Source organism: Amborella trichopoda, chromosome 4 (assembly GCF_054954075.1).
Source record: "Amborella trichopoda isolate Santa Cruz 75 chromosome 4, AtrichopodaSantaCruz75HAP2 v2.0, whole genome shotgun sequence".
Taxonomy (NCBI): domain Eukaryota; kingdom Viridiplantae; phylum Streptophyta; class Magnoliopsida; order Amborellales; family Amborellaceae; genus Amborella; species Amborella trichopoda.
This window is the reverse complement of record NC_142339.1, coordinates 47,772,259-47,844,347: the sequence shown is the minus strand read 5'-3', so window position 1 is coordinate 47,844,347 and position 72,089 is coordinate 47,772,259. Positions and strand designations below refer to the sequence as shown.

The 72,089-nt window shown below is 33.9% G+C and overlaps 3 protein-coding genes, 1 long non-coding RNA gene and 1 other non-coding gene across 8 annotated transcripts in view; all 5 read right to left on the bottom strand.

Moving 5' to 3' along the window:
- Positions 1-17,306: 17,306 nt before the first annotated feature.
- Positions 17,307-23,091, bottom strand: LOC18421684 (purine permease 1). Of its 3 annotated transcripts, none has more exons than XR_016054601.1 (3): positions 21,192-23,091; positions 20,324-20,414; positions 17,307-17,910 (listed from the first exon to the last, which is right to left on the bottom strand). XR_016054601.1 is itself a non-coding variant. In XM_088865393.1 (2 exons), exons 1-2 carry the CDS (start codon positions 21,924-21,926, stop codon positions 17,578-17,580), a joined length of 1,068 nt encoding a protein of 355 aa, XP_088721519.1. In that variant the 5' UTR covers positions 21,927-22,029; the 3' UTR covers positions 17,307-17,577. The 3 variants fall into 3 exon arrangements, 1 of the variants encoding a protein (XP_088721519.1); XR_016054602.1 differs by having other exon boundaries at positions 20,274-20,414; positions 21,192-22,029; XM_088865393.1 differs by lacking the exon at positions 20,324-20,414 and having other exon boundaries at positions 21,192-22,029.
- Positions 23,092-31,290: 8,199 nt separating this feature from the next.
- On the bottom strand, positions 31,291-40,743 carry LOC18431070 (purine permease 1). Of its 2 annotated transcripts, XR_016054600.1 has the most exons (3): positions 39,888-40,743; positions 34,169-34,305; positions 31,291-31,909 (listed from the first exon to the last, which is right to left on the bottom strand). XR_016054600.1 is itself a non-coding variant. In XM_011623876.3 (2 exons), the coding sequence occupies exons 1-2, from the start codon at positions 40,626-40,628 to the stop codon at positions 31,580-31,582; spliced, it is 1,071 nt and encodes a 356-aa protein (XP_011622178.1). In that variant the 5' UTR covers positions 40,629-40,743; the 3' UTR covers positions 31,291-31,579. The 2 variants fall into 2 exon arrangements, 1 of the variants encoding a protein (XP_011622178.1); XM_011623876.3 differs by lacking the exon at positions 34,169-34,305.
- Positions 40,744-48,819: 8,076 nt separating this feature from the next.
- On the bottom strand, positions 48,820-53,546 carry LOC110006981 (protein FAR1-RELATED SEQUENCE 5-like). The gene is made up of 4 exons (XM_088864652.1): positions 51,716-53,546; positions 51,604-51,661; positions 49,368-51,400; positions 48,820-49,130 (listed from the first exon to the last, which is right to left on the bottom strand). The coding sequence occupies exons 1-3, from the start codon at positions 51,863-51,865 to the stop codon at positions 50,409-50,411; spliced, it is 1,200 nt and encodes a 399-aa protein (XP_088720778.1). The 5' UTR covers positions 51,866-53,546; the 3' UTR covers positions 48,820-49,130; positions 49,368-50,408.
- A 10,774-nt stretch (positions 53,547-64,320) lies between these two features.
- Positions 64,321-72,089, bottom strand: part of LOC148782535 (uncharacterized) — a 10,690-nt gene continuing 2,921 nt past the window's right edge. Inside the window, exon 2 of the long non-coding RNA XR_016054603.1 lies at positions 64,321-72,089. This exon is cut by the window's right edge and continues 2,520 nt beyond it. This is a non-coding gene — a long non-coding RNA (uncharacterized LOC148782535).
- Positions 68,077-68,178, bottom strand: LOC148782536 (U6 spliceosomal RNA). The gene has a single exon (XR_016055175.1). It is a non-coding gene; the product is annotated as a U6 spliceosomal RNA (small nuclear RNA).

Below are 72,089 nucleotides of genomic sequence, written 5' to 3'. Positions count from 1 at the left end.
ATACGATAACCATTCATTTTGTGGGGAGTAAAACATTGTTAGAAGTCAGATCAGAGGATTTACTTTCTAATTTAAGATGTCCTACTCTTTCCCATTGTAAATGGTATAAGGATGTTTTCTTCTCAAGACTTCTATTAAGAGAAGATAGCAGTGCAGATCACTGGAAAGAAAAGTTTATAGCTGGCCTTCCTTACCTTTTTGCAGAAAAGGTAGAAATAGATTAAAAAATAAAAATAATGGAATAATACCATACTCCCAATATACATTAGGAGAACTTTCAACCAAACTATGTGCAGAAGGATTGGCACTTTGCACAGATCTCAAACTAAAACGACAATTAGATAAACAAAGAATGACTAGAAAGAAAGAATTAAAAGATTTCTGTGAGCAATTTGGATACAACATACTTCCTTCTTTTGATAAAAGAAATAAAAGAAAATTAATACATAAGAAGTATAAATCTTCTAAGAAAAAAGAAATAAAAAATAAATTTGAACAAAAATTTGCTCCTTAAGAGAAATTTAGATCAGGAAAAAAGAAATTACCAGTCTGCTACAATTGTGGAAAAGTTGGACATTATAAAAATAATTGCAAAATTAAAAAGAAAATAGAAGCCCTAAGTCTTGATAAAACAATAAAAAATCAATTATATGAATTATTACAAATAGATCAAACCTCTGAAGACAGCTCGTCAGATGAAAATATTAAATATATTAGGAGAATTAGAAAATGAGGATTTACAATGGAGTAGTTCCGAATCAGAGAAAATCTAAAATAGTGACGAAGAAATGTCTGATTGTTTTTGTAATACTCTTACGAAAGAGGAAAATCTCATTCTTGATTTAATAGATAAGATATCTAAAAAAAAAAAGCTATAACCCAATATATTCAAATATCAAAAACAAAAAAACAAACCTGTGTCATTAGTAAAACCTCAGGAAGAATATAGCCTCTTTGAGATTCTTAAAAGAATAAACTAAAAAGAAGTTATGTCAAAAGAACCCACTATTGCAGAATTAAAACAAGAAATAAAGGAGGTGAAAACAGAAGTACACCATTTAAAAAATAGGATTAGAATATTAGAAATGGCAAATGATTTCTCTGAAGCAGAGTCTAATGAAGAATTAGAATTTGATAGCCTAATACATTCTATTAAAAATACAGTAAAAGTCTCTACTGATGAACCTGAATTCTCAAGAATAATAAAGGAATATCATCTAAATATAATAGATAGAGTTATTACCCAAAAATGGTATTCATTGATCCTAATAATAGTCCGGAATGATTATAGTTTTCAGTCCCTTGCTCTAATAGATTCAGGGGTAGTTTTAAATTGTATGAATGAGGGATTGGTTCCAACAAAATACTTTGAAAAAACAGCTCAACTATTAAATACTGCTGATGGAAGTAAACTCATAATAAATTATAAATTATCCAATGCTGCTATTTGCGATAATGGTAACTGCTTCGAATTACCTTTTATTTTGGTCAAAGGATTGAGTCAAGCGGTTATATTAGAAACTCCAATTTTGAATTTACTATACCCCATTAAAATAGATAATACAGGAATTGAAACAAATTTAGATGTTCATAAAATTAAATTTGAATTCATAGATAAACCAAAAGTAAAAGAAATTAATAATATGAGACAAACTATGATAAATAAAGAGAATTTTCTCTGCTATTTAAAAGAAGAATTAAAATATAAAAGATAGAAACGGATTTATTGAGCCCTGTAGTAAAAGAAACAATAGAAAAAATAAAAAAACAAATAGAACAAGAAATCTGTAATTATTTACCAAATTCTTTTTGGAACAGAAAACAACATATAGTAAGTCTTCCTTATGAAGAAGGATTTACAGAAAATAAGATACTTACAAAAGCAAGACCCATACAGATGAATTCAAAACTTTTGGAAATATGTAAAACAGAAATTGATGAACTTCTTAAAAAGGTATTAATACGCAAAAGTTCATCACCTTGGAGCTGTGCAGCTTTTTATGTAGAAAAGGCAGTAGAAAAAGAAAGAGGAATACCAAGATTGGTGATCAATTATAAACCTCTTAACAAAGTTTTGAAATGGATCAGATATCCAATACCAAGTAAAAAAGATCTATTAGATAGACTATTAAATGCATGTATTTTTTAAAAATTCGATTTAAAATCAGGATATTGACAAATTCAAATTGATGAAAAAGATAGATATAAAACAGCTTTTAATGTCCCTTTTGGACAATATGAATGGAATGTCACGCCCTTTGGACTGAAGAATGCACCTTCGAAATTCCAGAATATAATGAATGATGTGTTCAATCCATACATGAAATTTATGATTGTATAAATTGATGACGTTTTGAACTTTTCAGAAGATATTCAGCAACATTTTAAGCATATCAAGGTCTTTATGAATGCAGTAAAGAATGCAGGTTTGGTAGTCTCTTCTAAAAAAATCAATCTTTGCCAAACAAAAATCAGATTCTTAGGCCGTAATATATTCCAAGGTTCTATTATCCCTATAGATAGAGCAATAGAATTTGAAGATTAATTTCTTGATGTTATCCTTAATAAAATAGAATTACAAAGGTTTTTGGGATGTTTGAATTATATAGCTGACTTTATTGAAAATTTAGCTATCATTGCTAAACCCTTACACGAAAGACTGAAAAAGAACCCCTGTAAATGGACGGAGCAACATACTTTTGCTGTCCAATCACTTCAAAGAAAAGCAAAGATATTACCCTGTTTGGTTTTAGCAGACCCAAATGCTTTTAAGATAATAGAATGTGATGCCTCCGAATTAGAATTGAGAGGAATATTAAAGCAAAAAATTCATGATAAAGAACAATTGATACGATTTACTTCTAAAGCCTGGAATAAAACTCAACAAAATTATTCCACGGTAAAAAAGAAAATCCTAACAATTGTTCATTGTGTCACTAAATTCCAAAGTGACCTCCTCAATACTAAATTCCTCATACGTACTGACTGCAAGTCAGCCAAAGAAATTCTTTTCAAAGATGTCAAAAATCATGTTTCTAAACAAATATTTGACAGATGGCAAGCTACTCTATCATCCTTTGATTTTACTATAGAACATCTTCATAGTGCTGCAAATCATCATCCTGATTTTCTTACCCGTGAATTTTTACAGGGGGGCAAGGGACACGATTTCTGACAACGAAGAAAACCAAGAAATATTAATACCGAATATGAATCCTTCAAATAAAGGAAAAGCAAAGATGGAAATTTTTCTATCTCCATCAGTAGGATCCCCAATAAAGAGCTACCCTCCATCTTCTCTTAGCAGTCCAATAATAACCTATCCAGAACACTCTAGTCAAATAAGCCAGTACCAAACATCAATTTTCCTTCAATCTCCAATCCCAAATAAAATATCAGCCTCTGGAAAATCTTAGTTCGAAGAAACAACCTTTCTAATAGACTCAATCACAGAAGATGAACACTAGGCCTTAGACCTAGAGAAAATTGCAAATTTTTATCTACTGAATAACCTTAACCCATCAAATGGAAACAAAACCCGTGAATGGTATGAAGCAGTATTGCTCGAAATAGGTTCAATATCTCTGGTACATTATTACCAGAAAAATACTAATATTATAGCCTATTCAAAAACACAAATAAGAAAAATATTATCATACAAAGATTGGGGCTTAGATCCCTTTTGAGGAAAGAAATTACAAGCTCCTGAATTCCATAACAAATACTTCAAATACTCTGAATATACGAATGCTTGGCACAAAATATTTGCCTACCAAAATAGCAATAAATCCCATACCTGGTTTGTGCAAATAAAGATGGCTATTACGGAGACCTTTCCAAACTGGTTCCTAATATGGGGATCAGGTTCCCAGATCCTTCCTGAAAAATTACAGGTCTCCCAAGCTTAATTCATGGAATTCAATGGTAAAGATCCCAATATAGATTATCATCTATATTTCATGGCCATGTACCAAATTCCATGGATAGTAAAATGGAAATATGGAATATCTGAAAAAATAACAAATAATTTCAAATACATTCCCAGAGTGGGCAAAAAGATCTCTATAAAATAGTGGGATGCCTTTGGTAATAAATCCCTTGACCCGGGCAAAATAAAACTAATAAAAATACCGGGACCATCGCAATATGAAAACCCAAATAGCTTCTCTGAAAACATTGAGAAAATGAAGAGGCAAAATCCTCAAGCAACAAAAGAAGAACTTAAAAGGCAATTACTCCAAATGTTCGAAGAAGAAGCAGAAAAAACAACCATATCGTCTGCCAATGAAGGTGAAGAAGATAATGATGAATTTTCACAGATGCTTGAACCAAGACTCGAAACCCGATATGAAGAAAAACCCGATAAGATAAGATTCCATTCCTTTTTTCTACAGTACCCTGCCGACACTACAGTACCCGGCAGCTGACACTGTTAATACCACCTACTTTTGTCCTATCCTACCGACAGTATAACGAAGATGCCCAAGACCTACCGTCACCTGAAAAGAAAGATGTTGTTCCCCGTAAACGCCAAAAGAAGATTGCCACCTATAAGATGTTGTTCCCCATTACCTTCCACCGACGCCAAAAGAAGACTGCCACCTGTAAAAGAAGATGTGACCTATATAAAATAACATATAGCCATTTGAAATCCGCTGGATATATAAGAAGGACGAAGGCTGAGCAGAAGGGAACTCTGGGAGCATCCTCGCAGATCTTTTCTGATATTATCTCTCTACTCTTTAATCTCTTCTGAGATTATCCCTCTACTCTCTAGTCTCTTCTGAGATTATCTCTCTCTAGTCTCTTTTTGAGATTATCTCTTCTTATTCATTTTCTGTATCTGCCCTGCTCGAATCACAAGACACTCGACAGGCTGTACATTTCTTTGTTCTTCTCTGTGGTAACTCTTTACTCTTTACTTTGCAAGTTCTGTATCATAAAGTGATGTGTGACTGTAATCTCGATTCTTTGCCAAGTTATTATTCTGATGAATGGAAGCTATTTGCTAGCTTCTGCATATGTTCTCATTAAGTCATATGGATCCTGTATTTTGTCTATTTACTGTTTTAAGGAGTCTGTATCTTGTCTGTTTTCTGTTCAGTTTCTTCATCTCTCTGTAAAAGGTGTGTATTATCTGTTGATTATAAATAAATGCAGTTGAAATTTATATTTAGTAGTAAGATATTTGCAACCACTTATACAAGTTGGAGACTGTTAGATATTGCTCCACTTTCCTTGGTTATGATTATACTTGTTTTTAAATACTTTGGATTCATTATAATTTTTGTATAATAAGTCTGGTTTATATAAAATCTTTGAGATATTTAGAAATTTGAGATCCTGATATTATTTTAAAAGCATTTGGGTCTGCTAAAACTAAGTAGGGTAATATTTTTCATTTTCTTTTAAGTGATTGGACAGCAAAAGTATGTTGTGCTGTCCATTTAGGGGGGTTCTTTTTCAGTCTTTCCTATAAGGGTTTAGCTATGATAGCTAAATTTTCAATAAAGTCAGCTATATAATTCAAACATCCCAAAAAGCCTTTGTAATTCTGTTTTATTAAGGCTAACATTGGGAAATTTATCTGCAAATTTTATTGCTCTATCTATAGGGATAATAGAACCTTGGAATATATTATGGCTTAAGAATTTGATTTTTGTTTGGCAAAGATTGATTTTTTTAGAAGAGACTACCAAACCTACATTCTTTACGGCATTTATAAAGGCCTTGATATGCTTAAAATGTTGTTGAATATCTTTTGAAAAGATCAAAACGTCATCAATATATACAATCATAAAATTCCTGTACTGATTGAACACATCACTCATTATATTCTGGAATTTCGAAGGTGCATTCTTCAGTCTAAAAGGCATGACATTCCATTCATATTGTCCAAAAGGGACATTAAAAGTTGTTTTATATTTATCTTTTTCATCAATTTGAATTTGCCAATATCCTGATTTTAAATCGAATTTTTAAAAAATACATGCATTTAATAGTCTATCTAGCATATCTTTTTTACTTGGTATTGGATATCTTATCCATTTCAAAACTTTGTTAAGAGGTTTATAATTGATCACCAATCTTGGTATTCCTCTTTCTTTTTCTGCTGCCTTTTCTACATAAAAAGCTGCACAGCTCCAAGGTGATGAACTTTTGTGTATGAATCCCTTTTTAAGAAGTTCATCAATTTCTGTTTTACATATTTCCAAAAGTTTTGAATTCATCTGTATGGGTCTTGCTTTTGTGGGTATCTTATTTTTTGTAAATCCTTCTTCATAAGGAAGACTTACTATATGTTTTTTTTCTGTTCCAAAAAGCATTTGGCAAATCATTGCAGATTTCTTGTTTATTTGTTTTTTTATTTTTCTATTGTTTCTTTTACTACATGACTCAATAAATCTGTTTCTATCTTTTTATATTTTAGTTCTTCTTTTAAATAGCAGAGAAAATTTTCTTTATTTATCATAGTCTGTCTCATATTATTAATTTCTTTTACTTTTGGTTTATCTATAAATTCAAATTTAATTTTATGACCATCTAATTTTGTTTCAATTCTAGTATTATCTATTTTAATGGGGTATAGTAAATTCAAATATGGAGTTCCTAATATAACCGTTTGACTCAGTCCTTTGACCATAATAAAAGGTAATTCGAAGCAGTTATCATTATTGCAAATAGCAGCATTGGATAAATTATAAATTATTATGAGTTTACTTCCATCCGCAGTATTTAACATTTGAGTTGTTTTTCAAAGTATTTTGTTGGAACCAATCCCTCATTAATACAATTTAAATCTGCCCCTGAATCTATTAGAGCAAGGGACTGAGAACTATAATCATTCTGGACTTTTATTCGGACCAATGAATACCATTTTTGGGTAATTACTATATCTATTATATTTAGATGATCTTCCTTTATTATTCCTGAGGATTCAAGTTCATCATTAGAGACTTTTACTGCATTTTTAATAGAATGTATTAGGCTATCAAATTCTAATTCTTCATTAGACTCTGCTTTAGAGAAATCATTTGTCATTTCTAATATTCTAATCCTATTTTTTAAATGGTGTACTTTGGTTTTCACCTCCTTTATTTCTTGTTTTAATTCTGCAATAGTGGGTTCTTTTGGCATAACTTCTTTTTTGTTTATTCTTTTAAGAATCTCAGAGAGGCTATGTTCTTCTTAAGGTATTACTAATGACACAGGTTCGTTTTTTGTTTTTGATATTTGAATATACTGGGTTATAGCTTCTCTTTTTTCTTCTGGATTAGATATCTTATCTATTAAATCAAGAATGAGATTTTCCACTTTTGTAAGAGTATTACAAAAACAATCAGGCATTTCTTCATCACTATTTAAGATTTTCTCTGATTCGAAACTACTCCATTGTAAATCCTCATTTTCTAATTCTCCTAATAATTTAATATTTTCATTTAACGAGCTGTCTTCAAAGGTTTGATCTATTTGTAATAATTCATATAATTGATTTTTTATTGTTTCATCAAGACTTAGGGCTTCTATTTTCTTTTTAATTTTGCAATTATTCTTATAATGTCCAACTTTTCCACAATTGTAGCAGACTGGTAATTTCTTCTTTCCTGATCTAAATATATTTTTAGATATAAATTTCTGTTCAAATTTATTTTTTATTTCTTTCTTCTTAGAAGATTTATACTTCTTATGTATTGATTTTCTTTTATTTCTTTTATCAGAAGAAGGAAGTGTGTTGTATCCAAATTGCTCACAGAAATCTCCTAATTCTTTCTTTCCAGTCATTCTTTGTTTATCTAATTGTCGTTTTAGTTTGAGATCTGTGCAAAGTGCCAATCCTTCTACACATATTTCGGCTGAAAGTTCTTCTAATGTATATTGAGAGTATGGTATCATTCCATTATTTTTATTTTTTAATCTATTTTTTACCTTTCTGCAAAAAGGTAAGGAAGGCCAGCTATAAACTTCTCTTTTCGGTGATCTGCACTGCTATCTTCCCTTAATATAAGTCTTGAGAAGAAAACATCCTTATACCATTTATAATGGGAAAGAGTATGACATCTAAAATTTGAAAGTAGATCCTCTTATCTGGCTTCTAACAATGCTGTACTCCCCACAAAATGAAGCGTTATCATATAAATAAGAGTATTAACCGCATCACTTTCGCTATGCGCAACATCTTGATTAGCTTCATTTTTAACAATCCATTGGTGGTAGCATTTAATATATGATTTTTAGCAATTTTACTCATATGGAAATCCCACCATCCCCTTAGCCATCCTGTAAAACAACACATGATGGCTTTGGCAACATCTTGATCATGGCTGCCAGAGACTTTGCATGCAGTAGCATACATTGTCATATACCTCATTGTATTTAATATTTGGTGTTCCAACATACCATCTATATTTCAATTTACTATGGTTCTCCCTGAATATGATACAGTATGTGATATTAAATCCTCTTCAAACTGTATATCAATAGGGGTAGGCCCAGTATGATACATTCTTGCCATTGAAGTAGGCTTCCATTTTTTCCCATAGTCTATTATATTAATACTAAGTTCTTCTTCCTAGAAAGCTTGTTCTATATTTGTTATTTCATCATTTTTGGATTTTGCTGATTTTTGAAGAACCATGGCTTCTGATTCAACTATTACTCCTTTTCCTTTGGAGTCTTTTATATTTAATTGAGATAGTTTTTTGACCAACTCTTCCATAAAATCTTTATTATCTTCCTTAAGGTTAAATCTTTCTTTATTTATGGTTGGAGGAGGCTTAAACATTATTCCTTTCTTTTTCTCCTCTAATTTTTTCTGAGGTTGGCTTATAATATTTTCTATTCGAGTGGCTTGTTTTCTCAAGGATTGGAGATACATATTCGTATAATTATTTTGTTCTTCTATAAGTAGAATAACTTCTACTTTATGAATATGTTCACTTCGGATAATTTTATATGGTGAAGCTTTGGTTTCTATTTTTCCCTTTTGGGTTCTTTTTATTTGGAGAGTTCTTTCAGGGAGATGGATACTTTGGATTTCTTCTCCTTCTGGTGTATAAAAAGTTTGGTATTCATTATTAAGAGTATTTAATTCTAAGTCTAAATCTGGTATATCATAACCTTTTTCTCTAAGGGTTGCTTTAAGCCATTCAAAAAGTCCTATATTTTGCTTATTTCTTTTTAGAAACTTATTATATCTTTTATGACAGGCATCAATTAACTCTTGTGGAAAATTTTTCAAATACCAATTTCTTATTTTTTCATTTTGTTCTGAAAGATAATCATTTCTCAGAAAGTCTAAGTCTAAGTCTATCTTTTCTCTTTTTTGTAGGTTCAAAACATGAAAGTCTAAGTCAGGAGAATTTGCTTCAGAGTCTAACTCTGGAGACTTTGACTCAGTATTTGAAGAGCTAGGATCGTCTATCAATTTGTATACGGGTTTTTGAATGTTATCTCTTGTTCGAGATATATAACTCCGGTTATAGAATGCCTTGCAGGAACGGGTATTTTTCTTGATAGTCTTATTGTATCATCTACAATATTTAATCTGGTCCTATGACTAGAACTAAATTGTAATTCTACTCCTCCGTCTGGTTGTTCAAATATTTGTTTAGGAGTTTTATTTACTGTTGTTTGATACTTTTGATTTTCATTATATATGGACCATGTTTCAGGTAATGTTATTTGAGACCATTCTACAGCCTTTGGGGTTATAGTATTGGACTTTTCCATATTTGTTTGAAAGAATATGGTTTGACCTTTTTTATCCATTTGTAATGCATTAGGGCTTAAGGTAGTCATGACTTTATAACAGATCCTATATATTAAAGCTATATTTTGGGATCCTATATTCATAACAAATCTTTGTGTTTTTAAGTTGAGAGTAAAAACCTTAAGAAGGTTTGGATCTCTTAAAGATACTGAAAAATCCTGAAAACAATTGAAATCAACTGGTCCACTACATAGGCTAGATTCTACAATTCCTAAAAGTGAATCTGTAAATTTATTTTGCCTGCTATCACGTAAACATAGTAATCTGGATGTATTTAATCCTAAACTTGTAAGTGGCTTAACTGTAACTTGTATTAATCCAATATGTAAATAATTGTAATTCTTATTTTTATGTGATTGTATTATTTTATCATATAATAATTGAAAATTTTCATGTTCGCTATTAACAGATAGACTTTGCTCTACTATCTTATATGCATAACCTGTTTTGAGTTCGAAAGTTCCTTTTTTATAAATATCAGTGATAGGGATTTTAGGTATGTTCCAATTTTGCATTTGGTTCTCTATGTTTTCAATAACTATTTCTTCCTTATTCTTTATTCTTAAAGTATTAGCCGGAGTTAAAGTTTTATTGGATAGGTTCCTAATAAATTTTTCCATTTAAAGTAACGGATGAGTACCTTTAATAAACCTCTTATGTCACTCTCCCTCAGCGGCTCCTCCTGGCTTTAACAGGACTTTAGATTAGGCGACAACAGTCGCAACTGTCAGACTAACTTTTAAAAAGAAAAAATTTATTAAGTTACTAAACCTTAAAACTTTTTCATCATGGCTCATATACCAATTCAAACCAGGATCTCTAATTTCTAAATACCTCAAAGATTTTATATAGACTAGACTTATTATACAAAAATTCTAATAAATCTAAAGTATATAAAAACAAGTATAATCATAACCAAGGAAAATGGAGCAATATCTAACAATATCCAACTTGTATAAGTGGTTGCAAATATCTTAATACTAAATATAAATTTCAACTGCATTTATTTATAATCAACAGATAATACACACCTTTTATAGAGAGATGAAGAAATTAAACAGAAAACATACAAGATATAGACTCCTTAAAACAGTAAATAGACAAAATACAGAATCCTTAAGACTTACTGAGAACATATGCAGAAGCTAGCAAAGAGCTTCCATTCATTAGGATAATAACTTGGCAAAGAACCGAGATTACAGTCACACATCACTTTATGATACAGAACTTGCAAAAGTAAAGAGTAAAGAGTTACGGCAGAAAAGAACATAGAAATATACAGCCTTTCGAGAGTCTTGTGATTCGAGCTGGGCAAATACAAAAAGGAATAAGAAGAGATAACATCAAAAATAGACTAGAGAGAGATAATCTCAGAAGAGACTAGAGAGTAGAGAGATAATCTCAGAAGAGATAAGAGAGGAGAGAGATAATCTCAGAAGAGATCTGCGAGGATGCTCCCAGAGTTCCCTTCTGCTCAGCCTTCGTCCTCTTTATATATCCAGCGGATTCCAAATGGCTATATGTTATTTTATATAGGTCGCATCTTCTTTTACAGGTGGCAGTCTTCTTTTGGCGTCGGTGGAAGGTAATGGGGAACAACATCTTACAGGTGGCAATATTCTTTATTGTAGTCCATGTATGTTGATATACTTATTCCATGATAATTCTATGTTTATCCTTTTGTGTGATGTAATTAAATGTTGAATGGCGGTTCATGCAGGGGAAGAACATATCAATATTCGCATATTCATTCCAAAACATGAAAAATCTTAATGGAGTACCCTCATTTTTTATTGAATTCCTAAAAAACAATATTTATAATGAATTTTAATAATTTTTTCGGATTTTTTTGAAGCTTTATTCTGACCGATTCACCAGATTCCGATCCGGATCGCCGATTCGCCGATCCCGATCGGTTTTTGGAAAGCCCGATCCGGGTCACCGATCCGGTTTTTAAACCATTGCTTTAGATTTATTAGAACTTTTGTATAATAAGTCTGTTTTATATAAAATCTTTGAGATATTTAGAAATTAGAGATTCTGGTTTTAATTGGTATCAGAGCCATGAAGAAAAAGTTTTAAGGTTTAGTAACTTAATAAAGTTTTTCTATTTAAAAGTTAGTCCGAGAGTTGAGACTGTTGTTGCCAGGTCTAAAGTCCCGTTAAGGCCAGGAGGAGCCGCTGAGGGAGAGTGACATAAGAGGTTGACTAAAGGTACTCGTCCGTAATTTTAAATGGAAAAATTTATTAGGAACCTATCCAATAAAACTTTAACTCAGGCTAATACTTTAAGAATAAAGAATAAGGAAGAAATAGTTATTGAAAGCATAGAGAACAAAATACAAAAATTGGAACATACTTAAAATCCTTATCACTGATGTTTATAAAAGAGGAACTTTCGAACTCAAAACAGGTTTTGCAATTAAGACAGTATACCAAAGTCTATCTGTCAATAGCGAACGGAAAATTTTCAATTATTATCTGATAAAATAAGACAATCACATAAAAATAAGAATTACAATTGTTTACATATTGGATTAATACAAGTTACAGTTAAGCCACTTACAAGAATAGGATTAAATACATCCATATTACTATGTTTACGTGATAGTAGGCATAATAAATTTACAGATTCACTTTTAGGAATTGTAGAATCTAGCCTATGTAGTGGTCCAGTTGATTTCAATTGTTTTCAGGATTTTTCAGTATGTTTAAGAGATCCAAACCTTCTTAAGGTTTTGGCTCTCAACTTAAAAACACAAGGATTTGTTATGAATATAGGATCCCAAAATATAGCTTTAATATATAGGATCTGTTATAAAGTCATGACTACCTTAAGCCCTAATGCCTTACAAATGGATTAAAAAGGTCAAACTATATTCTTTCAAACAAATATGGAAAAGTCCAATACTATAACCCCAAAGGCTGTAGAATGGTCTCAGATGAAAGAAACAATAGAAAAAATAAAAACACAAACAAAACAAGAAATCTGCAATGAAGGAATGGATCCTGTCAGCTGACGAGCTGACCGCTATAGTGTCAGCCAACTGCCTAGATTAAATCTAGGCCTGATCCAATGGGTACGACTTCATTTCGTATTTTAATTTTTAATGTTTATCTACAAATCCAAATCACTTGAATTTTTTAGTGTTTGTTCTTTAAAAATACGAAAATCTAATAAAAATATAAAAAAATAAATGCAAACAAGAAAAGTGTGACGAATACATTTTTTTCAAGATGGGCGGGGCCAAAGAAGTTTTGGGATTTCCGGGCCTCAGCCCAGCCCAACCCAATGGCAGCCCTAACCACGAGGACCCGTGATCGCACCTCCTAGTCAGACACCCTCCTACGCCTATCAAACGAGGACTTGGTGTTGCGCTCCTTTCCTAGAGGAGCGGTGGCCACGAGAAACCAGTCAAAAGCTGGGTAATATAAGGGAAGGTGATGGTGTGGGTGTTTTTATTTTTTTATTATTTTATTTTATGTTTAAAATTATTTTTGTCTTCTTTTGCTTATAGATATTTAAGGGATATTTATATATGGGAACCAATCAAGCAGAAAATGTGTATCAGACTTTAGTTATCTGTTTTGAGATTGTCACAGTTATTCAATTTAATTACCATGTGGCGCAGCTATTACCTTTATTATTGGTCAAGTCGACGCTATATGTTGTTTTATATAATGAGATTTATATGGTGGCCATCCCATCAGGCATGTTCAATATGAGCAAGGTGTAATATCAAGTTCTATCATGCCATATAGAGCCAACTTTGTGCCCCCCTCAAAGGAGAGTCAAGTTCAAATAAATTGGGCTGGTAAATTTCCAAATCATTTTTTTAAGCGCATATACTAATATCTGGTAGGAGCACAATATTCACTTATTCCCTTCGGTGAAACGCAATTTAGAATATTTTTTTCTAATCAAAATTTTGTAATCAAGACTCACTTGATGATCATTTTCAAACCAACAAAATTTACATTTTGGGTTCTTCAATACTTAGATCTTACCTTCCAAAAATAAGATCTTTATTCAATCTTGCGATCTTATTTCTAAGGTACTCTATACAATGAGACCATTTACCTTTGGTATGAGGAGGTTACAATTATTTGTAATCATCCGATACGGAAATGTGATAGCTTGAGTGTCTCAAAGTTCAAAAAATTTTATTTTGAATTTTGAACTTATAGTCATCCAATTTTACATCCAATGATCAAGATTAACACAACCACCTAGTACCAAAAATAAATGGTCTCATTGAATACTTTCCCTATTTGTTATGGGCACATATAAACTGCACATTGAAAATTTATTGTTCTTAAGCCAGTCACTAGGTTAAAGAGGGCAGACCCCTAAAATTTGGGGTTCTAGAAGTACTCCTGTGTTGCTGTTCACCTAATGGAGTAAATGGACAGTATGTTCTAGTGGTAGTACAAAATCTTTCGACTTTTGCAAAAGTGCCCACTGGTTGCCTCATTATGAAAGGCACCCAATTACTTCAGCTCTCCAATCTCCTTTTCAAATATTCCAATTCTAAAAGTACCAATTTCATGCTAGTTTCAAATTGGGTAGATTTTATGGAGAGGAAAGGATAATATACAAATATTGTTAACCCCTTTGGTGGAAAGTAATTTTATGTCCTCATAAATGTTGATTACATAGTTGGTGGGCATCACATTCCTGCAGCATATGCAAATGGGCCACAAAGCTTTCTCTATCCCTCGGTCCCTTTCCTAATAAAAGTCACATATTAGGGCTGCACGTGGTCGTGGTGGTAGTACTAATACCATAGTTAGCAGGTCGGTGAATAATAAAATATCGGCATACCATTAGTAATATATCGATTTTATTTCAAAAAGCCAAGGGATAAATTCGGATCAAAAATACGTTTTCAAAAATCGGATTGAAAACCACAACATGATAACTAGGTATAGGCTACTACCTATAGTTAGCAAGTTTCTGTTTAAAATATGATTTTTTAAAAAATCTTTGATTTTCTTAATTCCTTTAAGAACCCCGAGTTTTTCAAAAGATGTTCAACAAATATCATTTTTTTAATGGAACCAATATAAATCTGTATTTTATCTCTTTACAAAAACACTTATTCGCTATAACTTTATTTCTTCAATAGCTTAATATTATTAAAGTTTGGTTTAGAGATAAGTAGTACATTAGCAATGGGAGTAAATTAAGAATCTTGATTTAACAAAAAATTCCATAAAACATTTCACCAATGAGTTCCCTTAAAACAGGGTACGAAAAAATACAAGCAATATATTCTCCAAAAAAAAAAATCAAAGCAATTGTATATCTTAAAATAATAGGTAGGATTAGAAGAAGAGTAACCCAATGAAAAATCTTTTTTTGTTCCTTTAAACCCATAGCGTCTTTATAAAGAACAAGAGAGAGATTGAATGATATTAAATATTTAGGTATCTATGAATTTAGTGCAAGATTCAAATTTGCTTGAGCATTTTGTTGCTTTTTTTTATGCATAGACATGTTTGATTAATTTCATATTTTATTTTTTATTTCATCTGTGTATACAACATAACATTTTGGATGGACCACTATTTTAAATATTTGGGTCTTTACGTTTTTTCTAATTAGCTGCAATCCATGGTGTTTTTTATCTTTTCTTTGAAAAATAATTCTATACCTTGGTTTACAGTCCTTGTTATTTGCTAATTAGTTATGGTGTTTAGTATTATTGTTGTTGTTTCATTTTATGCTCCCAATAAATCTACATACATTTTTGTTGTAACAACAGAGTAAGCATTGTCACTGGATTTACTAAAAGTTTCAACAAAAATTACAAGTATTACTCTAATGACACTAGTAAAGCTATTAAGTTATTGTTTAATAGTTGTAATATATGTATATAATAGCTACAAATCATCTTCACACATCTGATTTTTTCACTTCATTTTTTTAAACAAATCCTAAATATTCATGATTCTATAACTTATCTTTTTCTTGATGATCCGTATTTTTTGACCCAATTTTTTCACCGGCTTTTTGAAATAAAATCCATATATTACCGATGTTTTGGTATGCCAATATTTTATATCACCAGTGATAATTGTAATTCTTATATCTTGAAGTGAATATAAGGATCAGGATTTATGGCAGATATGTTTGATTTCCAGTTCTCTAATGGTCCAACTACAATTTTGAGATGTAAATTATCTTCATATAGGAGGAATCATTTCTTTTTCTTGACATGTATTTTTTTTTTGTTGAAGGTTGCAAAAACCAGGGTTATGTGGATACTGATATAAGTTTAGGTGTCTATGAGTATGGCAGGTGTTCACTATATCCACCTAAATAATTGGTACTGCTAGATATATCTATACTTTCAAATTTTATATTTTGGTTCTATTTAATATAGTTTCTCTTTTTTACAGAATATCAAACAAGTGGAACAAATGGCAGTAGAATGAGCAGGGTAGCTCAAAATGAACCGAGTTCGAATCCTCTCATGTACCCCTATTGATTTTTAATAATTTATGTATGCGATGTGTACACCGGTATTGATTTTTAATTACTTATATATGAGCAATGTCCAAGGATATATCTAGCCCTCTTTCATGGGTCAACAGGTTGGACGACACTTGTACACGGGGGTGGTTATTGTAAGAGATTCTATGAATGTTATTAAGGACGGGGGTGGTTATTGTAGGAGATTCTATGAATGTTATTAAGGACATTTGCACTCGGGTGGTCATTAAAGGAGATTCTATGAATGTAATTGAGGGGCGTAGATTGCCTTCTTCAATCCCTTGGTAGAGGGTTCATATCAGGGATCGAATAGAACTTTGCCTTCGTGGTAGGGAGATTCAACTTGTACACGTTCATAGGGAGAGAAATAGAAGCGTGGCTGCTTTGGCCAAAGGCATTGTTGTGTCACCTTCCCCGGACTACTCCTTCCGCTTCTCACCTTTCTTGATTTTGCTTTCTTTGTTTTTATTTCCTTTTTGTAATTTTTTATTTCATCAATGAAAAGATATAGTTAATTGTTCAAAAAAAAAAAAAAAAAAAAAAAAAAGAAAAAAAAAGAAGAAAAAGACAGAGGGTGAATGCCAATAATTATGCCGAGTTTTGGGAGATGGAATTTCTTGTAAGATGAAGATCAGGTTTGTGGATGAACTCTGCGTCTTGTAAACTTCTTTTGCTACTTTTGGTGACAAATCCATGGTAAAGATCTGTCTTTTGGGTTTCACTTTAATTTAAGTTCAAAGAGAGAGCAACATTTGGTGATACTACATAATTGTTTGGAGACAACAACGAAAGCTACGAAACCTAACTTCAATGGCTTTGTATAATTCGCAAGAATTCAAGAAAATGATGTTTTCAAATTTACTCAAATCTGAAATAAAACTCTAAATTTATTTATTATTAATGGACTTTATTTAGACATCTTAATCCTAATTCTAATATAATTAGAACTAATAATAAAAATTAAACCCAAAAAACTAACTCAACCTAGTCTTACATGCAATTCATCTAATTCATATCATGTAAAAAGGATTAATTCAATTTTTCACCTAACACAAAATTTTCCATGTAATTCAAAAGATCTTGGAACAAAATTTCCACAACTTGAATTCACAACTGACATGTGGTTTTTCAGGACTGACTCGCCCAAAATCGGCTCACTGAAACAGGAATCAGTGACCCGGCTCAAATTCGAGTGTCCAAGTCGACACCAAATTCGTGTTTTCTAAGTTCTGCTTCAGACAACTGGGTTGATTAGTTGGAATTTGGAGTCCAACCAGGCATGAGGATCCCCTTTAATTTCTTATGGCCATTACAAGTGGTTAATCTCTATATCCCTTACAACCGCCTCCCTCTTCTTTGATTGAATGTGTTCTCCATAGTAGTAAGAGGCAAACCCCCACAAACATAAAACCAGGGCCATGCCCTTTTCTCCACTAAACTTCTCATGGAAAAAGATGACTGCTAATATGCTGTTCAAAGGCAATCGCACTGCCAAAAGAATGCCATTGAGGAGAGAAGAGGTGTACAAGATGAAACTGAAACTTCCGATTAAGAAAACTTGGCACAATATGCCGCTTGCCACCACTGTCAAGTAGTACTTAAACTCTCCCAATCCAAATTCTTTTGACTCTCTTGAAATAACCTGCAAGTTATAAATAATCCACTTATTCAATGTAAAATGGCGGTTATTAGTTAATTACTCACAACTATGTACTAGAAAAACACTTATTCTAAGCACTAATATATATATATATATATATATATATATATATATATATATATATATATATATATATATATATATATAAAATCAATATGATCATCATCATTAGAAATACTTACGTATGGACTGAAAACTCCACCAGAATTACTATTTGATCCATATTTTTTATATATTATGTGGAAATCCATCCTTTTTTGAATTTTTTTATAGAGTGGGTTGAGGTCCGTCCAAAAAAAAAGGGACCCCAAGCCCAATAGTTGTAATAATTCATATAATAATTTATAGATATAAGCAATGGTTTAAAAACCGGATCGGTGACCCGGATCGGGCTTTTCAAAAACCGATCCGGATCGGCGAATCGGCGATCCGGATCGGCGAATCGGCGATCCGGATCGGAATCGGGTGAATCGGTCAGAATAAAGCTTCAAAAAAATCCGAAAAAATTATTAAAATTCATTATAAATATTGGTTTTTAGGAATTCAATAAAAAATGAGGGTACTCCATTAAGAATTTTCATGTTTTTGAATGAATATGCAAATATTGATATGTTCTTTCCCTGCATGAACCGCCGTTCAGCATTTAATTTACAGTATTTCGTGCTCATCCCTACACTGTTGCTGTTGGGACTCGATATGTGAATAATATGGTTGGGATAGGGTGGCCTCGGAATCATCATCTCTCTCGTTTTCTCTTTGAATAATATGGATTAAAAAAAAAAAAAAACAAATTTTCAAAAAAATCTATCATGGATTAAAAAAAAAATCACAAATTTTCAAAAAATTCTATCATGGATTACAAAAAAAAATTCGATCATGGATTAAACAAAAAAAATAACAAATTTTCAAAAAATTCAATCATGGATTACATAAAATTCGATCATGGATTACATAAAATTCGATCATGGATTACAAAAAAAAACAAACAAAAAAAACAAAAAATTCAATCGTGGATTACAAAAAAAGAAAAAAATAGTTCGATCATGGATTACAAAAAATTCAATCATGGATTACAAAAAACTCTATCATGGGTTACAAAAAAAGCAAAAAACAAAAAATTCAATCATGGATTAAAAAAAAACAAACAAACATTTCAATCATGGATTACAAAAAAAAAACAAACATTTCGATCATATATTACAAAACATTCGATCATGGATTACAAAAAATTCTATCATGGGTTACAAAAAAAAAAAAAAAAAACAAAAAAATCGATCATGGATTACAAGAAAAGAAAACAAACATTTCGATCATGGATTACAAAAAATTCTATTATGGGTTACAAAAAACCAAAAAATTCGATCATGGATTACAAAAAAAATCTATCATGGATTACCAAAAAAAAAAAAAAAAAAAAAAAAAAAAAAAAAAAATCCGTACGGAATCGCCGATTCACTGTTCGGACTCGCCGATTCCGTACAGTGAATCGGCGATTCACTGTACAGAATTGTCCGGTTCTCTCTAGAACCGGACGATTTCCGATTTTCGGGGCGATCCGGTTCCTTTTTCACTATTTCCGAGTCGAACCGGGCGAGTCCGGTTCGACTCGACGTTTTTTAAAACGCTGGATATAAGCAATAAATAATATCTTATTTCAATTAATATATTATAAATTATAATAGAAATCATTTTTGCTTGAGACCTGGTGAAAATATTTCTTGACAAAGGTAAAATAACTCCAGTCTTCCGTGAAATGTGAAAGATTTGATAAAATAATGGTTCGCTTATCTAAAAGAATCCCATACAGTCTCACCTACCCATTTTATTCCTTTATCGCTCCTACAAACCTCCATCTCGGGAATAATGCAAATGAGAGCATCCTATATATAAAATTAGGGAAAATTACTTGTTCCCCCTGAAAAAACCCTGAGTTCAATATTTTTCTTGTTGGGTGAGTGTGGCCCATTAAGGCCAAGCTTTCTATGTTTTTTCAACATCATAGAAGTTCTATCCTCCAACCATCCATTCCAAATGGAGGGTTAAGATTGTCCCTATCACAATGTCACGTCTCTACACTATTTTATTTTTAATTTTTTTTTTATAAACTATTTTGACACTAAATTTTGAACGTTCATTCCTCTATTAAATCACACTAGATAAAATAATATATATATATATATATATATATATATATATATATATATATATATATATATATATTCAATAAAATAAAATGACCAAAATACCTCTAAAATTTTTAAGGGGTATTTTGGTAATTATATTTTATCGAAAAATTACTTTTAATATTTTTTATAAGTTCGCCCCAATGAAAAGATGACACGTACCAAATTTCATATTCATACAATTTGTATAAAAAAAACTTAAAATAAAATACTTCGAGAAGTCGGATCTAAGATCAAACGGTGAGTGGCTCGCTTGATCAAAATTGAACGGCTGGATGGTAGGAGGAGGATAGAACTTCAGTGCTGTAGAAAAAACATAGAAACATTAGGTATGTACCATATTCAAATATGGTATTTAAGGACTTGAACATTTTTATGGACAAATTACTTCGAAGTATGCTGGTCGGATATTTACAACATCCAGGGCATTTGCACGTCTTTTTTACTTTTCTAAGTGTACTCATCGGTTTGATGTTTCAAATATTAAACCGGTTTTTTATATTTTTTAATTTCTTTGAAAATTATAGGAAAGTTGTTTCAGTGGAGTAATACAAAGCCGAGCTGTCCAACGTTTGTGACCTTCGACTGGCCCGCAAGGCTTCCCAAAAATATAAAGCCAAGTCACAACAAGGCTTTATCCAAAAATACAAAGCCAAGAGAGGTGTTGGTCCAATGTTTGCGCTTTTAATTTGTTTTTAGGTTTAAAAATAAAAATTTAAAAATTAAATTTTTTTTAAAAAAACACTAACTTTAAGGCAGTCCAATGTTTGTGCGAAATACCGATAACTACCCTCTTTCCTGACGGCCCCAGTCCAATGTTTGCGACATGGGACCGCGCACAAAACTAAACCAAAAAATAAAACAAGTGTGAACTTCGCCACCGTCCATTACATTTTACGAAAAATCGAATAATTTCATAATACTGGAATAATTTTCCTTTATATTATTTTTGAATTAGAAAACATAGCAGTTTTGAGCAAAAACAATGAAAACAGAGTAGTTTTCAGCAAAAATAATAAAAGCAGAGTAGTTTTAGTTTTCAGCCAAAAAAAAAACAACTAAAATCGCTTCATCCCTTACCTGAAAGTCCTCGTTGATAACCATTCCTATTGTGCAGAACCCTGTGGCCACCACAGACATAACAAAAAGCATCTCCATGACCAGCCCAAACGTCACAATTTGCTTAGACTTCACGTACACCAACTCAATCAAAGGAAACACCAAACCAATAAGAGCAGCAGCACCGAGTGTGAGCACAAACCCGAGCCCATATTGTGCACCCGTCACGCCCTCAGGCCTATCACCGCTGGCCCTGAGCCCCAACAAGACCGAACCCAAGCTCAACAAAACCACAGCATTTATTGTATGGGCAGTGAACCTTTGGCCAACAATTAAGAACGCGAAGAAGGCGGTGAAGCCGAGCTGAGTTGAAACCAGGAGAGTGGAGGTTGAAATGGGGAGGTAAGAGAGACCGAAAGCATACATGTAGTCGTCGATGCCAATAAGCAGGCCTATGCCGGCACTTTGAAGGGCCAAGGGAAAGGTAACATGGGACTGTCTTCTTTGAGATTGCGAGGTGCTGGAAATTTTGGAGAGAAAGAGGGGAATCAACAGGATGGGGAAAGCCGCTGTTTGGATCCAGGCGGTGAGCCACTTGCGTTGGCCGCCGTGAATGAAGTAGAGGCGGGAGACGAGGGGGGCGCCGGTGGCTCCGACCACGAGGAGGAGGACAGTGAGGAGGAGGAGTAAGCGGTTGGTTTTTCCCTTTGGAGTGGTCATGGTGGTGTTGCTTCCGGTGGTGGTTTCTTCATTCATGGCGCGAGGCTTTTGGTAGAGACAACTAAAGGGTACGGTTTATTCAAGACCTCTACTTTAAACGATCAAAACAATATGCATTTTCAAATGGACATGGTTTTTATGAGTCCATGCTGAGTCACCTCTAGAAAACAAAAAAAAATTATTTTTAAGATGGATTTTTTTTACTTAATTGTTAAAGAATGAAAAAATAAATAAATTTTGAAATTAAAATAATAATTTGATTAAAAAAATATTAGGACCCTTAATTTTAATTATTTTTACATGAACCACATATTGCATCCATCTTTAAGATGCATTATTCAGGAACCACAAATATAGAACTGCTGTCCCGGCGGCATGAAACAATTTCCCTTTTCAAATTCTATGAGACCGCTTAGTTAGTGCGTTGAGAGGAAAGGTTTATAACTTTATGGAAAAAGTTTGTGGAAAGGTGAGGCCCTAAATAACCATGTTAAGTTGTAATTAAAAATTCACTAGAAATGGTTGTTTCGATATTGAAAAATCTTCAATTCGATCATCTCGACCTCAAAATGTATGGATATAAGAAAAAATAGATCTAAAATCTTGTAAATAATGCATTTTGTAATGTATTTTCTAGACTGTCAATTTTCAATATTTTCAAGTTTTAAGTATCCATAGATCTACTTGATCTAAACAATTTTTTAATATTTAATTTTTATAATTAGAGATAGAAATAAATTTTTAGGCTATAATATAGATTTCTGATATTAAAATCATATATTTCGATACTATTTGAAATTACGGCTTACGTTGATCGTTTAGGACCACGGCCATAAACACCCATAACTTTATATACATGAGAGATTGTTTTTGGATGAATGTCTTGGGAAATGGATGAAAAGGTAAACTTGGGTGGTAGTTTTGTTGATTAATTAGGCGTTAAGTGAGGGAGTGTTGGGTTTTTCTTTATTGGTTTTAGTCTTTTTAAGTGAAATTAGGTCTTATGGTATTGTTTTAGAAAAAATAAGGGCATGTGCCAAACCTTCAATTATTTAGAAAAATAGAGCTTCAAAGTCAAGGCGGGACTTAAGCATGCGGACAAAATCGTGTTTATTTTGTGTTTGTCTTGCAGGCCGACGTACGCGTCAAAAAGACAGAAAAATGCAATGAGAGAGAGAGAGAGAGGGAGGTCCAGACCCAAACACTTTCTCTTTATATTATTTATTTGAGGGGAACTCTAGGGTCCGGGCCATGACCCAAACACTTTCTCTTACATGGTATTTAAGAACGGTGAGGTTTGTAGAGAGCGGAGGCGCTAAACAATCAAGATAAAGTGCACCTTCAAATGGGGTTGAAAAATGTGGTTTCAATACTGAAAATCTTTTTGATAGCCTTAAAATATATTTTTATATTTAATTATAAGGTTTGAAGCTTTAAAAATAGTGTAGATTAAACAGATCTATGAAAATTTGAAAATCTTGATAATTGACGGTCAATAAATGCATTACAAGATGCGCTATTTCCAGAGATTGAAATCCATTTTTTTCTCGTGTACATACATCTTGAAGTCGAGATGATCAATTTGATGCTATTTGGACACCAAAACAATTATGAAAATTTTGAGGTGGGCTCTAATTTGATTGCTTAGAGCCTCGGCTCCATATAAACTTTTTCTATTTAAGAATGAATTCGCTCAAGAATGGATAGTGGCATTCCATGGGTCGTCATTAAACTAGATATAGAAAAAGCCTATGACTGAGTGGAGTGGTAGGTTCTTGGGGAGATCATATCTCGCAATGGTTTTAGGGATAATTGAAAAAGGTTGATCATGGGGTGTTTGTGTAGTGGTTATTTCTCTATAATGGCGAATGGGTAGCCAAACGACATTTTTAAGGCTTCCAGGGATATTAGAAAAGGAGATCCCATGTCGTCTATCTTGTTTACTTTAGTTTGGGAGGTTTTTAGTTTTGGAAAAGGTTTTTATACTTCCCCAACAACATAGAAAATATATGTTTCCTTTACCATCCAACCGTCCAATTTTGATCAAGAGAGTCACTCATCGTTTGATCTTAGATCCGACGTCTCAAAGTATTTTTTTTTTAGTTTTTTTTTATACAAATTGTATGAATATAAAATTTGGTATGTGATATCTTCTCATTGGGGCACACTTATAAAAAATATTAAAAATAATTTTTCGATAAAATATAATGATCAAAATACCCCTTAAAACTTTCAGGGGTATTTTGATTATTTTATTTTATTGAAAATATTTTTTTTTATATTTTTTGCTAGTGCGAATTTAATATAGGATTGAAATTCCAAAATTTGGTATCAAAATAATTTATAAAAAAAATTAAAAATAAAATAGTGTAGAGATGTGACATTATGATTGGGACAATCTTAGCCCTCCTTTCAAAATGGAGGATTGGATAAGGCGAAGTATATAAGTTTTATGCTGTAGGGGAAGCATAAAAAGCTTGCCCTTTAGTCTTATACTTGAAAAGGTTAAAGAAAAACAAAACTTTCAAGGTTTTTGGATAAGCCCAGGAGCAGAAGAGGAACAAATTGTGAAGAATAGAAGGTTTATCAAGTGTTATGATTGAAAGTTAATTTTGCTAAGAGTTCAATTGTTAGAGTTGGCTATAGTGAGGTGAGGGTTAATAATTGGTAAAAAAAAAAACAAAAAGGAACCAAAATGAGACTTTATAGACAATCTACCCCCAAAATATTTTTTGTTAATTTTTACCCGATATTAAACTTTTCTAGCAAATACCTCCTAAGTCAAAATAGTCATATTTTTTTGATGAAAATGCCTATAGTGCTGGGCCGCCCCCATATTGTGCTGGACCGCATGCTTTTCAGAGGGTATTTTGATATTTATTTTACCTTTTTTATGACTTGGGAGGTATTTTTAGATGGAAACTCATCGGAGACACAAGAAATGTAAAGAAGAATTCTATTTGATGTGTGGAGTTGGTTTAGTGTCACCAAAGGTAAACGAGTTTCTAGGGTGGATATTGAGAATATGAAGAGTTTTATTACTCTTATTGTTGTTAAGATGAGACCGAAGAGTAGATGGCTTGGATATTATAAATAGAAATTTCATGGCTCATCTTTGGGGAACTTAGGAATGGCAGGTTTCGGTGGAGCACGTAAGGATAGCATGGGGATGTTCTTTTTAGCTTTGTAGAACCATGTGATGTTACTTCGGCAAATCATGTTGAGTTAGCAGATTTGTTGGAAGGGCTTAAAATCCTGAATCAACGTCTAATTGGATGTCATTTCATCTTTGAGGTAGACTTGTTAAATGTTATAAATTGGTGTGATAAAGTACAACTCCATCTTCTTGGCCCCTGAGGTCCCTAGGACTATAAATTATGGAGTTATCACCTTTTTGGACACTGTCTTTTGTTCACGTTTATAGAGAAACAAATGAAGTGGCGGATTGGATTGGTTGGCGAAGTAGGGAATTTTGATGGATTTATTGGTGATTTTTTATTATTAGATGCAGTTATTTAAAAAATGTCGGGTTGGCACAAAATTGCCCAATCTGATCTAGAAATCGGTCACCTTGTGCCGATTCTGCCAATATATAGAAAATCATTTGGGTTTAGAAGAGAACCGGCGATTTGCTACAATAAAACGCCATTTTGTTATAGTAAAAGTGTGGTTTTGCTATGGTAAAAAAGCCAATTCACCGATCCGGATCGGTTTTTAGCCAGTTCACTGTTTTTGCAAGTGTCTTTTCGTTGGTTCACTATTTTTCTGTACAGTAAAACGACAATCCGGACTGCTGATTAACCGAACCAAATAGGTTTTTGTGATGCTCGATCCTAGTCACCGATCAGTTTTACTGATTAGATGTAATTTTAGTTATGCATTGTACTACCCATTTTATTAATAATAGTTTGTAAAAAAAAAAAAAGATGGGTGTTGAACTTTACCGTCTAACGTAAAGAGAAAAACGTGAATGCTGCGATTAGTGTTGAGATGAATGAGACTTACGGTGTTTGGGTCTTGAGGAATGGCCATCTTGATAGCGTCTATATGTGTGTGCAAGAAAGACTATTACTAAAAAGAGCTTAGGGCTGAATTGGTTAGTGTTTGACGATTTCCAACGCTACGTCTTACGTTCAATTTTTAATGGTAGGATCCTCTCCTCACTGACACACCCAAAAAATTATCAAGGGTAGGATCCTCTCCTCACTGACACACCCAAAAAAAAATCGCATAGAACCCATTGACACATCCAAAAAAAAAAACATGGAAAAAACAGAGTATTATGGTGGAAAGGCATTTGAGCAATCTTTTTATAAATGACATTTGACCGTGGAAGGACTGTCTACCCTTAAAAGAATTTTGAGAAAAAATCTTTCGTTTTCTCTTTTGTATTAAAATATTTCACGCTTCCCATGAAGTTTTGGAAAATTTTGATACCATTGTTAGTTTTTCAATATAACTCTTGGCTTATTTTAAAAGTATGCAGTAACAAAAGAGCTTGAAGAGATAATTACAAAACTCAAGAGTTCCTCACAAGCGCTTTCACAGGTGCCACACAAGTGCATTCAAGTGCAATTCATCCGATACATTGTGCTTATTTATAGGTCCTTACAATAGTTATCAAACTACCCACAAACAGGTTGCAGACTATATGATATAACTTCTTCATATAACTCTCCACAACATATAACTTCCTATTAGATAACTACTCACTAAGATAACTCATAACTACCCACAACTCCTAACTTCCTACAAATCCATTAGAGAGAGAGATGAAAAAAACACGTACCAGAACTCCTATATCTTGCATCACAACATTTTGCATCACATTTTCAACAAACGAGTTATCTATTGACTCTTTGTAAATTTCAATATATAAGTATTTTTAGGACTCCAAATTTTGGGATTCATTCTCTTACACTTAGCTACCAACTTCAAATAAAAAACAGAAATAATGAAAATTGCAAATGCACTCTGTGAGAGCCTTAAAGGATTACGTCTTACAATGAAACAGCTCAATTTTAGATAATTAGATCTAAGTGCCAAATAACTCGAAATTCAATACGTGAATCTAAAAAATTTGTCCACAAACTCCTCCTAAATAATTTTTTTTCTACAGTAGAGAGAAATGGACATTAGGTTTCCTTTTGAGCAATGGACCACTAGTGTGCAGTACCTTTTTCTATTTTTCTTAGCTTTTATTTTTTATTGAAGTATAAATTAAGATCATTTCCCGAGAAAGATCATTTCCCGAGAAAGTTAGCTATTATATGTGAGATCGGGCAACTCCCATTAACCTTCCCCAAAATCTTTTCAAACAAAACATTCAAATTCTAGGGCACAACTTTAATGGCTCAATTTCATATTTGACGATTAAAAGTGATTTTGATATTTTTTTATATGAAAGCTATTTGGTCCCGAGTATTCAATCTAATAAAAAAAAATACAATAAAAATAAACTAACAATGTAACTAAAACTTGTAGTTTGCTTCATGGGAATAAAAGACGTCTTTTCAAAAGTCCTTTTCGTGTTGTTATGAACTTTCCTTTTTTATTTCATTTCTTTTAGGAAAACTTACGTGTAGATATACTTTCAACTTGTTTATTCCACTATGGGTCACATTTTTGCAAAATTATGTGTAGACCACCTCCATTCTTTGGCCCGTTTTTTCTTTTCCCCAAAGTTGCCCACTTATCTGATATTTCCAATATCAAACATGGGAAAATCCCGCAAGTTTTTGGCCATTTATCGTAGTCGGAGCTTATCTGATATTAACAATACCAAACATCGTGGTTGCTCAATGTTGCTAATACCCGACAACAACTTATAAAAACTCAATGTTGCTAATAACCGACAACAACTTATAAAAACAATCCTCTTATTGAAGGCAAGTCTGACAATAGAAAAACCGTACAACCTTGCTATTGGTATTTTTTAATGCAGGACAAATCAACTTAGGAAAATACCAAACTCATTAATATAGTAGAAACTTAGGAGCTGAAAATTTAAAATAGAAAAGTAAATAATCAAATAAAATATAAAGCATAATCTATTGAAAAATAAACTACATTTAAATACAAATTAGAATAAATAAAATAAGAACTAAATAAAATATATTATGAAACAAATAAAATTAATTACCAAACATAAATTCTCTGGTACTAATTAAATAATAGGAATTTAAATGATGCTAAATACGTATAACAAGTCTGGTTTTTCTAATACCGGACAAATTAAAACATTGAGCCGTTTGGCATTAGCAACACCAAACAACCGCATTGTTTCGTGTTGCTAATATCGGACAAGCCCTACTAGGAGAAATGGTAAAAAACTTACATGATTTTCTACTAGTCCAGTATTTACATATCAAATAGGTAGGTAATAAAAAATAAAAATAAAAATAAAAAAAATAAAAAAAAAGGTCCTTATAGAAATGGCCTCCGCATAATTTTTATAAAACCCATACCATAATAAACGCATTAAAAGGAGACGGCTGTCCGTACATAAATTTTCCTTTCTTTTCTATAACAGTGGTACCTTACGACGAGCAAAATGTCTATAACAGTGGTACCTTACGACGAGCAAAATGTTTTTGGTCACAATGGGGTTATCAATTTTTGGTGTTACTCAAGAGTTGCAATTTCTTTGTCTAAATCTTCCTTTCATGAACTAAAATCTGAAAAGAGGTGAATGAAGAGTATCGTTCGTAAATGTATTCGTGCAAAGAGCACTAATCTTTTGTTATTAAGAGTCTTTTGGGAATGGTGTTGAGGTCATGGTAGCAGCACCATTGGAGTCTCAAATACTGTTTAGGTTTTTATTCTCACTTTCGCATTTGAAAACCACTAACTATTTCTCAAAAAAAATAGTTAAGGCATGTATTCTCACTAATCTACCCAAAAAAATGAGCACTAATATTTTCATCGTAAAGTAAATGGAAATCATCATTAGTAAATCATATGGTTCATCGTATCCTAAGCCCTGCTAGGGAATATACCCAATAAAATTATGTCCGAACAAACATTCGCATTATGTATGGCAAATTGTTTCATGCAAGGTGGTCGTATTATTTATGGAAAATTGTTTTTTGTTAGCTGAACCGCATTTCTACATATACTGTCTAGAAAATGTAAAGCATCCATCTTAAAGATGGATGCAAATAGGTGTTCCATCTAAAAATAATAGAAACTAACAGTCCAAATGTTTTTTTATTTGAATTGTTATTTCTAATTTTTAAAATTTATTTATTTTTTCACATTCATGATTTCCATATTAGAAATTACATGTACTAAAAAATTAAGTCTTAAAAATAAACTTATTAAAAGGGCCACATTTCTACGTATGTAAGCTTGGCTGCATGGAAACCCGATCCTTTATCATATAACAAGACAAGAAGTTGATGGTAGGTGGTAGAGGCAGCTACCAGCTTTTTTGAAAAGAAGCGATGGGCACACCTCACCAACCCTTGCTACCCCAATCCTTAACCACATAAGTGAGCTTCCGTGTAGACGGTCATGATGTTGCGTGAGCCTTGCCGGATCCCTAGGATCCAATTGGTGAGATTGTTTATCGGTGTTTTGGCGAGTTTGGTTCAATAAAAAATTAAATTTAAATTGATATTTGACCTATTTAAGCTAATCAAACTAATTAAATTTTTTTTGCGGTAAGTTTAAACTAGTTAGTTTTAACTCATACAACCAACTGAATGAAATAAGACAAATCTTTTAATACATGTTCTATGTGTAAATTAATATATCTATCAAAAATATCAAAAACGGGGTTGAAACCCTTTACAACATCACTATAGGACTCAAAAGAGTACTAATTACAGAGCATGTGTTTCGATTTTTTATCAACAAAGTACGCCTTAAAGAAAATGTTGAGAGTTTCTAAATTATACCTATTTAGCATTGAGAAGCCCAATCAATTAGGCTACCAAAGAGGCCTTAATCAAATAATGGGGGTAAAATAACCCTAGTATCTTGAATTCTTCTTGCTTTCTAATGCCAAATAGGGGCAATTGGCGATTTTTAAACATTTTTTAGTGACAAATCTTATTCATATAGAAATTTTAAAGCATAGTCTCAAGCGTAGTCGTTTGCCATCTTTCGGCCCCTTTAGTGATACCACAAGGGACCCTCATCTTTTTTGTTTTCCATATATCTATTTGTATCTCTATTTAATTAAAATTTAGTAAACAAATTATCTAGACTATCCATTTTCAAGATTTTCATATTTTTATAGAACTACTTGATTTTAAGCATTTAGGGAATTTATAAAATCACATTATCTAGACCGTCTATTTTTAAGATTTTCATATGTTTATAGATCTACTTGATTTTAATATTTTTGAAATTTAAAAATTTTATAATTAAATATGAAATTAGATTTTCAGATAATCCTACAAAAAATTACACTAAATTGCATGTTATGATGAAATTTGGAGGTGTGCCTCAATTGGATTGTTTAAAGTTACAACCTTATAAAAACCACACCCTTTCTAAAAATAGCTCATAAATTGGTTGGAAACTAATTGGAAGCTAACAAATCGTGGATCAATGACTCTGTAAAATCCGCAAGAATTCAAGAAAACAATGTTTCTCAACAATAACTCAAAATTTGAACTAAAGACCCAAACATAACAATAATTTATGGACTCTATGTAGATATCCTAATCTAATTCTAATATAATTAGAACTCCTAATCAAAATTAAATGCAAACCTGACACTTTGTGCTTAGTGAAATCATCATCATCATCATCATCATAGTTTTTTTTCAATTAATTGAGGTCGGCTATACGAATCTTGATTCGTCATTTTGCTCTATTTAAAGTCATACCCTCAGTGAGGCCATAAGCCCTCATATCTTTTCAAACTACTTCCGATCACATCCTTTTGAGATAAACTCCTCTTATAAATAGCCTTTAAAAAATTAGTCTGAATTTGTATAAGCCTAACCGTTCACTCAAATCATTTTTATAACCCCATTTTAAAAAGAGCAGCATAAGTTCTATGGCGTCCAAACTCCGCTAGCCCAACAAACCAGGCTGAAAAATGCCTAAATGCCTGAGAACATGCCTGAAATCTGTTCCCAATTGCCGACCTGCTCAAAATTCCTTCACATAATCATTGTCGTTAGATTCTGGGAAACTTTGAGCTAAGAAACAACATGATGCAATCGTGATTAATTCAAAATTTCTTCTCATTCAAAATTTTCACCAGAATTTCATTAGGAGGCCTTGAAACAAAACTTTCAATGATTTTAATTTTTCACAATTGATTTAATTTAAAATTCCAAATTAGCTATAATCAACCTAGTTCTTAATTCAAGTTTACCAATTGATTTCAAAACATTAATCTAACTCAACCTCATCTTAAATCCAACTCATCTAATTCTTATCAGGTAAAAAGGATTTATTCACATTTTCACCAAGTAGGAAATTTTCCATGAAATTCAAAAGATCTTGGAACAAAATTTCCACAACTCGAACTCATAACTGATTTTTGGTGTTTCAAGATCGACTCACATAAAATCAGCAAGCCGAACAGGGAATCAGTGAACCGACTCAAATTGTTGTGGTGAAATCAGCACCAGATTCCTGTTTCCTAAATTTAGCTTCAGACAATTGGTGTGATTAGTTTGGTGTCCAACCAGGAATGAGGATCCCCCTTCAGAATTTTATGGCCCTTACAAGTGGTTAATCTCTATATCCCTTACAACCTCCTCCTCCTTTGATTGAATGTGTTCTCCATAGCAGTAAGAGGCCAACCCCCACAAACATAAAACCAGGGCCAAGCCCTTTTCTCCACTAAACTTCTCATGGAAAAAGATGACTGCTAATACGCTGTTCAAAGGCAGCTGCACTGCCATAAGAATCCCATTGAGGAGAGAGGTGGTGTACAAGACGAAACCGAAACTTCCGATTAAGGAAACTTGCCACAAAATGCCGCTTGCCACCACTGTCACGTAGTACTTAAACTCTCCCAATCCAAATTCTTTTGCCTCCCTTGCAATAACCTGCAAGTAGTACTTAAACTCTCAAGTTGCAATTATTAGTTAATGGGGGTGGTTAGCATAAGATTGATTGTAAGGTGCACCCTCAAATTTTATCATAAGATATAATTTTGGTGTAAAAAATTATTAGGATGGCATGAGAATTTATTTTCATCTCTAATTACAAGATTTTAGACTACAAAAATCGTTCAAATCGATCTATAAGCACATTAAAATCTTAAAATGGACAGTTCAAATAATACATTGTAAGTTACACTATTTTTGGTACTCAAATTTTTTTTTTTTCATAGAGTACATCTCAATGTAGAGATGATCAATTCAAGGATTTTCTAACTTCAAAACCACTTTTTATGATGGAATTTTTAGTACACCTTAATTCTACATTTTAAGATTGCAACCTTCTATAAACTCTTTTCTTGGTTAATAGCTCATTGTTATGTACTAATAAAACATTTATCTAAAGACTAATACAATAAAAGGATATAAAATCAATATTATCATCATCATAATCATTATTATTAGGAAAAATTACGTATTAATCGGAAACTTTACTTCAATTATTGTTTGGCCCATATTTTTCGATACTTTATTTGGAGGTCCCCTGTTTTTTTATTACACAAACCAATGTTAGTACATCAGTTTCTTATTTTATTTGTTCTATTTTTGTTGTTTCTAGTGCAGTTCGATGCCCTCGATATCAGATTGATCTATTTCGAGATGGTCCACTATTGGACCATCCTATTTTTCCATATGGTGGGTCTGAATGGAAAAGTTCAATGTCTTAAACACGAAACCATCTGTTTAAATATATAAATTAAAAAAAAAAAAAAAAAGAAAAAAAGAAGAAGAAGAAGTTGGTCTGATATTACTAATATTGAACTGCCCAATATTCTTTGTTTCCTGTATAGCTCTTGCTTTCGGACAATATAGTGTGATGCTCTTATTCATGTACAATCAGTTGTGTTCAGTTTTTAATTGATGCATACATGAGTTTACGATGCATGCCTCTGTGTCATGCACGTGTGATGATTTTTTCTGTGTGCATTTAGAGATGTTGGTTTTTAATTGATGTTTATGTGTCTTAAATATTAGATCACCGAATTCATACCCGAACGATAGAGCGGTCTGATATTTTCTACGTCGGGCAACCCAAACAAAAAAAAGGGATGATTTGATAACTGGGGCATCAGACTGGCCCAGAATCAATTTAAAAAAAAAAAACTAGTACCAAATATGGAACAAAACTGATAACGAGAGACCTCCATGTCAAATATAAAAAAGTATCATATTTATATATGGTCAAGTGTAGAATGAGACCATTTACCTTTTATACAAGGTATTACAATTCCTTACAACTATTTGATGTGAATTTTGATAACTTGGATGTGTCATAAAGTTTGAGAAAATTTCTTTTGAAGTTTGAGAGCTTGGTCAAAAGAATGATTGCAGCCACCCAACTTTACATCCAATGGTCGAGATTAATGTGACCGCATTGCATAAAAGGTAAAAAGAGAGTATAGAATGAGACCAGTTGCCTTTGATACAAGGTGGTCACATTAATCTTGACTATTGGATGTGCAATTGGGTGGCTACAATTATTGCATTGACCAAGATCAAACTTCAAAAGAAAATTTCTCGAACTTTGTACCATATCCAAATTATCAAATTTCACATCAAATAGTTGTAAGGAATTGTAACCACCTTGTATCAATGGTAAATGGTCTCATTGTATACAATCCTTTTTAAATATTCAATGTTTCATTTATTTTTTCATATTCATAATCATCTTAACCTAGATCATGAATCTCCAAAATTCTGAATTAAAAATCCATTTTTAAGATAATTTTAAGTGAGGGCAACGTACGTATGGTATAAGTCGACTGACTCATAGAAACCCCATCCATACATAAAATAAGGGAAAAATTACATGTTCCCTAGATAGAAGTTCCACCACGAAACACCTCTGTTTGAATATTCTCTCGAACTATACTCTTTGCACCAATGTTGTCAGATTCAATTCAGAATCTTTTTCGGTTTGGTGAGAAAAATGAAACAATTCGGTATTTCGACAGATTCAAGGGAAGGCTTAAGCTTTTTTCTAAAAATTTAATATAAATAAATTGGATATTGAAATATTAAATATATACAAATAATAGAAAAAATAAAAATAAAAATAAAAATAAAAAATACTTTTATATAGCTATTTCTTTCCGAAATAGACCGAATCAACAACACCAAGCTTCGCTTCGTTTCGAGTTATACCTAAAATCCGAAGACTCAAGCCTCTTCGGTCGAATTTGATAACATTGCTTTGCAATGGCGTTTAGTTTCTCATTCGCCTTGCCTAGGTCACTTTTTCATATTCTGTCCCTTTTCTTTTAACCACTGCCCCCAAAAACCTGAAAAGTGCAAAACCGTGTGGGAAAACTATCCTTCCAAGCTCCCTCTCCTTCCCTCTATCATTTCAAGCTCCCACTCCTCCTATTTCTCCTAAAAAATTGTAGAGGCCGGTCCGACAGTACGAATATTGGACCAGCCCTTCTACATTTTCCAGAATGCATTTGTTCCATGTTCGCACCGGCTTTTGGCTTTCAATAAAAACTCTACTCTCGTCTAACTTTAGGGAATCTAATGTTTCAAATATCAATCCAACTCAAATCTGCCCTCTAAACCCGCCCTTGAGTTCAAGACAACCAAAATAAAATAGATTAGAAAACTGATCCGATGTTTGTAATATAGAATGGGGGGATTAAATTACAAAAAAAAATGCAAAAAAGTAGGACGGCCACGTATTTTTTTGGAAAAAAATAGGATATTTCGTAATGCTGGAAAAATTTTCCAATCTATATCTAAGTTTTCCTCTATATTATTTTGAAATAAAACGAAGTAGGTTTCAATTAAAGAAAGTTTATATAAGATGTGTAAGAAACCCATCTGAACAGGTTGTTCCCATGTTGAGAAACATATAATTGATCTCAAATTGTATGGTTATAGAAAAAACAAGATTTCAAATGTTAAAAATAGTATATTTTGCAACATATTATTTAAACCATCTATTTTTTAAATTGTAAGTATTTATAGATCTCTATGCCAGTTTTTAGCAAAATTAGAGGTGCATACTTTGCTTGTTTAACGTTGACACCCTATACAAACCAAAGCTACGAAGATCCGACCTAACTCGCTATCAGATTGGCAAAACCGGTTACCAGATTTGTGTCTAGTCCAACACAATAGTTTAAAAAACGGATTGGTGCCCTGGATCAAGTATCAAACACCCATCTGGATCGGTGAATAGGTGTTTCCGATTGGGAATCGGTCGAATTGGTCAAATTCGGCCATAAAACAAATTAAAAAAAATAATTAAAATCATTATAAATGTTGTTTTTTAAAAATCCAATAAGAAATGATAGTACTACATTAATAACTTTTATTTTTTTGCATCAATATGTGAATATTGAGATGTTCTTCCCCTGTATGAAGATTCTTATTAAACATTTATTAAAACCTAACTAAATACAATATTATATATTGAAATTAGAATTATTGGTTTGTATTTTATTATTCTATCATCATGTTACTATAAAAATAAGAATAAATTTGAAAATTGTCTTATAATATCATCTAATTAAAAATCTACCTTACGACTGTAACAAAAAATAATACATTGCATAATTTCAATGTAAATAAATTAATAAATCAAATATAATATTTGATTATCATTGTAATTAGTATAATTATTAATTATAATATTATAATAAATGTGATTTAAAAAATAAGGGTATGACCCTCACAAATAAATAAATCTAATATATAATAATTAGTGTTGATAGAAATATAGAATTTATTAACATAAATTTACAATCATATTTTAATAAAATTAATAAAATAAATAAAGAAATTCACCTTTACAATATGAGATAATTGATAAAGCAACTTGAAATAAATTCTAAAGTGGTATGAGCTAGTATTATTTTTCTCTATTAAAATATTCCATAAACTAGTTTTTTATTTTAATGTTCAATAAACCAGTATTAGTATTATTTTTTGTTTTTTTTAATATCCTACCAGTTATTACAAATTTTTTTTATCACATTTAGCTAATAGCCTAATACTATTAGTCTTTTCTTTTTTTTGGATAGTAAATTTAAATCTTTTTGGTGAATGATAGGGGTGGTGGGCTATATCAACCCATTATTATTTAAAATAATTTTCCTCCTCTTTAAATTAATATTCCTAAATTCTTGTAAAAGACCACCATGTTATAAAAGAAATTAATATAATTTTGCCATTTTTTTCTTGGTTAAAAAATATATCTAACAATAGGCATTGATATATGTGTGTGAGAGAAAGAGAAAGAGCTAATGCTCACAGCTTCCATAGGGTCTAATGACAAGATGAATGGGACAAAATGTCACACATCGAACATGTAGAATAAGTTTGACATGTATAACAACCTCCTCATTAGCGCTATCATGTGCACCCTTGAAAAGCATGAATGGTTGATAAGGGCTCATGTTCTTGGAGACCGTGAATGACAATAGGGGCACTTGGCCCAAGCAGGGGCATGTAGGACAAGAAGCACTTGTGGGATTGGGGTATGTGGCCCTAGCAACTGGGCATGTATGACAAGAAGCACTTGTGGATAGTGGCACATGGCCCAAGAAGCTGGGCATGTAAGACTTGTCCCACTTGTGGGATAGGGGTATGTGGCCCAAGCAATAGGGCATGTAGGACAAGAAGCACTTGTGAGATAGGGGCACGTGGCCTAAGAAGCAGGGCATGTAGGACTTGTCCCACTTGTGGGATAGGGGTATGTGGCCCAAGCAGCAGGGCATGTAGGACAAGAAGCACTAGTGAGATAGGGGCATGTGGCCCAAGAAGCAGGGCATGTACAACTGGGATAGGGGTATGTAGCCCAAGCAGCAGGGCATATAGGACAAGAAGCACTTGTGAGATAGGAACTTGTAAGATAGGAGCATATGGCCCAAGAAGCACGAGATAGGGGCACATAGGACAAGAAGCACTTGTGAGATAGGACAATAAGCACTTGTGAGATAGGGATAGGGGTATGTGGCCCAAGCAGCAGGGCACGTAGGACAAGAAGCACTGGTGATATAGGACAAGAAGCACTTGTGAGATAGGGGCAGGTGGCCCAAGAAGCATGAGATAGGGGCACATAGGACAAGAAGCACTTGTGAGATAGGGGCACTTGGCCCAAGAAGCAGAGCATGTAGGACTTGTCCACCACAGTTGCCCCAATTTTTAAAGAAATTACAAAATTGCCCTTCTGATTTAAAAAATTGATAAAAATGTCCTCACGACTTTAGAAATAAATGAGTGACGGTCGGAACCGTTTTGTGGTTGGATTCAGAACGGTCTAGCCAATATTTGATCCAGATCGATTCTTAATCGAATCGCCGACTTTTTGAACATTGGTCCAACATCCATTGAACCCATATTTCTTACGACTGGTTGTTGATTGATTGAAGTTTTTGTTTGTTCTCTTGGATGAACCTGCCCGATCTTATCCCCCACTTGCTATTTTTTGACTGAGTTTTTCCTTTTCTTTTATCTTTTGCATTTTGATTGTACATGATATTTTAAATTCAAAATCTTTAATCAAAAGATCTCAAGATTTTGGCAAACATCGTCACCCTAAATTGTTGAAGGGAAATTTTTTCTTGCCTATCATTTTGGCATGCATTCCTATTTAGCTGTATTTTTCTTTTTATTTAAAAAATTTCTTTCAGGAACCACTTGTCTTAGCTGTCTTTAATGGGGATAAAGGCGCAACTGGTTCTTCTTCGTTACGCACTTCAACTTTACAAATAATTATGTCATGGGTTATATTAAGTTTTGCATTATAATCATGTAATTTAGTTAATTTTAAATGCTCCAATATTTAATTTTTGCAGATGTTGGAATTTTCTATGACATTTTAAAAAGATTCTTCTATTTTTGACAAAATTGTCAATGGTTTTACCTAAACATTTGTTTTATTGAATTTTTAAAATTTAGACAAATTTTGATATATATATATATATATATAGAAAAGCCACTATGCAACGCCTATAGGCGAAATGCTACAGTGATTTCACCTCTAGGCACATCGCCGTCTATTTGTTTCGAGCAACAATGATTAAACAACGCCACGGATGTAGCATGTTGTGGCGGTACCGTCACGGGCATAGCATGTTTGTGACAATCGAAAAAGCACATGAAACTGCCATGGACATGATGCTGTCCATTTTGGCTCCGTTTAATAAATCACCAAGGACATGCTAGGTCTGTGGCGGGGTAAAACACTGTCCAAAATCGCCTATAGGTACTGATATATATATATATATATATATATATATATATATATATATATATATATATATATATATATATATATATATATATATATATATAGAAAAATATTGGCATATGCCCACTAGCCAATAGCTACAAATTATCCCATTGGCTCAGATTCAATTTGGGTCGATCTGATGAATATGAATTTATTTCGTATTGTAATTTTAATTTTTTAATACGAATTCAAATCACATGAAATTTTAGACATCTATTCTTCTCATCAAGGCCCACCTAATAAAAATATTAAAAAAAATAATTCGTAAAATATAAATTGACCAAAATACGATGAAAAGTTTCAAGGGATATTTTGATCAATTTATTTTTCACGAAATAATTTTTTGATATTTTTATTGGATTATTCTATTTTTAAAGAATACATGTCCAAAATTTCAAGTGATTTGGATTTATAAAAAAAAAATTAGAATTAAAATACAAAATACAATCGTGATCAATAGATCAAACAAGATCGAATCTGGGTTGTTGTACTTATATGTAACTGTAGACTAGTAGGCCCACGCCAACATTTTTCATATATATATATATATATATATATATATGTGTGTGTGTGTGTGTGTGTGTGTGTGTGTGTGTGTGTGTATGTGTGGGGAGGGGGGGATAAGTGCCTGTAGGTGAAGTTCTACTGTACTTCACCTATAGCCCATCGTTGTTCATAGTCCATTACATGATCACGATTGTATGATAACTTTAGAATTTTAATAGTCTTTTTTCAAATCGCATTAACTAGAAATTTTGTGGATGTGTGTGACTTAGTTAGGCCCACCTGAATGAAATATAAAAAAAATTTTGATGAAAAAATGACCTAAATACCCGTCTGAATTTTATATTTTGGATGATAGAACAACCAAAATACCCCACTGAATTTTCAAGGGTATTTTTGACATTTTACTTTTTGATAATTTTTTTGATATTTTATTTTAATGGAAGTTGTTAAGATATATATACACTCCAAATTTTTTAAAAAATATGATGTGATAAACTTTGGATGGTGATAGGCCATAGGTGAAAATGCTGTAACAGTTAACTTATAGGCATTTGTAAATACTGTCAAAGGCCTGATCTGTCAAACCGCCCGGTTTTAAGTGGATTTGTCGTTGAGCCAGTTCGAGAATCAGTCCAATCCAACTGTACCCAGCAAAGGAATATTAATTGAAGGAAAATGTTTCTATACTTCTCCTACAACATAGAAGATATATACTCCCCCAATCCAAACATCTAATTTAGAACAAGCTACTTACCATTTAATCTTAAATCCGATGCTTAAGAGTATTTTATTTTTATTTTTTTTAGAAATTGTATGAACATGAAATTTGGTAGGTTCTATCTTCAATGGGGTACATCTAAAAAAATTATTAAAAATAACTTTTGATAAAATAAAATGACTAAAATACCTCTTGAAGCTATTAAAGGTATTTTGGTCATTTTATTTTAGAGGTAATATTTTTTACCGTTTTTACTAGTGCGAGTTTAAGAGAGGAGTGCCCAAAATTTGGTGTCGGAAATATTTTGTACAAAAAAAATTAAAAATAAAATTAATACAGAGACCCCACATTGTGATTGGGGATAATCTGTCCATTGAAAATGAACCGCTGTAGGGGAAGCGTACCTGAAAGTCCTTGTTAATGAGCATCCCCATTGTGCAGAACCCCGTGGCGACAACCGAAAGAAGAAGAAGCATCTCCATCGCCAACCCAAACGTCACAATGTGCTTAGACTTCACATACACCAACTCAATCAAAGGAAAAACCAAACCAAGAAGAGCAGCAGCACCGAGTGTGAGCACAAACCCTAACCCATATTGGGCACCCGTCACGCCCTTAGGCTTATCACCACTCGCCCTCAGCGCCAACAAGACCGAACCCAAGCTCAACAAAACCACAGCATTTATTGTATAGGTAGTTAACCTTTGGCCAACAATCAAGAATGCAAAGAAGGCGGTGAAGCCGAGCTGAGTTGAAACCAGGAGAGAGGAGGTTGAAATGGGGAGGTAAGAGAGGCCGAAAGCGTACATGTAGCCGCCAAGGCCGAAGAGCAGGCCTATGGCCGCGCTTTGAAGGGCCAAGGGAAAGGTAAGATGGGGCTGTCTTCTTTCAGATTTTGAGGCTTTTCTGGTGGAAAATTTGGAGAGAGAAAGAGGGATTAACAGGATGGGGAAAGCAGCTGTCTGGATCCAGGCAGTGAGCCACTTGCGTTGGCCGCCGTGTATGAAGTAGAGGCGGGAGACGAGGGGGGCGCCGGTGCCTCCGGCCACGAGGAGGAGGACAGTGAGGAGGAGGAGTAAGCGGTTGGTTTTTTTCTTTGGGGTGGTCATGGTGGTGTTGCTTTCGGTGGTGGTTTCTTCATTCATGGTGTAAGGCTTTTGTTTGGGAGAGATAAAGGTTACGACATTAAACGATCAAAATACGGTGACGTTTGTACAAAGTTGTTAAATAAGGCAGCCGTGTAAAATTTACTTAGACATGTTTTATTGTAAACCTTACTATAGCTCCAGAATTTTTTTTCATCTTTAATTATAAAATTTAAAATTTAAAATTTAAAAAATTATATAAAAAACAAATAAAAAAACATTTGAAAATCTTGAAAATGGCCGGTCTATTTAATTTGTTATAAAATGTATCATTTTTAAAATTTAAAATTCGTTTTTTTTTTATTAACATCTATTTACCTCGATGACAAGATAATCACTGAATAAAAAAAAGCCTTCAACGTCAAATCAATCTCCAATATAGAATTTATGAGGTGCACCTTACTTGAACAGGATAAGATTATGACGGGTCAGTAAAATGGGGGAGGTGGTTTTGTTGATTAGTTAGGATTACGTGTGTGGTGTTGCTTATATTCATTCTACTTTCTTGTGTGAAGGTGATGCTTTGTCGTTTTAGTGTAGAAAACCTACGGCCATGCCAAACTTACAACTACTAAGAAAAAGGCTACAACAATAAAATCAAGGCGGAAGTAAAGTCGTGGTGTTTGAGCCCCACATCTTAGTCGTCGTATTCGGCAAGGCATCATATTTTGGTTTTCATTCTCACATACTTAATTTACGTAATATCTTAAAAAAAATAAAAATAAATAAAAACATCTTAAATTACTTCAAAATAAGAGCTAGTCATCACCTTAATAAAAAAAAAAAAAACCAACTCCTAAATTACTTCAAAATAACCTACCCCAATTGAATTACCCAAAAAATAAAAAAGAGTTGTGGTTTTTATGTTTGTTTTGCAGGCCGGTGAGTCTGTTAAAAAGAGAGGGAGACTCGTTCATAGGGCTGCCAATGGCCAGAGCCTGGATTTGGTTGTCCCTGGTCCTAATCCCTTTAGGGCCGGAACAAGCCTCACTTGGCTGTAATGCGGCCAAAAGGGCCTGGCCCAAGCTTGGCCCAGCTCTAATCAGGCCAAAAAAACCTGGCCAATCAAGCTAAAAGACCCTGGCCTTATCATGACATGGCCAATTAAAAAATAAAAAAAAATAAAAAAAGAAGTATCGGGCCGGGTTGAACCAGGTGAGCATTTGTCCCAATACACCCCTACATTCTGGTCGTGGTTACCCAACCCTCATGCCATATTTCATAACCCAAACCCTAGTTTTTTAAGGTCAAGTTGACTGGACCAGGCTGGCCCCCCAGCCCATTTCCACCCTAATCATGTGTTGGGAGAAAGAGAGTTAAACTGTGTCTGTCACTTTAGACGAGAGAGACCCAAAGGCTAGAGAAAAGCCAGGATATGACTTTAGACGAGAGAGACTCAAAGGCTAGAGAAAAGCCAGGATATTGAACTTAGCTGTTCAATACGAGAGAGAAACCAGACGTTGCAAATTTACCCATCGTGTTTGGAGAGGAGGATCCCGTGCGAGGGCTTTGAGTAAAATCGAACCGGAATGGTTAACTAAACATGGGTTTGGAAGTGGTTTAACGGGTTTAATTGGTAAATTGGCTTATTCAACTGTTTTAACTCGACAAGTCCCGAACGGTGAAAAAAATGTTGAAAAAATAAAAAAAAATCTACTAAAATATGAAAAGTATATAAAGAATAATTAAAACAAAACACATTCAAATGAAGTTGAAAATTAATGAAAAAAATAGATTTTAACTAATCAATTTTTTAATTAAAGTGAGTATTAATGACAAAAATAATTTTTAATCTTTACCCTAATGTAAAGAATATTAAAAAATATATTTCATACCAAATTTTTTATTTTTGAATATTTGTATACAGTTTTTAAATTTTCTTTTTTTTAAATACCGATCGATTATCCAAACTACTCAAAACCAGAACCGGCTACTGGCCGATTTCAATATAATCAGGTGGTTAGCGGTTAGACCACTCGATTTTTTTAACAATGGCTTGGAGGAGAGAATTAGGGGACTGGCATCAATTGGAGGAACTTTAAATTTATAACTACAGATGAAAATATAATTTAAGCCTCTCATAAAACTTTTCAGTATTAAAACCATATTTTTCGATATTATTTGAAGGTCTAAACTCTATACAAACCGCACCCACACACACACACACACACACACACACACACACACACACACACACACACACACACACACACATATATATATATATATATATATATATATATATATATATATATATATATATATATATATATATATATATATATATATATATATATATATATATATATATATATAGGTGGATTCCCAACCGTCAAATCTTCATCATGTGGTTCATAATACATATCACTGTATGAATTTTAACTTTTTTTATAAATCTAATTAAGATGAAATTTTGGGTGTATATACCTAACACCAATGTGCATCATATAAAAATATAAAAACATTATTTTCAATAATTTAAAATGACAAAATTACACCCATTGATTTTAAGGGGAATTTCGGTTATTTTATATTTTTAAAAATATTTTTATATATTTTTTAATTGTGCGCCCTATTTTTTAGTATACATATCTAAAATTTCATTATGATCCAATTTCTAAAAAATATATTAAAATTCATATAGTGATATGCATTATGAACCATATGATGAAGATCCGACGGTTGGAATTCCACCTATATTACTATCCGTTATAGCTGCCCAGCTATTGTAAGTTTATATATATATATATATATATATATATATATATATATATACCTATCAGCTCACGGGCTAACAACTACAGTGTCAGCCAATGACCCAGATTGAATCTGGGCTCGAGTCCATGCTTAAAACGTCATTTCATATTTTAATTTCTTTTTTTCTTTTCTACAAATCTAAATCACTTGAGTTTTTGTGAGTCTATTATTTGAATATGATAATCTAATAGAAATAGAAAAACAATAATACATAAAAACAAAATTGATCAAACTACCCCCAAAATATTTCAGGGGTATTTTAGTCAACTTATGTTTTACAAATTATTTTTAAAATATTTTTATTAGCTGCGACTTGATGAAAATAATAAACAACTAAAATTTTGATTGATTTGGATTTGTATGCAAAAATTGAAAATTCGAATAGAAAATGAGGTCGTGGCCGTCAGATCGGCCCAAATTCTATCTGGGCCATTGGCTGATACTGTAGCAGTCAGCCCGTAAGTTGATAGCATCCATTCCCTCTATATATACCTATATTGAATCTGGGCTGATCTGATGGTCATGACCTTATTTCGTATTTGAATTTTCAATTTTTTTTTTTACAAATCTAAATCACTTGAAACTTTAGGCGGACATTCTACTCATCAAGGCGTACCTAATAAAAATATAAAACAAAATTAAAAAAATTATACATTGATATTTTTATAGGGTATTTTGCTCAATTTATATTTTTCGAATTATTTTCTAACATTTTTATTAGATTCTACTATTTTTTAAGAATAGACGCTCAAAATTTTAAGTGATTTGGATTTGCAAAAAAAATAATGAAAATTCAAATACGAGGCCCATATTCTATCTAGACCATTGACTGACACTGTAGCTATCAACCCGTGGGTTGACATGATCTTTTCCTATATATATATATATATATATATATATATACACCGATAGGCAAAATGAACAATGATTTCGCCTCCCCTGATCACTGTCCAAAGTTCATCGCACAATTACGATTTTTCGTTAGTATTTCATTTTTTCATTTTTCATTTTTTTTTTTACAAATTGGAATGACCTGAAATTTAGAGCGTCTGTTCATAAAAAATAGGCAAATTTATGAAATATATCAAAAAAATATATTACATAAAAACAATTGAGCAAAATACCATCGAAACGTTTCAAGGGTATTTTTTTTCCGTTAATTATTTTTAATATATTTTAATTAGGTGCATATCACTAAGATATATACACGCTCCAAATTTCAGATCATTCTGATTTGTAGAAAAATAAATAAAAAATAAAACACTACCGGATAAACGTGACCATGCGATGAACTTTGGATGGTGATGAGGGTTGGCGAAATCGTTGTTCATTTTTTCCTATAAGCATTGTGAATACTTTTCCTATATAGATATATATATATATATATATATATATATATATATATATATATATATATATATATATATATATATATATATATATATATATATATATATATATGGAAGATACTACAAAATGCCTATAGGTGAAAATGAATAGTGATTTTGCCTACCCTCATCACCATCCAAAGTTCATCGCACGGTCACGATTTTCCGTTAGTGATTCATTTTTCATTTTTTTTTTTTACAAATTAGAATGATCTAAAATTTAGAACATGTGTTCATAAAAAATAGGCAAATCTACAAAAAATATCAAAAAAATATTTTACATGAAATAAATTGACCAAAATACCCCCGAAATGCTTTAGAAGTATTTTGATCAATGTTTTTTCGTGAATTATTTTCATTTTATTTTTATTAGGTGCGTCTCACTAAGATGTATACACACTCCAAATTCAGATCATTCCGATTTGTAGAAAAAAATAAAAAATGAAATACTGCCTGACAATCGTGACCGTGTGATGAACTTTGGATGATGATGAGGATAGGCGAAATCACTGGTCATTATCATTTTCGCTCATAGCCACTGAGAAGACTTTATATATATATATATATATATATATATATATATATATATATATGGGAAAAGATTGAAAGCGCAATGTCGTGTATTTGGGTCTCGTGCACCAATGGGTAAGATTTTTCCCATCTAATCGGACGGCTTAAAATCGATGGGTCTAAAATTCAAAGCCACTGCTTCTCTCACTCTATCGCGCTCCCTCTCTCTCTCTCTCTAAGCAACCATCTCTCCCCCTGTTATGATACTCCCCTCTCTCTTTCTGAAGCCGAAACCGTCACTCACTCTATTGCGCTCCCTCTGTCTCTCAAATCATTGGCTGAAACACTGAAATGTGGGTTCGAGAAACATAAAAATCCCTCTCTCTCTCTCTACTGGAGATGAGCAATCGGGCAGCGGATGAAACTGTAAAATCAAGCGCACTTTGCAGCACAAACACGCAATAACTGAGATCTATGGAATTTCCCCCATTTTAGGTATGGAAAATCTTATTGCTTCATCCTCGTTTTTTTTTTTGCAGAGTTAATGAAATGCCATTGTCTCGGTGGATTTTGATATTTTCCCAAACTTTTCGCCATTTCTTGTCTGCATCTATTGTCTCAGTGGATTTTGATGCTTTCATTATCCGCAAGAAATCGTGGATATGAAATGCCAACTTTTGGGGGTTTCGGTTTTACAGACATTGAATGTCTTACACATAGCACTTTTTTTTTCTTTTTGTAGTAAATGATATGAAATGCCAAATATGGAAAAAAATTATGTGACATACGAACAACTTTTGGGGGTTTCAGTTTTATAGACATTGAATGTCTTACACAGAGCACTTTTTTTTTTTTTATTGCTGCTTTTTTTTTTGAAGCTCCTTCATCCATATTGAACATGAAGCATTTTACAGTAAATGAAGCCATTTGATCTTCCTTTATTAATTGATCACAAATTTTTCTTGCTTATGATCTCTACAAATTAATCGATCACAAATTTTGTGGCCACATTTGGGGGTTTCGATTTTTCAGTGTGTGAATGTCTTACATAGAATACTTTTTTATTTTTTGATTGATGTTTTTTTTTAAGCTCCTTCATTCATATTGAACATGAAGCATTTTGTAGTAAATGAAGCCATTTGATCTTCCTTTATTAATCGATCACATATTTTTCTTGCTTATGATATCTACAAATTAATTGATCACAAATTTTGTGGCCACATTTGGGGGTTTTGATTTTTCAGTGGTTGAATGTCTTACACAGAGCAACAAAACTATGATCATAGAAATTTCTTTAGAAATTGGTATCTCACAGAATTTTTGGCCACATTTGGGGGTTTCAGTTTTCCAATGCTTGAATGTCTTTACACAAAGCAATAAAACTATGATTACAGAAATTTCTTTAGAAATTTGTATCTCACAGAATTTTTGGCAACCTTTGGGAGTTTCGGTTTTTCAAGGGTTGAATGTCTTGAACAGAGCAACTAAACTGTTATGGATAACATTTTACCATGGCCATTTCCCTTCTTACTGATGCTTCTTATGGATGCCATTTTATTGATGCTTTCTTATGGATGAGTGATGCCATTTTACTGATGTTTTCTTATGGATGAGTGATGTCATTTACTGATGCTTGCTTATGGATAATTGATGCTTGCTTATGAACTGTACAAATTAATCGATCACAAAATTTGTGGCCACATTTGGGAGTTTCGGTTTTTCAGTGCTTGAATGTCTTACACAGAGCAACTAAATTATGTCCATAGATCTATTTTTTGAGGTTTTTTGGATGAGTAATGCTAGCTTATGGTCTGTAAAATTGTATGAGCTCAAAACCATTTTACAAAATGAATCAGGGCTTTGTTTGTGTTTTTCTTTTATCGTACGAGCCTTGACAAACCTGATTTGGGGGCCTGTGTAACATAATCAGTCTGTCAATAATGAGGCTTGTTTTGGATGAATCATACTTAGTTTGTGGTCTGACAAATTGTGGTCGCAAGAAAAACTCTTTGTGTGAGTTTTTTTTTTTATATTGGTTACTTTCGTATTTGATTATGCTATAAAAGAGAAATTCATTTCCATTGTTTCCATGTTATGAAATTGGGATGCAGGTCTAGACCTTTGAAGTACATAGCATGTCATCAGTTTCCACAAATGCTGGAGGATATCAATGGCGAACCTGTCTACGGTGCAATTTACAATGCAAATTAACTACATCAAGCTCCCGATCTAACCCTAGAAGAATGTACTATCGATGTACAAATTCTACTTTTTTTCAATGGTACGATGAATATATGGAAGGAATGAATTACAATATAAACTTGAAACGTCATGATATACACCAAAATTATTGATACTTTAGGGCGTATGCAACAATTTTTAGTTTTCTTGTGTGTAATGAATGCTTTTATGTTTGTATTACTTTTATTGAAAAGTATTTGATATGACTAGATAGTATGTAACAAGTTTACTCTCATAAGATTTGAGTATATAACCAGTTTCAACAATGACTGTTATGAAAGTTATTTGCTTTTTGATTAGTTTTTAATTGTTGGGCATTTTCTTTCAATTTATTTATATTTGGCCATTGGTGCATGTTAGAAGCCAGTCAAGGTTGGGTTTCTGTGTTTGTTTGATCACATATCTTGGTGAATTTTAAATGGCATCTGCAGGTGCAACCGAAAAATAGGCACTCGTAATTGATAATACCCACTACTACAGTAACATGCAGAGTCAAACTGCTTGTTTTCTTTCCATTTTATAAGATGTTGGGTACTAGTATTTCCCCCTTGTGCAGTGGCGTGCCAAGCTGACAATGCCACTGATATCAAGTAAGGGCTATAAGACCTCATCAAAGGATGCCCAACGTGGCCCCAATACCAAAGTAAAAGAAAGGAAAGGAAATAGTGTTACCTTTGTCGTTTCCAATCTCACAGCTAATAGGTTCTCATTACATGCAATAGAAGTACTTTCGATTTTACATCCTAACAAAGACTCGGCAATAGGGTCTTGAGAATGTATAACCAAACACGTACGCAATCCCATCTTTGCATAATACTGCAAGTTTGGAGACAACATCAGCCAAATTTGAACACAACCCAACATATATTCAAAGAGAATAAGAGGACTTCAAGGAGACCATAATAGATTTTTAGAGTAGATCTCAAAAAATGGCGTTTATGTTCTCTTTTTCCAAATGGTAAAATGATAAAGCTCAATTTTAATTCTATTTTCCTTCACTATTGTGAAATTTGACTTCACAAATTCACATTCCAAAGGTAAACCATGAAAACAAATCTATATTGAACTAATGAAAGAAATGAACATAAGTGACCCTACATTGATAACTGGGTAGCTTTGCATCATATGTACAATAATCAAAGGAGAAAGAGAGAGAGGAGAGAGAAGAGAGAGAGAGAGAGAGAGAGATACACTTATGCATTCAACAAAAATTGGAGCAAGTTAGTGGATAGAGGCCGGCAGAAGAAAATTCCTTTTTTACTATATCTTGCCAAAGAATGAACACCCACACAATAGATTCCAAAATGCACTTTTTTTTCTTTGTATCACATCGTCATGATTATATTGAAACCTTTGTTTGAGAAGGCTTTAAATATTACAAATCTTATGCTATAAGCTGACCAAAAAAAAATTGCTTCAATATGATGATAGGGATTGAAAATATCCACCTGAGCACAACAAAAACCCAGATGTACAAATGACTCTGAGCACAACAAAAACCCAGATCTACAAATGACTTTACAGTCAAATTATGTTGCTATTGTTGCATTATGTCAGGAGGTCATCGTAGACTGAAAACCATCTCCTTTGTCTTCCCAAAATAAACCTACGATCAAATGGCCAATTTTACACCATTCTAAAGCTATGCATTTTAGTCACTCAGAACATGAGTGGTATCTAAGATCTAAAAAGTTCTAAAACAATGCAAGTTTTAGTAAAACATTTCAAAGATAGTGGCATAATCATAGTTCCTTCCTTTTTTTTTTTATGTCAGTTTTTGTAATATTTGAATGGTTTTCTGTATTCCTTGCAATTGCACGACAATTGAAAAATAAGAGAATACCTGATCGAGTGAGTTTCTCAGGTTGCCCTCCTTTTCTTCTATCATCTGAAACAACAAGATCCAAAATCATCTGTATCGATTGCAAAGAATTAATGACCCAAAAAGGAGAAAAAATTGCTGCTCACATTCTTAACTGATATACACATCAGTTTGGAAAACATAAAATACAAATCACTAGCTATGCATCAATGGCACTTTAAGAGTTTGTAAGATAACTTTCAAAGGAAATCCATTCCACCATTTAAGCATCGCAAGAATAGAAAACCAAGTTATACACGACATGTTGGCTTACTAACATATATTTCTTTGGAAACATATATTTCTTGGAAACATGTAGAATAACTAGATGGAGAGCCCAACCTTGATCATAATAGTTAATTATTGAAAAAGCACAAACACCTAATACAATGAAATTCAAATGACTCTAAAGGGATGAATTAGTACTTTTCACAGACGAATGATGGACAATTTCTTCGGTCATGCCCACTGCCCTGACAAACTGCACATTTCCTAATATTTTCCACTGGTTTTCATCCCTCTGATCGAGCTTTTTTTCTTGCATTTGTTGGCTGTCCCTTTGTCTATGCTCTTGGAGGATCAAGAACTTTAAGACAACTGTAACTTCCATTTGGTGTGTCAATAGAACCAGAAGCTCCGCTCTCATCATTGACATGGGTCATGGTGTCAACCTGTGGACGTCGCTTACAACCGAATTTACCATCAACCTTTATAATATCATTGTGTATTAAAGACATTACAAAATCATGAACCTCCATGCTTTCTGACGCATACTCAGCGAGGTATCGAACAGTCTGCAATAAATTTTTATATCGAATGGAGGGTGGTAGTGCCACTTTCATCAACAAAACAACCCCTCCTTACGTCTTTTGACCAACGCCTCATTATATATGCTGGAGGGATTTCAAAAATATTTTTCATTATAAAAGTCTTCAGCACATGCCTGCAAAGAAGGCCCATCCTCTCATATAAGTGACAATTGCAAGAAGCCTTCTTCTCATGAGCATTGAATTCCATCAAGTATTATCTAGATCTGGTTCCCATATCTGCCACCTCAAAACTGGCAAGCTGTCCATTTTCATCAACTAATTCACTCATTAAATTCATACAATTGACAACCTCTTCCGCAAATATCTTGAAAATCTTTTGAGTATATATTTTTGATGCCTGTGACTCAAATAAAGAAGTTGTTCTTAATATTAGAGTAGATTGAATGTCTTTTAAGTCGTTTTTCTTCTCTTTTCGTACCTTCTTATTTTGCACCTTTGCACATATTTCCATTAACGTATGTAAGCTAGTTTTGGATGTCAAGTACGTCTTGAAATGCTTATTCATCCCTTCACTTCTTTGGGTAGAAGTCATACCCGCTGTGAACCTGCCAATCAAGTATGCATCCGCCCATTGCATGCGACAACCATAAAGCTTATTTAGCCATTCATTGCTATCCAACTCATATTTTTCAATTATTAATTTCCATTCCAATTCAAATTCTTCTATTGTTGGACTAGCTATACAACTCCTTAAAGTATCTGAAAAGGAAGAATGCATGCGCAAGACATGACATTGTTTTTCTTTAACTTTCAAAAGTATATGCCACTTACAGTAATGATGCTCACTCTTGTCAAAAACTTGTCTCGCTGCGGCTGAAATTGCATGGTCTTGATCAGTGAGAATAACGCCCCGTTGTTGTCTACCCATTGCTTCTAACCAATTTTCAAATACCAAAACAAATGATTCTATCTTCTCATCAAATATGAGTGCAAATCCAAACAAGGTTGTATTGAAGTGGTGATTTACACCAAGTATGGGTGCAAATGACATACTAAAAGTGTTTGTTTTGTATGTGGTTTCAAATATAACCACATCAGAGAAGCATTGATATGAAACTTTCCATGTCACATCTGCCCATAAGATGTTGAGAATGTGGCCGTCTTCATCTAATTTCAATCTATAGAAAAAAGATTGATTCGATTCTTTCATTTTATACAGCCATTGCATAATTAGACTAACATATTCTCATCTTAGTTTTTTTCTAGCACTAGCAATTTCATTCTCGATATCCTTTTGTGTACATGTGACATTCTTGATCCCTCCAGCTTGCTCTATGAATATATCTTGGCTTAATCATGGCCGAAGTCATTGAATTTATCATCAACTTTGTGATACTACTAGATAATGTTCGGTGGCTGCGAATTAAACAAGCTTTCCTTGGACTAACTAGTAAACCTAGTCACGACCCACTTGTTGTTCGCTTTTCTAGTGACTCCTAGTTTAGCCTTACACCCACACCTTGATTCAAGAAGTTTCTCTCCACTAGCTTGATCCTATGCTTTGCGAAATCCTTCTTTAAAGCAAAGAATTTCCCTGTGAATCATTTCACCTTTTTCATTATGGGTAGTTCTCTTACGAACACCAAAACCTTTCGTCAATGCATAAGCCTTGTAGTACTCAATTGCATCTTCCTCTGAAGAAAACTCCATTCCTACACGGGGTATATTTTTTCTAAGAGTTTGGTTGAGGAGTCAGGTTCTCCATCTTGTATTTCTGTGAAATTTCTAGGAGGGGTTGCAAGATAAAGAACCTGCTCCATGAGCTCATTGGTGTCTCTCATTGCACAAGTGGGAGCTGACACACAATCTAAAACAGTGTGATCCATCTAAGTTTTCAAGTAACCCTACATAAAAAGACAAACTATATAAATATATGTATTCAAACCTTTATATAGGCATAATAACATCTCAATATACAAAAGTGGGGGCCAAGCACTATACTTTTTCATAAAACTTACACAGAACCAAAGAATATAGTCCAAGTTTAGAGAGAAATTAAGATAACAGTGACCATAAGAAAGAACTATCCGAAGGGAAGTTGAACAAAAGATAATGATACAAATTAGAAGTGAACCAATCTGAAAAACACTACCAAATTCATTGAAGCATGGATTTTGTAAATGTGTAAGCAACAGATCATCACTTGAGACGTGCTATTCATCAAGTGAAATAACAAATTTAGCTTAGATTACATGATAAAAAAGTGATGATGCATCAAGGCAAAAAGTTATGTTCAATCTCTGAAAAACCAAGACCCCCACATGTGGCAAAGAATTCTTTAATACAAAGTTAACCTTTCATCAAAAAAACATGTAACATAAGTTATAATCAGAAGTTCTTTGCTTTTTTTTCTATTGGAAACAATCTACATTATTGAATATGTGAACTCATAATACTTTTATATTTGTCCAACCTAGCATTTTTTGTTGGAGAGAGTCAAGTCGTAAACATGGATCAACAGCATCATGCCTCATAAATTCTTACAAGCCACATGATCATTATCATAGTAAGTAACACATATACAAGTCATCATCCAACTTGAATAAACAATTACGGATGCTATACTTCAAACTTCAAATGAGAAAGACATGATTCATAAGCAACCATGGTAAATTGGCATTCATAAGCAACCATGGTAAATTGGCATTCATAAGCAACCATGGTAAATTGGCATTCACAAGAAATCGTGTTCCCCATCATTTCCCATAGGATGAAAGAAATATCAAAATGCTTCATGTTCAATATGAGCTTACAAAAAAAAAGCAATAAAAAAAAAAAAAAGTTCTCTATGTAAGACATTCAACCACTAAAAAACCGAAACCCCCAAATGTGGCCTCAAAATTTGTGATCGATTAATTTGTAGAGAGCATAAGCAAGAAAAATCGGTGATCGATTAATAAAGGAAGATCAAATGGCTTCATTTACTGCAAAATGCTTCATGTTCAATATGGATGAAGGAGCTTAAAAAAAAATAAAATAAAATAAAATACAATTACTCTGCATAAGACATTCAATGCCTGTAAAACCAAAACCCCCAAAAGTTGTTGGTATCTCACAGAATTTTTGGCCACATTTGGAATTTCATATCATTTACTGTAAAAAAAAAAAAGTACTTTGTGTAAGACATTCAATGTCTGTAAAACCAAAACCCCCAAAAGTTGGCATATTAGATATATAGTTTCTTGCTGATAATGAAAGCATCAAAATCCACTAAGACAATGGATGCAGACAAGAAATAGCGAAAGGTTTAGGGAAATATCAAAATCCACCGAGACAGTGGCATTTCATTAACTTTGCCAAAAAAAAAAAAAAAGAGGATGAAGCAGCAAGATTTGCCATACCTGAAATGGGGGAAATTCCACAGATCTCAATTATTGCATGTTTGTGCTGCAAAGTGCGCTTGATTTTACAGTCCCATTCGCTGCCCAGTTCCTCATCCGCAGTAGAGAGAGAGAGAGAGAGAGAGAGAGAGAGAGAGAAAGAGGGAGGGATTTTCAGAGTTCGTGAACCCCCATTTCAACGTTTCAGCCAATGCTTAGAGAGAGAGAGAGAGAGAGAAAGAGGGAGGGAGCATGATAGATTGAGTGAGGGCTTCAGCGTCAGAGAGAGAGAGAGAGAGTTTCATAACAGAGGGAGAGATGATGTGCTTAGAGAGAGAGGGAGCGCGATTGAGTGAGAGAGGCAGTGGGTTTGAATTTTAGACCCATTGATTTTGAGCCGTCCGATTAGATGGAAAAAATCTTATCCATTGGCACACGAGACCCAAATACGTGACATTGCGCATTCAAACTTTTCCCTATATATATATATATATATATATATATATATATATATATATATATATATATATATATATATATATATATATATATATATATATATATATATATATATATATATATATATGAAAGCATCTACGCAACGCCTATGGGCCAAATGCTATACAGGGATTTCGCTCATAGGCCAATCGCCATTCGAAAAAATCAGACGGCGTGCATTTTTCGACCGCCACAGACCTAGCATGTTCGTGGTGGATAACATCACGAATATACTAGGTCTGTGGTGGTCCAAAGATTCACGCGGAGCTGCAGCGGATGGCTCCGCCTATTGTGAGTCCATACAATAAACTACCACGAACATAGCAAGTACGTGACGGAGGCGAAACAGTAGAACATTTCGCCTATAGGTGAAGTTCTACAGTACTTCACCTACACCTCATCACTGTCCAAAGTTCATCACACGGTCACAGTTGTCTGATAATGTTTGAATTTTTATATTTATTATATTAATCAGATTAATCTAAATTTTGTGGTGTGTGTACATATGACTAAGTCGCACCAAAAAAAATATTAAAAAAATAATAGTCATAAAATAAAATGATGAAATTACCCTTGAAACTTTATAGGGGTATTTTGTATAATTATTATCATTCAAATTATTTGTTTTATATTTTATTCATGTGCATCTCACTAAGGTGCACACATCTACAAAAATTCAGATCATCTCTAAGCCTTAAACCGTAAACCCTAAATGTATTAAGAAAATATTAAAAATTCAAACACTATCATACTTTTGTGGCCGTGTGATAAACTTTGAATAGTGATAAGGCCGTAGGTGAAGTTCTACAGTTTATGTAAGACACTACAAAACGTCTATAGGTGAAAGTTCTACAGTACTTCACCTACACCTCATCACCATCCAAAGTTCATCACACAGTCACAGTTGTCCGATAGTGTTTGAATTTTTACAATTATTATACAAATCAGATTTATCACCCAAAAGAAAACCCATTTGAATACTCACAATTTTGTACACTAATATCCAGAAGACCAGTAGACTTTACCCTTTTGAAAAGGATTAATCTTTGCAGAGGACCTTATTTAGCTAGTTCAATGTTACACCATTAAAGTTTCATTCAAGAAACTAGACCCTTATGGAAAATGTCCCTCTTTTTGTACGAGGAGCTCAAGTTTAGCTAGCTGTGACAATGTTATATAAAAAATTTGAAAACAACTCACTTTCTAGAACTAGAGAATGGATCTTATTATGGTTAAGAAATAAGGTGATTGTTCAATTGCACATATTAAACTTATTCTTTCAAGGGGCCGTAACTTGATGTGATGGTAAAAAAAGCTCGGGTAGCAAGCGTAAGAGCATGGGTTTAAAATCTGAGAGCGGCCGCTTTGTGCATAAAAAGCCATAGGCTAAGACCGTTTCCAGCTCATCCCTTCGGGGATCTTGCGTAGGTGGGACCAGCACCAGATTACAACCTTTTTTTTTTTGAAGCATGAATTCCATAACATTTATTGAGTAGTGATGAAAGCAATTTACTTTAAAGAGCCCAATGTCTTAGCTGCACTTTTTCTTAGAAATTAAAATAAACCTATAATGCCTTGACTAGGGCCGGTCTGTGAACCGACTGATCAGTTGGTAAACCTACCCTCTCCATGGACCTTCTTGGTCAAATAGTGTTCAATTCATGTGGTTTTGCTATGTTTTAGATGGCTAGAGACCAACTTAGTTTTTTACCTCAGTGTGGACTATTTGATATTTGCTTTGACTCAGTATGCTATACTTGAATTCTTGATTTCCTTGGAATTGATTTTCTTCCTCATCTGAAATTTGGAACCTATTTTTCTATTTGAGGGGCCTTGTCTCCTGAGGATAAACCATAGTTACCGGGAGTGGGAGTGGGAGTGGCCCCGGTTTCGGGAGCGGGAGCATCAGATCGATGACTGCCCGAAGCTCCAGAGTTTGGTGAGCGAGTATTAAGGATCAAGATCCCATTTGAACAGGGAGCGAGATCCCATTTGAATAGGGAGCGAGATCCCGATACATTGGAATCGAGATCCTGATACATTGGGATCGAGATCCCTATTTAACGGGAGCATGTTTCATGTATTTATGGAACAAGATCTCGTTTGATTAGGGAGCAAGATCCCGTTTGAATAGGGAGTGAGATCTTGATACATTGGGATCGAGATCCCTATTTGACATGAATGCGTTACATGTAACATGGGATCATGCCCTCATGTCTATTTGGATTGCGCTCCCTTCGACAACAAGAATGACATCCCATTTAATATTGAGTCTCTCCCCCATCTAAACAATACCATGATCCTATTTGGCTAAGATCGAGCTTCATTCATTGTAGGATTGTGTTCCGCACAATGGTGATCTACGCCCCCATCGCAGAACTCTACTTGTATGAATAACCCAATTCTATTACACATGGATTCGAGCACCAACTAAGCACGGCAGCCCATTCCCAGACAAATGCGATCTCAATTTGGTTAATTTAGAAACCATTATTCTATCTATCAATAACCCATGTGGCTAGATCCATGCACAACCAATCTTAGATGTCCATGGATTAATTAAATCCCATTAATCTGGTATGAAATAAAGTCTTCTAATGCTATGCACGATTAATATTAGTATTGTTCAAATTCGCATACATGATACGAAATGAGCTTTACGTTGGCATTTGTATACATGAAAATATGTTGTCTAGGATTGGGTACCATTTGGATGCAACCTAAGCATATATGGTTACCTTTAGGCTTAAATTCGGGAAATGCATCACCGTTAGGTAGAAATAACTGTATAAAAATTTTATTAAAAATATTAATTTTTATATTAAAATGATATTTTTATTTAAGAAGTTTCTTTTAGAAAGTTATAAAATGGTAAAATAAATTTATTCAAAATTTCAAAAAAATTATTGTCATAGAAATAAAGGCAATTTTAAATTTATATATATAAATAAATCCAAATTTGGGAACTCATTTGATAATTATATAGTATTTTATGAAATCAAAGATATAGGAAAATGTTTATATAAGGTTGCAACCATAAAATGTTGAACTAAGGATGCACCCCAAAAATCCATCGGAAAAGGTTGTTTTAATGTTGAAAAAGTCTCTAATTGATCATCTCGACATCAAGATGTATGAATGTATGAAAAAAATAAAAAAATTTGAGTGCCAGAAATTTTGCATCTTGCAACATATTATCTACACTGTCCATTTTAAGAATTTTCATATGTTTATAGATCTACATGATTTTAACCATTTTTGGAGTTTAAAAGTATTTAATTAGATATGAAAATAGATTTTCAGATAATCCTAAGAATTTTTTACACCAAAATTACATGACAGGATAAAATTTGGTGGTGCGTCTTAATTGGATTGTTTAAGGTTGCAACCTTATAGAAACTACACCCAAGGATATGGAAATAATAAATTTCAAGGTTGGTATGTTAGGGTAGACCCTGATGGATCATGGGCGTGGGCACACTCGACAACTCAACGTGCAATCTATTTTTTGAGAACGTCGGCATCACAATCTTAAAATTTTGGGAGTGGGGATTTAATTTGTTCAGGAACCACATCTACAATGTTACGGAACGCGTTCCGTGAGACAATGCGAGCGAGATCCATGAAGTAGAGGGAGAGAAATCCGTTGTGTATGGGATCGAGATCCGTGCTTTAGCAGGAGCGAGATTCGTTGTGAATGGGAGCAAGATCCCTGAAGTAGAGGGAGCGAGATCCCTGAAGCATCGGGAGCAAGCTCCGTTATGAATAGGATCGAGAATCCTAAAAATTGGAGCAAGATCCAAAAAATATATTGGAACACGTTCCAAGCGAGATCCTTGCACCAGAATGTCGGAACGGGAGTGGTGCTCCCAATAACTATGGGATAAACACCTGCAGCTATGGATAAAAAACCGGAAACTTTGATGCTACCGGAAAATTTAAAGAAGATGAAATTGTTTCCCTTCGTATTTAACGCTTGGCCATGTCCTTAGACCAACATAATTCAAATATGTCAGGCTCGTGCTCGGACCATCCCATGGACCCAAACAAACTCGACCTGCAATCAAGAGTCCTTAACATCTCATCTAAAAGAAAAGCTGAAAAGGCTCATTCTCTAGGAGATCTTGACGAGGTTGGTCATGAAATGATCAAATGAAAACTCTAGGGAAATGACCTGAGAGATACTCTGAAAAGAAGGGTTGTGAAGATATAAAGCTTGAATGCACCCATCAAAGTAAAAAAGAAAGAAATTATCCATTTGAATATAATTCTTCATAGGGCCAAGTGAGATATTAAGTGCTTCAAGAAGAAGGATAAGGCACATGACTAGTTGGACTATCTCAAACTTCCTAATCATGGAGATGCAATTATTATGATCTTTGCCAACTTTTTCCCTTCTAGTCCCGTCAATTTTTTTTTCTGAATTTGCCAACAAATATGATCTGCAAACTTACATGCAGATATGAGATCTTTATAAATAAAAGTATCTTATGGATACCCATGTATATGCATTCTACTTAACATTTCAAGGGGCACACACTTGGCCACTTGAGTTTTGACCATGATCTCAACTTGTTGAGCCAAGTTTGGACTGCAGTCAGGATATTTTAAGGTCAAACTAAACCTAAACTTTTAATATCGGAAAAATATTGCTTCCTACACCCTGTGCACATTATCGTCTACTAAAAATCGAGCCATGATTGAAGCAAGTTTTGCTAAAAATTAGCATGAATTTATCCCCAAGCATTCATGATTGTGATCGTAGTTTTCATTCACTCAACCAAGTCTAAAGCACTGGATCTTGACAAGAATTCTCCCTGAACGTACTTTCTGACCATTTAACATGGTTTAGGCTATGTCTTGATGGGTTTATCACAATCAAAACATGATATATATCTGCCTAGAAAGGGATTTATTTCTCATTCTATTATCCATACTAGGAATACTTCACTCATTTGATGATGTTTCTTTGCTTCTTTAACTAGAGTGAACTCATAGGATTTTCTCTTGCCGATGAGTGCATGGCAAGCTTTGAGATGCCCCTAGAGAATCTAGTATCCATGTACACATAAGCAAAGTTCGTATGTTTCTATGAACTTCACAATGGACTCAGTGTGCACATATAACTGAGACCAACATGTCAGTATTAACTCAAATGAGACTCTGTGATTGTGCGTACATAAACATCACGAATTGTTTCCAAATTTCTCCACTTTTATGCTGAAATATGAGTGCATAACAAGCTTTGAGATGAACTCATAGAGGGTCTAGTATTCTTTATGTTAATATACATAAAAGCCATATGCTCATATGAACTTATAGATGACTCAATATTCACATATAGCAGACAACCTCCATTTCTATACTAACTCGCGATTATGTTTATGAGTATCTCTGTGTTTACTCTCAAGTATGAGGCGACAACATTTTGAGATAGCCTTAGAAAGTATATAACATCTATTCATATATGTATATAACTCAAGTCATTGTGTTTGTATGAACCCACAAAAGATTGTGTGTATATAATTTAAATATTTTCATTGTATGAACTCACACAAGATTGAGTGGCTTGTAAATGACAAGCTCAAAGCATATAACTAGAATTCCAATGAGCCAGTATAGCTGAAATATTTATGCCGACGGGCTTTCATGGGGGTTTGGAGCCGCAGTGATAGGTGTAAGGTTCAAAGTTCGAATTTTGTAATAGGATTAAAGCATAGATACGGAATTCTCATGGTATGATCTTTGAAAGATTCTTATCCTCGCCACTTTATTCATAAGTCATACTGTGGTTAAGGATTTATTCTGCCTTAAACTTGATGGTTGTATTAGGCCAAGTCCAAGTGTACAACTCTTAAAATTTACAAAGTGCTCTAGCACTTAAAACATTAATTCGCCATGCTCTTAACGAAATTACAGCAACATAATCACTTTCACGAACTCTTAAAAAATAAATATGTACATCCCTGTTTACACTCGGACTTGCGCCGATCTCATAGCGAGATCAACCCAACTACGATGCGGGACAAGTAGTTTTACAGATCAATTGAGACAGTTGGGTCACTTAAATTATAAGCTCAGAAACATGATAGATATATACAGATCCAGTCTTTTTATAAATCTAAAAATAAAGAAATTTTTAGAAAAATAAAGTAAAGCATAAAATTAAAGGCAAAAATAATTAAATAAAAATAAAAGAGTGAGAAAGAACACATCCCTAAGAAACCCGACGTTGGGCCCGTATCAGGATCGTGGGATGATTTAAACCTTTTGATGCCTTCTCTTGCCTTCTTGAAGCATGATTCTAAGGTCTTGATCCAGAAGAACTTGTTCCTAGTGATCTTGATTTTTCAGAGAGGTTTTGGGCTTGTGAGTTTTTTCCTAAGGCTTTCTAGGGTTTCGCCCTATTTTTCTATGGAGTTTTTCTTCTTTATTTTTAGGGTTTTTTTGACGAATTTCCTGTTTGTCAAGGCTTTCTAGTATTTTTACTAAATTTTTAAGATTTGTCCTAATTTTTCTAGAGGGGTTCTCCTGTCTATCTAGAGGATTTTGGGCTTTTCCTTCTTTTTTTTAAAGATTTTTGGATGAATTTCTGAGTGATTTTTTAAGAGGGTTTACATAGGCTTGATTTCTAAGGATTTTCAGAGGAATATGTCCTCAAATCCTAGTTTACGTGTCGAAAAACATACTTCACCTAGAAGCCTCTAAAAGCTTTCAAAAAATCTGGGGTAATATGGCAAAAAACATGTGCAACAGAACACATCAAGTGGCCCGACTGCTTGGATGCGCGACATGCATCATGTCACGCATCGAGGATTAAAATGTTATGTTTTGTAACAATTTTTCTCTGGTTATAACGTTGTAACCATACGTCGGATTTGGATGATTCTTGGATCTTTGAAAGCTTGCGCCCTCCTCTACAATTGGAAACCAAATTTGGTTAAATTTGAGTTACTTTTAAGGGGTCTAAAGGCTAGGACATTAGGGTCTTGGTTTTAGACTTTTAGGTGTCAGTTAAGTGTTCAGGTCATGCTTATGGGTTCATAAGGCTAATGGGTGTCTAAAATGACTATTTGACAGTATTAGGATAGGTTTTGGGTAACATTGGGACAATTCTAAGGGTCTGGATTCACTATGGTTTACTAGAGTTTATGTGGTCCTTAGGACTCAAAACCAAAACTTCTGGGAATTCTATTAGATAGAACTTCCTTGGGGTGGGGGTGGGGGTGGAGGGGTGGGGGGTGGAGTAGTTGCCCCTCTAAGTGAATAACACCAGGTAAATGGCAAAGAAGTAGATCCCCGATACACGATGGAAAGAAAATGATGGGTCATCATTGTGAATGACCAGTACCTTCTAGGAAGGTGGTACACGGATAGATATTTTTTATCCACAAGACATCAAACTACAATTGTGTTATCTTTGAGGCATTGTTGTTGAAAGATCTCCTAAAATTGGGATTTGAAGTGACAGTCAGCAAGGACCATGCTATCTTTGAGGCAGTGACTTTTCCTTGTTGAGGTTACCCCAATGCTACTTGGGACGCCAATGTAGTCATCTTCATCTTTAGGCCTTTGCTTTTGGGTCTGGTTATCACTTGAATGAGATTTTTTAATTGAAAAGAATGATGATAGTGAATCTTTGGCTAATTAAGTTTCCATTCACCTTTGATTCTAAATTCTTAGGATCCACAGGTTCAGGCTGAGGTTTTGAGAACCTATGAGTTTGTTTTTCCTAAAAATAGGTTTTCTTAAGGATTTCTATCCATTCTTCAAGAATTTCAGAGAAGGTGGAAACGCGATAGCATCATGTAAGAGTTGTCCAACTACTTTATTCTAGAGAATATTTTCAACAATTTTGAAAATGGAGAGATAATTTTTAAATACATAATGAAAAGCATAGGATTTTAATAAAGAACTTATTATTTTTGAAAAGCATAGAGAATTTCGAAAACAAGCTGGTGAGCAGTTTAGACTTTAGACTCATGCTACTATGGAGCTTGTTTTCTTTTGTTTTTTTCAAATTTGAGCATGCCTAGGCTCTTCTTGGGACCTTCAGGATGAGGAATCATCGAGTGCTTCCTCATCTTTTATATCTTGGCTCTTGTGTCACAACTCAAGGGAGAGCAGTCTAAAGTTTCTGAGCAAGCCGATGTCTTGGATAATATGGGATATTGCCCCCTCAGTACTGAGAATCTCCTTGGACTTTTAATTTCATTCCTCCACTAACCCTCCTTTGAAGTTCAGATAGTTGAGGTTCTTCAAATTTAATTGGATTGATGCCTTTACATTCTTTTCACTTTTGATTCCATTCTCACTTAAGAAGAAAAGTTGAGAAGAAAATTTCCTTAGATATTGGAGAAGAGACGAAAAAGGAGAGAACTTCTTTATTTCTTGTTTCTTTTTCTTTTTTTTCATTTTTTCATTTTTTCATTCTTTTTTTTTTCATCACCCCCAAGGTCCCTATCAGGCTTGCAGCCTAGTGGCCTTTTATCCAACGCTCGGGGTTCCTTTTATATTTTTAGCCCGATGGATTTGTTTTTCTTTTTCCTTTCTTGTTTGAAGAAGATGAAGAAACAATGAGGATAAGAAGAAGAGGATATAGGAGGAGGAGAAGAAGAGTCAGTGATGTTTTTCCTTTTGTGGCACTTCGTCCTACAAAAAAATAAAAACTAGATCATTCGTCCTTCCTCCAGGTCACAGAGCAGTTCTAGCCTTGGTCATCCTTGCCTCTAGTTGGTATCTCACACTTTTTTGACAATGGTTGGTGAATGTGTTGTTAAATTTTCCTCCTTGAATTGCTTTACTCATACCTTGATCTTCAAACTTAGAGTTACTCTCAGCTTCCTAGTCCTTCAACCTCTTTCTTTTTTTTCATTTTTCTTTTTACGTCCCTAAGCTTACTTAAGGCAATTTTTTATTTACTCTTTTAATTTTTAGGCCTCTATGCGTACTTGGGACTTGTCCCATTCTTTTCTTTTTGACTCCTTGGACCCTAACTGCCACGGAGTAGGGTGCTTGAGTAAAGTATGGATCCACCACTTGGCTTATTTGTGAGGGAGGAGCAAGCGATTGCCATAATCTTTTTCAGTAATCTTTTTCATTTGCATCTTTATGTTGCTCTAGGGGAGTTGATGGCCTTGAGGCATGTTGCGAGTCATTGTATAAGGTTTGGGCCTCACTGATTGGCCCTACTATATCATCATTAAGCGAAGGTGCCCCTATCAAGTGATTTGGCAAGATTGTTGCTATGGAGTCTTCTTCATTAGATGGGGTCATCCATATTGGTATGTTGGATGGGATTACCTTCGATATATTCTCATCAGTGGTTGAGGTTGCCCCTAATAGTAAGTTGGTTACGACTGCCTCTATAGCATTTCAATGTGGGCCAATCCTTCTCAAGCAGGTGGATGGGACTACCCCTGCTAGATATTCTTCTTCTCTTGGGATGCCGTAAGTAGTGGAGTCATGCCCCTGCCCATATCTTTTTCTTGAGGTTCTTCATTCCCGATAAGCAAGTTATCCAAAAAGTCCTGTGAAAGTAGCCCAGGTGGTCCCTTTAGAACTTCTAGGGGTTTGAACTCTTTTAATTCTTGCTTAGATGCTTAATCTTCGAGAATGGTCAAATTTGGGTCCTTCGTTTCTTTACTAGGAACTATTGGAACTGTCTCAGAGGATGGTAAGATTGACTACTTTAGGCTCAGTTCTCTGTCTCAAATAGGTTGATCATCGAGGAAATCTGGTGAAAGTGGCCAAGGTGGGCTGGCTTCTTAATATCTTCAAAGGTTAAATTCCTTTCCTCCATTCTTGAATGAATGGATATTCTTTTAAGCCTTCCTTAGAGGATAATTTGACTAAATCCCCTAGGCTTGGCTCCTTAGTTTCTTCTTGGTTTGCATTTTCCAGATTATGGCATTCCCTACCGATGGAGTCCTTGGAACCCCTAACCTCGGAATCTCGGTTGGATTCATTGGTGGCTTGGACAACTCCTAAGTCTTCTTCTGCACTTATTTAGAACATGGGATTGACTAGGCCCTCTACCTTTGTGGTGATATGTATCACGGGGATTACTTGGAATTTCTGTGGGATAATATCTTCAATTGGAATCGAGACTCTCTGTGAATAGCTTTGTTTTTTCTTACTTCCTTGAATGTCATAATCTAGACTAAGGCTATTCTCCTTATGTGGATTGTTTGCCCATGCCCCACTGTCTAGGATAGGTGCGTCTTGGACCTTTTGAGGGTTTGCATCTTCAACTGTGACTGGAATTCTTCGCGTAGTTTGTTCATCTTTCTTTTCTTTGAGTATAGATCGTGGGCTAAGGCAATCCTTGACATATTGTTTTTTAGGTTCCTTAGACACAAGGTCTTGAGTGAGCTCACGCTCATCTGGTACTTTTTCTATGGGATGACTAATTTGGTCCCTTTGTGGACTCATTTCCTTGTCTTGTATTTCTCCCTTATGTGGGTGGCCGTCATTTTTAGGATTCCAACTCTAGGGAATCTCCACACCAAAGTTAGTGTGCTCCTTTCGCAAGTTAGACTCTTCTAATTCTATAATAGACCCATAGCTAAGGCAATTCTCATTTTTTGGTTTTCTGAAATTCCCTAGCAACAGAGGTCATCTTATCATTTCATTCTTCATTTTTGGGTCGGTTTCTTCTAGTGCCCTAAGGGCATATGGGATGATTTCTAGGCTTATGACTGGATCGGTTTCTTCCAGTGCCCTAAGGGCATATGGGATGATTTCTAGGCTTATGATTGGGTCGGTTTCTTCCAGTGCCCTAATGGCATATGGGATGATTTCTAGGCTTATGACATATTGCGGAGAATGCGATATGCTAAGTGAGATTATGAGGAGAGTGGGTTTTGGTGTGAAATGGATCACTTAAATTATGAGATGTCTTTCAAATGCTCATTTTTCTGTCATCATAAATGGAAATCCAAAAGGTTTGTTACAGGCTTCTAAGAAACTGAGGAAAGTGGATTGTTTGTCACGTTTTCTTTTTACCTAAGTAGCAGAGGGTTTTAACTTGATTCTTAACAACATTACAACTGTTGGAAGGTTTACTGGTTTTGAGGCTTCTACTACAGGTCCAATAATTACACATCTGGTATACGTAGATGACAAGAAAATTTTCTATGAAGCAGCTATGGATGAAGTTTGCAATGTTGTTACTTTCTTGAGGTGTTGTGAATATGCATTAGGATTAAAAGTCAATTTTCAAAAGATTTGTTTGTTGGAGTTGGTTGTCCTGAAGAGCTCGTTTCATCCTTTGCCACTCATAGGGGCTGTAAAGTAGAATCTCCCCCAATTAAATATCTGGGACTTCCAATTTCAAATTCAAGATTACCTAGGAGTGTATGAGATCCCATTATAACGAGGTATCAAGTAAGATTGGATTTATGGAAATCTAAATTCCTGTCTTCGAGTGGGCATGTTACTCTGATTAATTCTTCAGAGGTAAATTTGCCCATTTATCAAATGTCATTGCTCTTAATGCCTAGCAATATTATCAAGTTGATTGAAAAGATGATGAAGAAATTTCTTTGGGGGCCTTTGGATGGGGAAAGAAATATCACTTGGTTAATTTGAATAGGGTGTGTATTCCGAAGATAGAGGGTGGTTTAGGCATTCAAAAGATAAAATTGGTGAATATGGAACTTTTAGCAAAATGGTGGAGGTACATGATTTATACTGAGTAGCTTTGGAGGAGAGCGTTGGTTGAAAAGTATAGCATGGATTGAAGTACCCTTTGGAGGAGAGCGTTGGTTGCAAAGTATAGCATGGATTAAAGTACCCTTTGGCAAAGGTGAATAATATCTTATCAAAGATTCGGGGCCAAGTTAGAACATTCAATGCATTTGTATCATAATGCCTAACTCTGACAGTTCTCAACTAACACAACTCCTTGAGGAATTGGAACAGACCTATATCTCTAGAGAGGGAGAATATGTTGGGAAGAGAAAGTGATGGGATTTTTATTATGAAATCCGACTACTGAACATTAATCCATGATTGCTTTCAGTGGTGTAACAAGAGTCTTAATAAGATTTGGAAATGACATGTTCCCTATAAGGTTAAAATTTTCTCTAGATTTTAATGCAAGGAAGAACTCTTGCTGGGGATAATCTTGGGAAACAGGGTAAAATTATGGCTAACATTTGTTTGTTACGCAAAAAAGATGAAGAAAATGGGGATCATTTGTTTCTCCATTGTGAATTTAAAAGACCTCTTTAGAGATGGGCTTTCCATTTGAGTGGAGTCCCTATGATTTTACCATAAGGCCACGCTGATATTTTAGAGCATTTATGTGTTTCAGGAATGCCAAAGAAGGGGAGAAATCTTTGGGATATTATGAAGACTGCATTGCTATAGGAAGTTTGGCTAGAGCACAATAGAAGAACTTTTGAAGAGAAATTTCTATGTATGCAACAGCTACAAGAGAGGATTTTACATAATGTATGGTTGTAGTTCTCAGTTATCAAGGAGGGGACTTGTGCATCTTAAGTGGATATTGTGCTTAATTTGGCAATTATCATGTGGCAGTCTACTAGATCTGCTAGACCTGTGTAAAGCTGGAGTCCACTAGAGAATAGTTGCATCAAGCTTAATTTTGATGGTCGTTCGATGGGAAATCCTAGGCCAACAAGTATTACGGGTTTTATTATAAATTCAGCTGATGATATTCTTTGTTGTTATTTGGGTCCTTATGGTAATTATACAACAAAAGTGGTTGAATTGAGTGCTTTGCTTATTGGCTTTAAAGTGGTGAAAGAGAGAGATCCCCGCTAGTGGTGTGTAGTGGAAGATTCCTAAATATTATAAATTGTTGTAAGAGAAGCTGGAGACCACCATTGACGTTGAGATCACTATTGCTTGAGGTTATGGGTATAGTGGTTGGAATGCATGTTGATTTTCACCATGTTTATAGGGTTGCCAAAATGAGGTAATTGATTTTTTAGTTAAATATGGTGTGAGTGGTTTCGATATTGTAATTCGTGATTCCTTTCAATATAATTATTATTATTACATATATCATCAATATAAAGTTTATGGACTTGTCAAAAATAAAGAATATGTAGATTTATGGAGAGAGACTGAGAGGGAGAAAAGAGAGTGAGGGAGAAAGTAGTCTATGAAAGAAATTTAAAAAGGATAACACAGCCAACCCAACGTTTGTGTGTGTGGGGTGCCTGAACGTGTGTTTGAGAGAGAGAGAGAGAGAGAGAGAGAGAGAGGGGGGGGGGGGCGGGGGGGGGGGGGCGGGGGGGGGGGGGAGAGGGTGGGAGGAGGGGAAGAAAATAAGAGGACTGTTATGGATCACTAGCCATATATGTGGTGGGGTGTTTTGGAAAAATTCAATTTTCATGGGCAATAATGTGAAAAGGAAAAATTTATACGTAGGGTTTCTAATTGTAAACAGGAAAAAGGAAAAATTTATGTGTAGGGTTTCTAATTCTAAATGGGAGTTTGGGGTTTATGAGGGATGGTTAACCAAAAAAATTGAAAAATAAGTGGTTGAAATTGGCATTCTCCAATAATGTTGGGCAGAAGGTGGTCTATACTCTTTTGAGAAGGGGAAGGAAGTTAAAAGTAAATTGTTCTCATAAAGGTTACCTTGACTTTTTCTATCTTTTTGTTCCCAAATCCTCATTTTACCATCAATTGACTTGAGAGGAGGAATTTTTAATATTTTTTTTACTTGGTGGATTTAATATATAGTGACCCATGACTTTTCCTTTCTTTGAAGTCTTCTTCTATGAAACTGTTAGTGTTATGGTTGAATTTTAATTTCTTGCAACTTTACTTCATTTTCCTTTTGGTATTTACTTGAAAATAAAAAATATTTATCTTTGTTTCGCACGTAGTAGAAGGGAAGACACTCTCCTTCAATTTTTTTATTTTTTTTATTTTTTGATATTTAAACCATGGGAATGGAGGGTGGGACATTGCATTGGGGCATTAATTCCCCTAACCATCTATGCCCCAACCCCATAATGGCAAGATATGATCACAAGACCATGGATATGGGTTACAACGTGCTCAAATTTGGACCATTTTTCTATTTGTGCTGATTATCCTTGCACATGGCCCATGCTGATCACCTCTGTATCGTCCCAAGCTTTTGGATATCTCCTAAGAGATTCTTTCGAATACATTGATGTAATCATCTTTTAAGACTAAGGCCACAAGATTATGTAGGGGTGCGGTTTGTATAGAGTCGGGGATCTAAACAATCAAATTGGAGCCCACCTTCAAATAGTTTCGAGAAATGTGGTTTCAATAATGGAAATATTTGTAATAGTTTTAAAATATATTTTCATCTTTAAATATAAAATTTAAAGTTTAAAAAATAGTGTAGAACGAGCAGAAAACTTGAAAAATTTGAAATTGACGGTCCAAAAATGCATTAAAAGATGCACTATTTCCAAAAGTTGAAATCCATTTTTTTTTCTCATATCCTTGCATTTTGATATGGAGATGATCAATTTGATAGTATTTAGGCATCAAAACAACATCGTCTTGTGAAATTTTTGAAGTAAGCTCCAATTTGATTGTTTAGAGCCTAGGCTCTATATAAACTTTTTCCTTATGTAGGACTCCTTTCCAATCAGTCGTAAATAAAATGGTTGATAAAGATATATTCTCAACATTTGCAATTGGTAACGTTTGTCAATGTAAAACTCCAAGATTTAGGGATTCATTAATACGAGTCAATACCAACCCGCTATATACTAAATTTATGAGTCAATGGTGAAGTCAACACGATCATCTTACTCACTATTTGCTCCTACTTTTCTGTATTTTGCATATGAATTATATAACCAACACAGCATGCAAATCGTCTTTAAAACGGGAAAAAAAAATTCAAATTAAGGGTGAATTACCAAAACCCCCAGGTTGGATGTTCTTATCATAATGCCCTGTTGAAAAATCTTTTACACCTAGTATCTCAAAATACATTATTTTCTCACAGATCACCCAGTGTATTTTCAAATTTATTTTTAATAAAAATACTTTTATTAATGACTCTTACAAAAATTAAAATGAACATCCATATTTATCTCTTTTTTTTCTTTTTTTCTGGCTTTAACCCTACCCTTTTATTTATATTCATCTCTCTTTTTCTCTCTTTAAAAATATAAATGAATTTGTTGGCTTAGCTCTATCTAAAACGTGAATACGTATGTTGGCTTCTCTCTAAATCTCTCTTTAAAAGCATGAATAGATTAGTTGGTTTATCTTTCTCTGGGTTGGTTGGTTTCTCTCTCTTTTCCACTTTTATTCTCTCTCAAATGGATCCCAATCCCATTGTCTTTAGAAACAGAAACTAACTCAATTTACATTTTTAGAGATAAATATTAGTAATGAGAATGTAGACCTAGAGAGAGAAAAATGACAAAAAGAGAGATAAATATGATATTGACTTTGTAAAAGTGGCTGATAAGAGCATTTTCATCATTTTGAGTCACCCGAAACAAAAAAAAATTGAAATGTACTGGTGTCAGTGAGGAAAATAAAGTAAGGGGGGATTTAATAATTTTTCCTAGAATTATAAAGACAACATGACAAGAACAATAGTGATACCGTACCTTATTGCGTCTCGAAACTTTGCAGCACCTTATAGAGATGAATGATATCCATGTCAAGCTCCTCGCATAAACAATCCCTGCTTTCACCTCATATTCGTCCGCTGAATCGACCTTGTTACTTAATCTACAACTATCCAACAAAAGTTCCTAATCGCTTACCCAAAGAAACAAAAGTTCTTAATCTCTTTTTCATCATATCGATCTGTGATTCTCTTTTATTAAATTCCCCACTCTTTTCTGGATTTGAAGGTTTGAGAAATATCTATAACCTGAAAAGATCATGAACAATCTCTACATAGCTAGACTCTATGCAAGATATTATCACATGGGCAATATGCATGTTGCCTGTGGGAGGATGGATACACGTACCCATCTGCCACCATCTATCGTCGCCAATGGACGGTGGAGATGAGCAGCTGTTCTGGTGATGGAACAATTACTCACATCCACTGAAGCTGTCTCTCCATGTTGTAAACTCAGGTATTTTATTATATGTTTTCTCTATCATATGAGAAATAAATATAGATGAATCATACTTGTGTTTGGACAATGTAATCTTCAGACTGGTGTGAAAAAGAAAAGAGAGAAAGGAGATCGCCATTAAAACTGTAAACGCGACGTAAGAATGAACAACCACTCGAGAAACCAAAATAGAGAGAGAGAGAGAGAGAGAGAGTTATCAAAAAATGACCAAAACTCTGCAGAGCCCTAACATACGACTGTGGGAACTGTTGAATTGTCTCCACCATCTTTACAGAGCAGAGACATAAATCCACTTGGGGTTAACCCTTGGTTTTTTTTCTTTTTTTCTTTGCAAGCCTACACTTCATTGCATTTTTTTGAAGAAACAACAAAAATTTCATTTTTTGTGGGGGTAGGTGAGTGTTCGATTAATTAGGGGAGAAATGTGGTTTTACTATTAAATAGTATTGAGAAATGTGGTTTTACTATTAAAGATATTTGTGATAGCCTTAAAATATATTTCCATTTTTTTCTTTAAAATTTGCTCTCTAGGAGCTCATCGTGTGCATACTCAATGTACGTGAATTATAGTCCTTTTTGACAGGTGCACCAAACAAACTAGGTGCTGCTCTTCATATCACGCCCTTTGCTACTCATGTTTCTTGGTTCCATTATAAACAAGACGATCTTTATACTTTTCACAACTGCCACATTTGGGCCCTTATTCCAAGCTATAACTGGCGACCTACCAACCACAACATGTGGCCCACAGTGCCCCACGACTACCATGGCTTTTTATAGTAGGCCTGGTTGGTCCGAATCTAAAAAAGTGGAGTGTGAATCACAATGGTGTTATAAGGCCCGGGCCCGTGATGGCCGGTTGTGTCCTGGCCTGACCCTCTTGTTTTTTTATTTCTGTTTTATTTTCTCTTCATTTGGTTGTGGCCAGGCCTGGTCCCCCTAACAAGGCCCAGACCGGCCCTGGGCCAACCATATTGGTACAAGGGCTGGCCCAGGCCCGAAACCTTTGCTACCCTTATTTTTGTGGGTCCACCAAATAGATTCACTTCAAAGGATCCACCACTACTTTCCATAATGCAACAAAAGTTGTTGTGTTCTCCTCCTTTCGTTTTAGATGGATGGTTGTCTTTTTCAACTGTGCATGCCCCATAACCAAAAATAAAAGGGCATACAATGAAAAATAAAAGTAGTACAAATGATATACTGCTGTCCTAGTGTCTACCGTATAGCCGCATATTGTTTATTTTATTTTTTTTTGTAGTTAAGGGGTGTCCTAGTGTCTAGCGTATAGCCGCATATTTTTTATTCTATTTTTTTTGGTAGTTAAGTGGCGAAGGGATATTTACCTATATAGTAATAGAATTTAAGAGACGCGTCCCATTACCTTGATCACTTAGCATTGAGCCTATTCCTACATTTTGACTGCATTTCCTCCATGAAAAACACAAATCATTTTGCATGTTGAACTATAAATGGTCTCTTCTGGCTTTTGGTTATGTGTCAACTAAAGAAGTCTAAACACCATGAACTATGGCATGATTCCTATGAAACACTTTGAGATATATGTATAATCATATTCTAAAAAAAAAAACAAAAGGAAAAAGAGAGAGAAATACGAAAATGTTGGTGATGCACAGTGAATATATTGATATAGTATATTGTTTCTTTATTCAACCCACTGTTATCTTCAAGAACAGCAACGACTGGAGTTTACTTGTACGATTAAATAGGTATGCAAATAATTGGCCCATTAGAAAGGGAAAATTGAGTAGGGGTAAGATTGAAAATCAATAATACTCCCAACAAATGCTAAAATGATTATCTATTATGCTCGAGTCAGAGGCAACAAAAGAGATTTAGGTTACACAGCCTCTAACTTGGGTGCCAAGAGGCTGCACAGTTGTCGGAAAGTCACCATAATTTGAGTGTCAAGAGGAATAAGAAAACTATGCAAGCCCTGAAGCACATTGTGTGTTTGCT

Bases quoted from the DNA above. Each gene is read 5' to 3' on its own strand.
- LOC110006981 (XM_088864652.1), bottom strand. From the start codon at position 51,865: ATGGAGTTTTCTTCAGAGGAAGATGCAATTGAGTACTACAAGGCTTAT. The intron at 51,662-51,715 runs GCATAGGATCAA...TGTGGGTGTAAG, and splicing joins TTAAAGAAGGATTTCGCAAA to GCTAAACTAGGAGTCACTAG. The intron at 51,401-51,603 runs GTTAGTCCAAGG...AACTAAGATGAG, and splicing joins GGTCGTGACTAGGTTTACTA to AATATGTTAGTCTAATTATG.
- LOC18421684 (XM_088865393.1), bottom strand. From the start codon at position 21,926: ATGAATGAAGAAACCACCACCGGAAGCAACACCACCATGACCACTCCA. The intron at 17,911-21,191 runs GTAAGGGATGAA...TATAACTTGCAG, and splicing joins TTATCAACGAGGACTTTCAG to GTTATTTCAAGAGAGTCAAA.
- LOC18431070 (XM_011623876.3), bottom strand. From the start codon at position 40,628: ATGAATGAAGAAACCACCACCGAAAGCAACACCACCATGACCACCCCA. The intron at 31,910-39,887 runs GTACGCTTCCCC...TACTACTTGCAG, and splicing joins TCATTAACAAGGACTTTCAG to GTTATTGCAAGGGAGGCAAA.